The 71,394-nt window shown below is 35.1% G+C and overlaps 8 protein-coding genes, 1 long non-coding RNA gene and 1 pseudogene across 14 annotated transcripts in view; 4 read left to right on the top strand and 6 right to left on the bottom strand.

The window, feature by feature from the left end:
- The first annotated feature begins 15,934 nt into the window (after window positions 1–15,934).
- On the top strand, window positions 15,935–16,464 carry LOC106445885 (non-specific lipid-transfer protein 2). The gene has a single exon (XM_013870156.3). The coding sequence runs from the start codon at window positions 15,943–15,945 to the stop codon at window positions 16,339–16,341; it is 399 nt and encodes a 132-aa protein (XP_013725610.1). The 5' UTR covers window positions 15,935–15,942; the 3' UTR covers window positions 16,342–16,464.
- Window positions 16,465–19,931: 3,467 nt separating this feature from the next.
- Window positions 19,932–22,011, top strand: LOC106429420. The gene is made up of 4 exons (XM_013870166.1): window positions 19,932–20,195; window positions 20,285–20,403; window positions 20,580–20,806; window positions 20,876–22,011. The coding sequence occupies exons 1-4, from the start codon at window positions 19,932–19,934 to the stop codon at window positions 22,009–22,011; spliced, it is 1,746 nt and encodes a 581-aa protein (XP_013725620.1).
- A 343-nt stretch (window positions 22,012–22,354) lies between these two features.
- Window positions 22,355–22,866, bottom strand: LOC106429421 (uncharacterized protein At4g04775-like). Its single transcript, XM_013870168.1, has 2 exons — window positions 22,711–22,866; window positions 22,355–22,657 (listed from the first exon to the last, which is right to left on the bottom strand). Exons 1-2 carry the CDS (start codon window positions 22,864–22,866, stop codon window positions 22,355–22,357), a joined length of 459 nt encoding a protein of 152 aa, XP_013725622.1.
- A 760-nt stretch (window positions 22,867–23,626) lies between these two features.
- LOC106429422 lies at window positions 23,627–26,762 on the bottom strand. The gene is made up of 7 exons (XM_013870169.2): window positions 26,575–26,762; window positions 26,386–26,490; window positions 25,905–26,286; window positions 25,005–25,817; window positions 24,480–24,745; window positions 24,318–24,399; window positions 23,627–24,235 (listed from the first exon to the last, which is right to left on the bottom strand). Exons 1-7 carry the CDS (start codon window positions 26,760–26,762, stop codon window positions 23,627–23,629), a joined length of 2,445 nt encoding a protein of 814 aa, XP_013725623.2.
- A 4,430-nt stretch (window positions 26,763–31,192) lies between these two features.
- Window positions 31,193–33,758, top strand: LOC106429442 (putative glutamine amidotransferase GAT1_2.1). The gene is made up of 5 exons (XM_013870187.3): window positions 31,193–31,601; window positions 31,743–32,056; window positions 32,139–32,555; window positions 32,654–32,863; window positions 33,381–33,758. The coding sequence occupies exons 1-5, from the start codon at window positions 31,517–31,519 to the stop codon at window positions 33,636–33,638; spliced, it is 1,284 nt and encodes a 427-aa protein (XP_013725641.1). The 5' UTR covers window positions 31,193–31,516; the 3' UTR covers window positions 33,639–33,758.
- Window positions 33,759–35,228: 1,470 nt separating this feature from the next.
- On the top strand, window positions 35,229–40,758 carry LOC106429453 (LEAF RUST 10 DISEASE-RESISTANCE LOCUS RECEPTOR-LIKE PROTEIN KINASE-like 1.3). Of its 6 annotated transcripts, none has more exons than XM_022694661.2 (7): window positions 35,285–35,590; window positions 35,693–36,091; window positions 38,251–38,274; window positions 38,609–38,632; window positions 38,739–39,071; window positions 39,154–39,459; window positions 39,965–40,758. In XM_022694661.2, exons 1-7 carry the CDS (start codon window positions 35,335–35,337, stop codon window positions 40,588–40,590), a joined length of 1,968 nt encoding a protein of 655 aa, XP_022550382.1. In that variant the 5' UTR covers window positions 35,285–35,334; the 3' UTR covers window positions 40,591–40,758. The 6 variants fall into 6 exon arrangements, with proteins under 6 accessions (XP_022550380.1, XP_022550381.1, XP_022550382.1 ...); XM_022694658.2 differs by lacking the exons at window positions 35,285–35,590; window positions 35,693–36,091 and adding exons at window positions 36,122–37,827; window positions 37,904–37,927; XM_022694659.2 differs by having other exon boundaries at window positions 35,229–36,091.
- On the bottom strand, window positions 37,566–40,177 carry LOC125585524. Its single transcript, XR_007322497.1, has 2 exons — window positions 39,940–40,177; window positions 37,566–39,472 (listed from the first exon to the last, which is right to left on the bottom strand). It is a non-coding gene; the product is annotated as an uncharacterized LOC125585524 (long non-coding RNA).
- A 13,263-nt stretch (window positions 40,759–54,021) lies between the features above and the next one.
- LOC106429439 lies at window positions 54,022–60,214 on the bottom strand (annotated as a pseudogene).
- Window positions 60,215–63,297: 3,083 nt separating this feature from the next.
- Window positions 63,298–64,479, bottom strand: LOC106432068 (PR5-like receptor kinase). The gene has a single exon (XM_048754769.1). It carries the CDS (start codon window positions 64,292–64,294, stop codon window positions 63,479–63,481), a length of 816 nt encoding a protein of 271 aa, XP_048610726.1. The 5' UTR covers window positions 64,295–64,479; the 3' UTR covers window positions 63,298–63,478.
- Window positions 64,480–71,146: 6,667 nt separating this feature from the next.
- LOC106429424 (PR5-like receptor kinase) overlaps window positions 71,147–71,394 on the bottom strand; it is a 1,345-nt gene continuing 1,097 nt past the window's right edge. The window contains 1 exon segment of the mRNA XM_013870171.2: window positions 71,147–71,394. This exon segment is cut by the window's right edge and continues 79 nt beyond it. Within this exon segment, the coding sequence (XP_013725625.2) occupies window positions 71,317–71,394 (78 nt within the window). The 3' untranslated portion in view covers window positions 71,147–71,316.

Here is a 71,394-nt window from a genome sequence, read left to right as displayed (position 1 = left end):
AATAATATATAAAAAATGATTATTTTTAAAGTTTTCTGGTTTATCATTTAATAAATCAAATAGTTCTTAGTTTAGACATAGTTTACATATATTATAATGGTAAAGTATTATATTTTTTTTATCGGTATACTTTTAAATTACTAAATCTCAAAAGTGTAGGTTAATAAAATAAGTAATTTTTTATTGTTGTAGAATTAGAAGATTTTTAGACCTAACTGGTGAATATATATATTAGACAGTCATTTATATTCGAGTCTGCACTTGTATTCTTTAGAAACTTGAAATATTAGATTTGAACACTAACCTGTAAATAGAGTTTGCCGGTGATTTTCTTCAAAAATTCTATTCTTAGATATGTATCTAGAGTGGAACTAATTTTTACAGATGTCTAAATTGGTACTTATGTAATTCACTGAATTCATAGAAGAAGTTAAAAAAAAACTAAACTCATAGCAATGAAATAGAAACGAGAACAAAAACAAATTTTTATAGAGGTAGAAAATGAAATCACTTATGGAAAGTCAATAATAAAAAAATCGAGAGCAGATTTTGGTGATTTGTGTCAGCCGCAAAACTTAATTTCCTTTTGAGTATATAAAATATTAAAAATAATTAAAATGAGTTGTAATACATTAACTCTTCAACAACGATGATATATTTAAGAGATCTACATTTGTATTCGTCATTTTTCAATCGATAAAAATCGTAGTGTTGCAAAATGTTAAAACCATTTAATAAATAAATATTAATATAAAAATTCACTCTCGGCATGCGCGGATTATCATCTATAACATAGTTATCACAATACTAAAAGTTGAATATACTCAACATTTAGAATGTCCACCTCAGCAGATTAAATCAACCAATTAATTTCTAAAGTTTTGCCACATCATATCTAAATCTCTCCTTCCAAATTCCACGAACAAATCCAATAACCTGCAGCAAAATCAAAATCTATAATTCATTTTGTCATTATTCTGAGCCCCATAGGAAGCCCATCAAAACTATGAGTTTCTTCTCTGTACTAACACGACATGTGTTTTGCTCTTCGTCTTCCTAACCAACAAGACATAACTTCAGACGTTCTGATTCTTGGTGTAACGGCTTCTCCACCACTCCGATTCATCAAAGCCTCATTACTATAACACTCCGATGGCAACTTAACGCTTCAATTCCACCAGATTCACCCTATATATTTTACTCATGTCTCTCGGAACTACTTCTCCAACTCCAGTCCGATGATAACGATTCTTGGCCGAACATATAGAGGCCGGTGATCCATAGCTTATATCGCTCCAATAAGGTATTCTGATGCTGCATTCCCGTTACTTCTTATATCCTTTTTACTAAAGCTGCTAACCACTTTTACGTAGGCGAGAGTTAGGCATAAAACTCCTAATTGTTGCATTTGAGAAGATATTCGTCTTTCTGCAGTAATGGTTATTTTGTAATTACAATTGCTTGGCTGCATGTTCTCTCTTCTCATTAATAATTTGTTTGTTGCTTAAAGTGTTTAGCTTGATTGGTATGGTAGTCGCATCAGGTAGCAAAGGTAGTAACTTTTCAAATATATTATTTTGATTTCTTTGTTTTAATGTATGAAAAATTCAGGTATTTTCATATTTGTATTTTGAGATACCTTTGTTGACTATGCAGTAGACAGAACTTTCCAATGCATATCAGAAAGCATTGGGTGGAATTGTGAAAGCTGCAAAAATTGTTGACAATATTTTCCATGAGCATGCGTCGAATATATGCAGTCTGAATTTTCTGTTCTGTTCGTGAACAGGGATAAACTTCAACTAAATTAGGTAAGTTCTCTGCTATCCTAATCAGGTTTAGCACAGCAAACCAGCTCCAAGAGATTGGCTGAAAGAGCATGCCGATGCATCAGAACTGGAAAAACTGAAATTGGAATACTTCCTGATCAACAAAAGATCATGGTGAGTATCATTGAACTGGCTTTCTTCTAACATCTATGTTTTTGGGGAAAGGGTTGGAATATTCAACGGACTGGTGCAGAAATTTAATCTCTATTATGTTAAAGGTCCAGAAGATGTAAACTACATGAGGCGATAACAAAGAAGCAATAAGCCATGCTCATGTATTTTACATATTAGGAGCTCCCAGTATGTACCAGCTCAGAGTAACCTTTGCTGCATTCACCTGCCAAGCTTTAAAAGACATATTGGTCTTGATAAGATAACTTTTATGAAGAAAGTTTTATAATTACCAGGTCATAGACATGCTTGGTCCTAGCCTTTGGGATGTTTGGAACTCTTTGGCTCAGTCGTAAGCAATTGATCATGATTTATGTTCATACCATACCTGTTTCATGCAGGTATTCTAAATTTATTATCATATGTGGTAGGATGTCTCCAAATATGGTATCTTGCATTGCAGCGGAGACGATGGCTATTCTTGAGAAACTGCGTGTGCAGGGTTAGTGAAATTTGTTGTTATTTCCAACCTTTTTAGCAAATAATTTAATCATTTCAAACAAAAAAAAAATACATTTTACAGCCAAGCTTCGGTATCATTGAGCTGACTGTCATGCCATCTTCATTATATCAAAAAAAATTTTGCATGATCTGAGAACAGTTTTTTACTTGGTCAGCATGGAATATCAGACGAGAAGAAACTATACCTTCTCGATCTTGGTCTGGGTGGGGTTTCTACAAGATGTTTACAAACATTTTGATATATAGTCTTTCTCAACTTATTTTTCTCCCTTTTATCTCTGCCAAGTTTTGTGAAATATTTGTATTCTTATTAAAATATATAATCATTTATTTCAGCATCAAGATGGAAAGATTCAATCTCTGGCCAGATGTCTTCAGATATTGATTTTTGGTTGCATGTTATCTTTCCTACTTTATGTAAAACACACACACACACACTATATATATATATGTATATATATTGCTTACATCATTATTTTGCTTCATATGCAGAGGAATAATAAGGTATGCAAGATGTCATATACTTCTTGGTTGTACTAGAAGCCGGAGGGATGATCTAGAGTCATCTGATGTATATATTAATATTTCTGATGCTGGGATGGTTGCCATGGCAGGGGTATCAGGTGAGTTTTCTATCGCTGTATCCACAATATATATACGCATGGTTACAACAAGAGTTTCTTGGGTTTACACACAGAATTCAGAGACGAGTGGTTTCAGTCCGATATAAACCGTAACGTTTAGATACTACGCTAAGTTTAATCATCTTCCATTATTTACCATATTTGGTGTTTGATGGGGTTTTCAGCGCCTTTTAGCTGAAATCTATTATGCCTATAATCTAAAGCAAGCACGACATCCACATATAATATTATCGCTGTGTGTTTCTTCTGTTGTTTGACAACATCCATTTGATTGCATTCCTTTTTTTCTTTTTGGGGCTGACTACTTATTGGCCACAAGTAAATAATATCCAAGGGATGTACTTTCGATCTACAGAACTCTGAAACAAGGTAATATATCTCTTCGTTAATCAATTCCAAACTTACGTTATCATCTTATCATCTGACCTCCATTTTTAACAATTTTAGACATTAACATTCACTTTTCACAATTGTAACTAAGTAACTTTGGTTTGGCTCCATTTTCCTTAATTTTGTCTTGCGCATATTACCTAATGAATATGCAAACTGACTTTAATTATTATTATTATATACATGTTTTTAAAGAAATATACATGTTTTTAAAGAATTACATTTATTGTTTTGGTTTTGGCTGAACCAAAATTGATTTGGTTTGTTTAGTAGTTTATATAATAGGTTGTTTTTAGTTTATATAGTACCTGCCACTTTGTTGTGCTCCAATGTGTTCCAATATTGAAAGTATGGAATTAATCATTAATCTAATTATTTTTCAGGCTGATAAAATCTTACACGGAAGATAAAATCGATCTTTTCGGCTTAGGAAAACGAAATAATATTGGGCAGGAATTTTTACAAAAAAAAATAATATTGAGCAGAACAAGTGTAAGGTGGAAAAGAGATATTCGAACTATTGACTATATATTTCTCAAATTCCTATAATAAATTTTCGCTTCCTTTCTACTATCACTACTTTGGTCGAGCAACCTTCAATACTTATTTGATTTCTAAATTGAAGTATGGAAAAATCTCACCTTCTAAATAGGAAGCAATGTTTAGGGCTTCATGTAATTTCAAAAACAATGGTAAGCATAAAAACATCATGCTGTTTTACAAACAAAAAAATAACATCATGTTATTTTTCGAGCAGTTTCATTTGTTTTCGGTGGTTAATTGGCTGAGATGAACATTGTTTGTTTTGCAGAAAAACAGTTCATGCCAATGAAATTTCAGGTAAAATGTTAGAACTTCTTAAGGAAAATTAAACCAAAATTAAAATTAAAAGTAAAAATTAAATTAGTCTACATGAGAGTTAAGTGGAGTCGAAGATAAATAGAAAAACAACTTCAATCAACTTTTCACATTTTTTTCCCTTAGTCATCATATTTTTTTTCATCAAATATCATCCTATTCTAAAACAATAAAAAAATTGTATAACCAAAAAATATATTATCTATTTATTAGGAGATTATAGAAATTTAAGATAATATTTTTTTTGAAGAAATTAATAAAAAAAAATTCTCCTAATTTTCACAAAAAATGTAATTAAATTAAACTATATAATCCGCGCGTAGCGCGAAAAACGAATCTAGTTACAATACTAAAAGCACAATATACTCAATGGTGAGGCTGCCAAGTCTTCAAGAAAAATCAGCCAATGAGAAGCATTTAAATGGAGACGTCAGACAGGCCTTCGATTTTTCAAATAATGGGGGGGGGGCCCACATTTTTCGGTCTGGCTGGTCATTAAGTGTGTTTGGTTTGATAATTTACGCCATCTGATTTCGGTACCCTGATTATTAAGTGAACTTGGTTTTAAAAGAAAGTTGGTTATTAAACTAAACTCTGCGTTTTGTCTGAAACCAAACTCTGTGTTTTGTGTTTTACTAGATTAGGGCTTCATTGTTATCGTTCTTGACTATGCAACTTTGCCGCCTCCGCTAATCTTACTCTGCAACACACAATGGTTTTTCCTATCAACGCTTGGTTTTCCCCATCGTTCAACATATGCATCTTAATTCCACCAATAAATGTTATTCTCATTTAACCCAATAACGATGCCGACCTATCTGTTTCCTTCACGTCAAACCTATACATAAGAGTGGGTTGAGAGTAGGATGAGTCTTCACAACCCGGCTGGATCTTTGTTCGGTGCCCAAGCTTAATAAGGTTCTCATTGGATTGGATTGGATTTGCCATTGACGAAGGTAAAGACGAAGCTCCTTAATGATGGTGATGATGATCTCGTGGTCTCTGCTCCTCTCGTGTGCGGGAAAACCACATTGGCTACTCAGCTTTGCCATGATGAAGAGATCAAAGGTTTTGAAAGTCTTCTTTTTTTCACTATTTCTCTTGAATTTGTATTTCTGGTTTTTCATTTAGTTTCCATTAATTTGCAGAGAATTTCGCGTATATCTTCTTCTGCGTCGTTTTAAGTGTTCTACCTTTAGGACCATTGTACAGACTTTACTCCATCACGGCGGTTACGAAGCACCAGAAGGATTCTGAAGCAGTTGATGGCTTAAGGAAGCTGATTGCGGAAGTTAAAGAAGATGGCCCTATATTGTTGTGCTGGATGATGTGTGGCTAGGAGCAAATTCCTTTCTTCAGAAGTTTCAGATTAACATACAGGATTTCAAGATTTTGGTGATTTCTAGGTTTGAGTTTCCGAGTTTTGGTCCCGCTTATCATTTTGAAACCTTTGGGAGAGGTGCTAGGTCCCTTCTCATTGAGCGGGCATCTCCACGTTTTTTTTTTTTTGCAGGATATCACGTAAGCATGAAGATCTTATACAAAAGGTATAATAACAAACACACTTAGCTATCCAATGTTGTATGAAGAGAAGCAAATCCAAGAGATCCATGATGATGCAGATCCACAACGTCACTATAGTTTTTGCCAAATCTGCACTTAATCCTCCTTAGTCCAATATCATGCCGCACATTTAGACACATAAAAAGAAGGTGGTGTTTCTCTTTCTCTCTGTTTATACACTTGAATATGCAATAGGAGGAATAAAAAATGCCTCTTGGTTTCTATGTTATCAGAAAAGACAGAACCGTGAGCAAGTAGAGGAACAAGATCCACTTATTAGTTGTTGTTCTTCTTTGATGTAGTTGAACACAGTTTTGTATGCTGGAAATGACTTTGACAGCCAGTTTCATATACACAACTTGCAAAGATTGTTCACGATTAGTTGCCACCTTGGATCATGGTAAGCTTTTGCTCTTATTCTCTGCCATTGAACCACTCTTCTGGTTAAAATTGTAGATGTATTTGGCTGTCCACTGAAAGGAATTTATTTTTATTTTGAGGGTTTACTGATTCTCATAACCTTTACAATATCTCTATGTGCTTGATGTTGGTATGTAACAGTGGCATCAAGGCTTTCGATTGCTTAATTTGTCTCTTGATATCGAAATCAAGAAAATGGTTGTTAGTTTGTCGCTATAGAAACGGGTGTATGTTCAAAAGTAGTAGCCATGGAAGAAGGGCCGTCGGCTAAATTTTATGCTGCAGTCGTTTCTTTAGGTTCTTACAAGACTGGTTTTTTTAATTCCGGTGTTGGTGGCTGAAATAAGAATCTAAAGCCCTTGGATGACATCTGCTACCTACACATTGGTTTGTTTTGGTTGGTTATAGCAGATTTGCTAATTACTTCCTACTCTTATTTTCTTATGGCTAACAGATGGTGGATACGATGCACAATTTGAACAAACTCCAGGGAGATTGTCTTTAAGAAAAAAAAATTGAAGCTCAAATGCGAGTAGAAACTAGCTGTGGCCGAAAGCAGAATCAATCAAGGTTTGTTAACACAGAACTCCTAGGATTGTATTGGAATCAAGTAGCATTTATTTTGTAAATATGAAATCACTCAGTTGTTGTATATGGTTTTATTGTAGGAAGAAAGATTATCCATGTGTGCTTTGGCTAGATTGATGCAGGAAAATGGGTCTTCGAAACCAGGGTTACTGAAAAAGTCCTATAGATTGCACTATAGAAATGATCATTGATGGAAAGGTACGTGGTGGTGTTTTGTTTCTAACAGACAAATTTCTGTTCAAACGGAAGACTCAAGCTTTCGTAGTAGGCAAGTGTGATTATTGTTCTTTTTCTTTTAATTTCTTTGAGGATATAGTTTCTCCTTAAGCTCATTTTTTTCTAAAGCATTTTTTTCTAAAGCCTACTAAGTGGTATTTTAAGCTGATACAATTGATCCTTCTGATGATACTATCAAGAAGGTTGATTCAAACAATATGGACACACCCACAGTTGCCGCTGCTGATTACAAATAAAATCTCCGCGCTTGCGCACCAATAGCAGTGTATGAATTGCACCGGAATTACACTTGCTTGATAAGGTCATTGGGACAGAATCAAGTGACAAACTTATAATTGTCGACATTATTCTTATTAGTTATTAACCTATATTTATTATTCTTTTCTTTTGAAAATTTGTATCATGTTTCCATACTAATAAGTTGTAAAAGGGTTTCTTCCGAAAATTTACGTTCGTTAGTCGTATAAACATGTTTTGGCAGCTAACAAACGCTCATGAAAGGAGGAAAATGGACTAATGGAATTTTCTTAATCTTTTCTTTCGAATATGTTTTGCTACATGTTAAAAAAAGTATTTGACATAAGAACATATTCATATAAATTTTTTATAACCAAATAATAAATTATCGAAAGTTAAAAATGCATGTTGATTGATTTTAACGTTAAAACAAAGTTTGAACTATACATTAATTTAACCATATTTCATATAAAAATCTCAAGTAAAAGAGAAAAGAGTAACAGAACTTTAAATAAGAATTAATTTACTTTTTTTTATAAACTTGCTTACCAGTTTATATGTCTTTTTTATTTTGAAAAGAAAAACTGTGAATTTTAATAATTTCTAATTTGTAGTCACCAAAAACAACACGAAAGTACAATAATATCTAATAATTTATATAGTATTATCAGTCTAAGTATAAAATATATAAACTCGAATATAAATTCTAAACTAACCTAAATTTAATTAAAATATATAGGAAAAAACTCGGGCGTAGCCCGGGAAAATCTCTAGTAGTTGTAATTAGGGGTAAAATTTAAACCTCGCGATAGTCACTCTTTGTGACATTTTATATGGTGAGATACATATATCAATAAAATAATTTATATGCTTCTATTGTTTCAAAAAAAAAAAAAAAATTGATGGTTGCTGTGTGACAGTGGAGTCTCTAGTTTTTCTATGATAAACAAAATTCTGGGTTATCTTTACGTAGATGCATGTTTGATAGAGAGATTGCTTTTGTAAATGAATTCTCATAGATTTTGAGAATTTAGAGATTTCATTGTTATTGGTTATTGGATTTCAAAAATCTTAATATAATCCATTGTTATTGGTTTAATAATTTTCAAAATCCATTCAAATCCCTTGTTATTCAAAAAGTTTAGTTATTGTTGATTCTCTAATTCTAACTAAATAATCTAGTGTTATTGGGAGATGAATTCTATTCATTTTTACTCATAAGACTCAACTTTCTAAATATCATATGTATCCATGTGATTTTCAAAATCCATGTGATAAAAAACAAGAAAACAAAATAGTTATTCTTACCAAATATCTATTGCACATAAAATTCAAATTATATGTCCAAAAATATAATTTATAATATTTCATGTACTTTTACATTTTTAAATATATATATAATTTTAGATAGTTTTATCATTTTTGAATATGTAATCAAATTTATAAATATTAAAAACTTAAAATTAAAAAAAAAAACTAAAAATCGTTTCAAAAAGCATTTTTGAATTTCAAAAAAAAAATAGAAAAAAATTATGAAAAAGTTGGAATTTGAAAAATATAATTCGAAATTTATAAAGAAACTTTTTATTTTTCATTTTTACTATTTATATATCTATAAAGGAATAGGTAAAATAGCTTTTTTCCTTTTTCATGAAATCTATTTTGGTCATTTTCTTCTTTGATGAATCTTTTTGTATCAAAAACTTAAAAGAACTGTTTAAGAGAATTGTCCAATTTTGTATGTATCACAATTATTATTATTTTAGTTTGAAAGAAAAAAAATAAATATTCATATTATATGATTTAGAAAAAAAAATATTAAATATTTACTTTACAAAAAAATAATCGAAAAGAAGTACTACAAATTCATGAAAATCTATACCAATCTAAAAAGTTATGATCAAATTTCATAAGTCAATGTATATAAATTTTCACAATCCACATGTAACTTTTAAAATCTATCAACTCTTAAAATTTACAAACTCTACACAAATTCATCTCCCAATAACCCCCCCCTCCCCCCCCCCCCCCCCCCCCCCCCCCCCTTCAGAGAAAACATGGGTTAACTCTAGTATTAGTATTTTGAAAGGTACGATTAGTGAGCTAAAATGTAATGAATCACATTGTTCCAATAATACCATAGTTTAATAGAATTAAAGAATCAGAAAATATTCAGCTTTTTGAATAAAAAAAAATAAATTGAGTTAGAAAATCATTGTACCAATAACAAAAGATTATACAGAATTGTAAAATCAACACACCAATAACACAACACTTTTTAGAAATTTAAGAACCATATTAGCAATAACAATAGAATCTTCAAATCCTTAAAAATCAATCTCCCACTTAATCCCCCTTAGTTTTAGTTGGTAATGGCAACGTTTGTTACTTTTATATAAAGTAATTGTGACTACCGTATTGTAACTGTTGTCAAAAAAAAATTGCTAAAAGGCTGCGTTTTAAAAACGATGCGTTTAGCTAAAAGGCGATTTTGGCGATTGTTTTGGCGATTCTGTTACGGAAGGTTCTCGATGACGGATCTGGCTCTTCCGCCGGATCGAGTGGGTTCACCGGAGGAAAATAAAGGGGAAACAGAGGTTCAGGAGGTCAGTGTGGTTCAGGGTGTGGATCGGCTTGGAGGATCGACGAAATCGAGTTGGGTAGAAGTGGCGACGGATAAGAAAGCTTTGAAGAGGTACGATGTTGAGGTTTCAACTAAGGATGGAGTTCATATGATTGAAATTCGTGATGAGATTCTGGAAAACTCAACACCTTTGTGGGAAGATTTTGTAGTGGGGAAGTTTTTGGATCTTGCTCCTCATGTAGCTAAGGTCCATATGGTTCTAAACAAGATATGGCGCTATGGTGATCCATCTACAAAGGTTGAAGTTTATGAAGTGAATCCTACTACGATGCGGTTTAAGGTCTCAAGTCACAAAGCTAGAGAAAAGATCCTAAGGCGTGGAATGTGGAATATTGTAGGAGTACCGATGATTGTTTCGAAATGGTCTCCAAAAGTTGAGGATGAGAAGCAAGAGGAGGAAGCTATTCCGATGTGGGTTCATTTGGAGAAGGTTCCGCTTCATATGTACTCGTGGGAAGGTCTAAGTTTTGTTACAAGTCCAGTTGGGTTACCAGTGAAGCTTCACTCAGAAACTATTGCTTGTACGAACTTTGAAGAAGCGAAAGTGTTTGTTAAAGTAGATGTCACCAAAACTCTACCTAAAGAAATTACTTTCTCGAAGGAAGGCAAGTTGTTCACAGTAAAGTACTACTATCCTTGGTTGCCGGCAAGATGTTCTTTCTGTGACAAGTGGGGGCATGGGGAATCAGTGTGTGCTAAAAAAGGTAAAGAGAAGAAGAATAAGGTGGGATCATGCTCTCCAAGACAAGTTGAGGGAAGTGCAGTTAAAGGGATGAGTTTGGATGTTCATAAGGTTCAACAAGGGGGGAGCAGTAAGTTAGAAGGGGGGAAGCTGGATGTTGAGAATGTGATAGATGATAAGGAAGTTTCAGGCTCGGTGGAGAGGGTAACAGATGGTTCGGAAGTGAATGTCAATGCTTGGGCTCGGGTCTCTCCTGGGAAGACAGGGAAAGTCAATAATTCTGGGAATAAGAGCTCTGAGGTTATACAAATATCTGCTTCGAAATATTCAGTGCTAGATATGAATGAAGAAGAGGAGGGGGAAATAATTGCTGATGAGGATGAGGTGTGTGTTGGGAAGGATCAGTTATCAGAATGTGATCTTTTGGAGGATGAGATTTTAGATCAACAAGACAAAGAGAAAATAAAGTCAGGTAGGAAGAAGGGTAGAGGAAGAGGTCAGAAGGCTAGGACTCAGGCTGTTAACACATTTAAGAGTATAAGGTCTTCTTGCCGAATCAACTAATCATGTCGAGTTTATTTTGGAATGTGCGCGGATTTAACAAACCATTGAAGCATTCCATAGTGAGGGAAGTGCAGTTAAAGGGATGAGTTTGGATGTTCATAAGGTTCAACAAGGGGGGAGCAGTAAGTTAGAAGGGGGGAAGCTGGATGTTGAGAATGTGATAGATGATAAGGAAGTTTCAGGCTCGGTGGAGAGGGTAACAGATGGTTCGGAAGTGAATGTCAATGCTTGGGCTCGGGTCTCTCCTGGGAAGACAGGGAAAGTCAATAATTCTGGGAATAAGAGCTCTGAGGTTATACAAATATCTGCTTCGAAATATTCAGTGCTAGATATGAATGAAGAAGAGGAGGGGGAAATAATTGCTGATGAGGATGAGGTGTGTGTTGGGAAGGATCAGTTATCAGAATGTGATCTTTTGGAGGATGAGATTTTAGATCAACAAGACAAAGAGAAAATAAAGTCAGGTAGGAAGAAGGGTAGAGGAAGAGGTCAGAAGGCTAGGACTCAGGCTGTTAACACATTTAAGAGTATAAGGTCTTCTCGCCGAATCAACTAATCATGTCGAGTTTATTTTGGAATGTGCGCGGATTTAACAAACCATTGAAGCATTCCATAGTGAGAGAGTGGGTTGGAAATAATGAATTGATTTTTGGGAGTGTTTTGGAGACAAGAGTGAAGGAGAAGAAAGCGGAGGGTATCTTAAATTCTGTATTTAGGGGTTGGTCTTATATGATGAATTATGAGAATAGTCAAGGAGGGAGGATCTGGTTTGTATGGAAGGATGAGGTATGTATAATGCCGGTCTATAAATCAGATCAATTGATCACTTGTTCAGTTGGTTTGAAAGATCAAGAGGAGTTTTTTTGTACTTGTGTTTATGCAAATAATCTTACTGAGGGGAGAAAGGAGCTGTGGGAAGACCTTTGTCACCATAATGACTCAGTTTTATTTAGAAATAAACCATGGAATATCATGGGGGATTTTAATGAGATTTTGGAGGTTGAGGAGAGTTCGGTATTTTCGGATTTGGGAAGACTTCCTAGTGGAATGAGAGACTTCCAGAGGATGGTTCTTCATTGTAATTTGTCAGATTTGGGGTCTCAAGGGCCGTTGTTCACATGGTGTAATAAGAGAGAAGATAGGATGATCTGTAAAAAACTGGATAGAGTTCTTGTGAATGACGCTGCTCTTCAGAAGTTTCCTAATGCCTACTCAGTGTTCGAGTCTGGAGGGTGTTCTGAATATATGAGATGTAAGGTACAACTTCTTCCCCCCAATGAGAAAATTAGAAGACCGTTCAAGTACGTGAATGTGATAGGAAGCTTGCCAAGTTTCTTACCTAAGATCAGGGATTATTGGGAATCAACTCCGGTTTTATTCCACTCTACCTCAGCGATGTTCCGATTTTCAAAGAAGCTCAAAAATCTGAAGCCGCTAATTAGAGATATTGGTAAGGAAAAGCTTGGCAACCTCACAATGAAAACGAAAGAGGCGCATGAAGTTCTATGTGACAAGCAGCAGCAAACATTGTCTAATCCAAATGATGTCACTATAAGAGAAGAAGTGGAGGCTTATGGAAGATGGATACATGTTGCTAGCTTAGAAGAGGATTTCCTAAAACAGCGAGCGAAGCTGCATTGGCTAGATAAGGGGGATCAGAATAATAAAACTTTCCACAATGCTATTCGGTCTAGACAAGCTCAGAATGCCATTCGTGAGATAAGATGCAAGGATGGAAGAATTGTTACTAAGCAGTTGGAGGTAAAAGAAGAAGCAGTGAGATTCTTCTCTGAATTTCTTAACCATAAACCTGATTCTTATATTGGTACTACTACTGAAGAGTTAAAGGAACTAATGGAAATCCGTTGTTCATCGGAGGATTGTCGGCTCTTGGAAGCAGAAGTTACTCAGGAAGAGATTCGTAAAGTCTTATTTGACATGCCTTCTAACAAGTCTCCTGGTCCGGATGGGTATCCCTGTGAATTCTTTAAGTCTGCTTGGTCTGTGGTAGCTCATGACTTCCTGGTTGCTGTCCAGTCTGTTTTTAAATATGGGTTTTTGCCTAAAGGGGTTAATTCTACTATCCTGGCTCTAGTACCAAAGAAAGCAGACTCTTTAGAAATGAAGGATTATAGACCTATTGCATGTTGCAATGTTCTATATAAGGTGGTTTCAAAAATTCTTGCTAATAGGCTCAAGCTTCTTCTTCCTCTGTTGATCACAGAAAACCAGTCTACGTTTATTAGTGGAAGGCTTTTGATGGAAAACGTCCTGTTAGCTTCAGAGCTCGTCAAGGACTATCATAAGGAGACAATATCTTCTCGCTGTGTGATGAAAATTGATGTCTCGAAGGCTTTCGACTCTGTTCAGTGGTCATTTGTGATTCAAAGTCTCGAGGCGATTGGAGTCCCTCAAAGCTTCATACACTGGGTAAAATTGTGTATCACAACTCCATCATTTTCTGTTCAAGTTAATGGTGAACTAGGAGGGTATTTCCAGAGTTCAAGAGGTCTGAGGCAAGGTTGTTCTCTCTCCCCTTATCTATTTGTGTTGTGCATGAACATGCTTTCTCATAAGATAGATAGGGCGGTGAGGGAGAAGAAGTTTAAATATCACCCCCGGTGTCAAGCTCTATCTCTTACACATCTCTGTTTTGCCGACGATTTGATGATCTTTGTCGAATGTTCTAAGGAGTCAATAGAGGGAGCTTTATCTGTATTCGAAGAGTTCACAAAGTGGTCGGGGTTGAGCATCAGCATCGAGAAGTCTACTCTTTATATGGCTGGAGTTTCTATAGAAGAAAAGAGCAGAATCTTGAGGAACTTTCCCTTTGCTGTTGGTTCCCTTCCAGTAAGGTATTTGGGTCTTCCCCTTATGACCCAGGTGATGAGAAAGCAAGACTACTTACCTCTTCTGGAAAAAATCAGGAATAAGATAGGTACTTGGACCAGTAGGCATTTATCTTATGCGGGTAGGCTGCAGTTAATCAAGGCAGTTCTAGTGAGTATTGCTAACTTCTGGGCATCAGTGTTCAGATTGCCAAGTCAGTGCATTAAAGAGGTTGAACAGCTGTGTGCTTCTTTTCTATGGTCTGGTCCGGTTCTTAAATCAACTGGAGCAAAAGTGGCGTGGAGTGATATATGTAAGCTGCAGAATGAAAGAGGTCTGGGAATAAGAGCTTTAAAGGAAGTTAATATGGTCTATGGGTTAAAAATTATCTGGAGATTGTTGACGGGGGATTCTCTTTGGGGAAGATGGATTAAGACTTATCTTTTGAAGAATAAGAACTTTTGGGCAATTAGTGGGAAGACACAGTTGGGATCTTGGATGTGGAAAAAAATCTTGAAGTTGAGAGAAACTGCCAAACCTTTCTTTAAAAAGGAGATAGGAAATGGTCGACATGTTTCTTTTTGGTATGATAACTATTCAGACCGGGGAGTGATGGTTGATCTATTTGGAGATAGAGGAATAATAGATTTGGGAATTAAGAGAGAAGCTACAATTGAAGAAGTCTGTTTGGGTAATAGAAGAAGAAGAAGGCATCGAACTGAGCTTCTTAATGACATTGAAGTGGAGTTGGCTAGCGTGAAAGAGAAACTAAGAGAGGATGTGGAGGATGTAAATCTTTGGCAATGGAGGTCGGGTTTCAAATCAAGATTCGTAACTCAGGAGACGTGGCTGATGATACGTAAAACTTATGTATGCTGTAACTGGGCTAAAGGGGTTTGGTTTGCTATGGCTACACCAAATTTCGCGTTTATGTCTTGGCTGGCTATGCTGGACAGACTCTCCACCATGGATAGGTTTGCTATATGGAATCAAGGAGTGGATTCTATTTGTGTCCTCTGTAAAATGGCAATGGAGTCCAAAAGTCACTTATTCTTTGAATGTTCCTATTCTTCACAAGTTTGGGAATATCTTACTCTTGGAATTCTGAGAAGCTCATACTCCAATGTCTGGTCCATTATTGTGCCTCTTATATGTGATGGTAGCAGAGTGAGGATGAGGTCTTTCTGCATCAGATATGCATTTCAATCAGCTATCTATGCAATCTGGCGAGAAAGGAACAGAATAAGATATGGGGAGAAGGCTATGCCTATAGCTATATTGAAGAAGACCATTGATAAGGGTATAAGAAACAAGCTGAGTTTGGTTAAGAGGGATAGGAGGAAGGGTATGGAAAGAGTTCTCCAATTTTGGTTTGAGACAAGAATATAGTTTCTGATTTAGAAGATCTATTGTAAAGGGTTTTTCTTTTGAAATAGGATCACACATGATGTAAACATGCTTTTTGATGAATAAAATTTAACATTCATTCAAAAAAAAAAAAAAAAAAAAAAAAAAAAAAACTAAAACTGTTGTCAAATTGTCACAAATACGTCATGCTCTGGCAAAAAATTAGTCTGCTACTTCTGTCTTTTATTTATAAAACACAGCTGTTAATCAGAATTTGGTTTATTAAATCAACAACCTGCACGAAACTTGTGTGAGCATATTTTGTCTGTTTCTGGTTCATGACCTTCTTCCGCATGATGGCCAAGTGTAATGGCCACTTGCATGAGCGTTTCTTCAACGAGATAAGTCGAACAATATTTGTCCGTTACGACCACATATAAAATCTCCCCATCTCTATATATACCAGCTTTTACCATCATGAATACCTCAAATCCCAATCTCACAAATACTTCGATAAAAAGACCAAAAAATTTTAAAGCAAAAAAAATTCCTCTAGGTTTTCACGACATGAAGTTTACGACTCTAATGCTCATCACATTCGTGATAATCGCCATGTCGTCTCCTGTTCCAATTAGAGCAACCAGGGTTGAAAGTTTCGGAGAAGTGGCACAATCGTGTGTTGTGACAGAACTCGCCCCATGCTTACCAGCAATGACCTTGACAGGAGACCCGACTACAGAATGTTGCGACAAACTGGTAGAGCAGAAACCATGTCTTTGTGGTTATATTCGAAACCCAGCCTATAGTATGTATGTTACTTCTCCAAACGCTCGCAAAGTCTTAGATTTTTGTAAGGTCCCTTTTCCTAGTTGTTAAATCTCCCGAGACATTGCTAAGAAAAATATTATTAAAATAAAAAAAAAATCAAACTAGATCTTATGTAACAATGACTCATCATGTTATGGTTGAAGCTTATATATTGAAGTGTTTGATTTTATATATGTGTGTGTGTGTCCCCACAATTTTTGAAACACACACTTTTCTCCTGATTTGGAATTAAATTACATTTTGAGTTAAAAAAGAAAAAGATGGAATGCTAATTTATACAGGTCGATGAAAAAGCGGAAGTGCAATATAGATATCCTACACTTAAAAACGAAACTATAATAGACTTACGAAACAAATGAAAAATACAGAAATGGTCGACAATCAACATCCGATGACGAGTTTATTATTAAAAATTGGTGTGAAGGACTAGAAGTTCAACCAAATGATATTGAACATATACATCAACAAGGATGATGATCATAAAAGAAAGAACCCCGAATCCTCTCTCTCCCAACTCGCGAAAACCCTACCATCAGAGACCTAGCTCCGACCGTCGGCTCATCGACGCCAGAGGTGTAACCTTTCTCTCCCATCTCGGTTTCTCTTTGCCCTCACAGCATCTGTTTGTACCTAGGTTGATATGCACGAAGCTTTGAGCTGTCGATTCCCCTCCGGAGATTCTTCGAGATCGACGGGGATGGATACCGGCTTCTCTAGAGTGACGGCGAGACCCAAGGAGGACGGTGGAGGCGAGGGTCGGATTTTAGAACCAAGGGTTTGGCTGGATCTGACTTCCCCCATTTTAGATCTACAGCTGAGCCCTCCCGACGACGGATGTGGCTTTGGTGAGACGTCTCCATGACCCGGATCTTCTTTCCCCTGCGACCGTGAGATGGTTGGAGGAGTGGTGCAATGGGTGACGGAAAGAAGATTTGTTTCTTTGGTGCTCGAAGACGACGGAAAAGGGTTTGACGTCGGAATGGTCAACCGGAGAAGAGCCTGCTGCGGGGATAGCACGGCGAAGACTTACATCCCAGCGCCGGTGATGGTCGTTTGGTTGCGTCGGTGGTAAGGCCTCTGCATTTTTTGAAGTTGTGAATATATACACCCTTCCCAGCGCTGTCGTCAAGGTTCGACTTTCAATCCGGACGTCAATATTCGGTTTCAGGCTAAGGAGTGAGGTAGAGTGACAGCCTGGAAGGATGGGGTTTGTTCGATATGCACCTATGGTGATGATACAGCTGGTACACGGTCTGAAAGCATATCATTAGGCGATCAACAGTTAGAGCGGAAGGTTTAATGGATTAAATGTCAGGTTTTTCTGGTGCAAGTTACTACTTTTGCATCTCGTGGTCTAAGTTTAGGGTTTAACAGTCGGTTTATCTTGAGTTGTGGGAACTTGGCTCATTGTGGTGAAAAATACAATGACATTCTCGATTAGGTAGTGTAGTATCCAACTTAGTGATTCTAGGTGATACTAGATCCTGTCGGGTCAAAATTTTATGTGGTTGTAATCACGTATTCACACTTTGGCTAATGAAAGTTGATATTGGACAAAAAAAAAAAAACAAAGATGATAATCATAATCAGTCATCTCGAACTGCATACAATTCTATGACCATCAATAAACTTTTCTTAGGCCATCCTATTTGGATCAATCAGCCACCACTAAACAACTAAGCATCAAGTTAGAGTGCAACATCTAAAAGGCATGCCTAGGATTGACACCATTTATGTTATCTTCATGATATCTTATAGACATTTCAGAAACAGCACCTCATCGGTGGATTGGCTTATGAATGGTAAAGCAGCTATGGATCAACAACGCCTTTGCGAATATGTCTTGAAACAATAATATGCTTGACGTATGGCTCCTCTTGTGTGGATCTATTTTAGGGCCAAGATCATTCCTTCATCAGAAGACAGAATCCCATATCCCTTATCATTCGTCAATATTCATTAAACTAGTAGAATAGCTGGCAATAGTCACTGATCATGATCAAATTGTGGCTATTTTGAAGATAATCACGAAATGTTTATGTTTTTGCTACGAAACAAAAAATGTGACTAAACGTGTCTATTTCATGGCAAAATAGCCACAAATTAGTCACGAGCAAAAGGTGACAAAATTTAGTCACGATATAGCCACGAACACTTCGTCTCCAGCTTGTCACAAAAATAAACGTGACTAACACATGAAAAATTAGCTATGATTTGCAACGAAATTTTTGTGTCCCAAGATATTTATATTAAGTCGTCTAAAAAATGTTGGCCAAATTTTTAATTCGTGACCATTCCACCAAAAACATCCAACCAATCAGTCGAGTAAAAGTGTCAGTATTTTAAGATAATAAAAACAGAAGCCATGAAAAATCAGTGGCGGAAACGTGAATTTTTCTCTCATCTGTCTGTAAAAGCACATATGTCAGGGAATATATTCAAATTTAAGTCACAGGAATCTTGGTGATCAATTTTGTGATTATTTTCGTGACAAAAACGAAAATGTGGCAAATTTTGTGACAAACGTGAATAAACGTGACTATGATTTCTCTATAAATACAATTGAAACGGTTTCACTTTCTTTACAAGTTAAAATAATATATATTCTTACAGCAAAACAAGTGGCAAAACTCGTCTAATTTTTTAGAAAAAATCGCCAAAACACCACGGAAGAACAACTACATTGTCCCTATATCATAAATCTTTTTTTGGTCGAATTTGGACTTAGATACCCCTCGCCAACTTCAAAAATTCATATCAATTATTTTAATAGTCAGAAAAATATAAAAAATTATTCAAAATGTACATAAACATGAAACAATCATATGAAAAATAATTTGGCTGACTAAATATTAGTGTAACATAATTTCATATTTTGATCTTCAGATCGCAGAAAACAGAATCTACTAACTACGGATATGTAGATCGTAGTTTCGGTTAACTACATATATATCTGGCGCTTGAAGATGTTAAAATCTACGATTTCGTAATATGTCTACTACCGCAGAAAGAAAAGGTTACGGTTTTGCTTACGATCTGAACCCCGAAAGATTTCATGAACTAATGTCTCCTATATATCTACTGGGTCGGAATCATATAATCTGCCAGTTACTAATACTCTACCATGGTAATATTTCGTTATCTACTAAGATACTATAACCTATCTCTGCCGGATTATACATTCTGCCATCGTATCTACCATCATATATACAATCTACTGGCAGCAGAATGCATGTTCTGCCAAATTCGAATTATTTTCGAAAATATTCCTTAAATCTCTCTAAAATCTGTTGAAATTTTTTTTATAAATCTTTAATTTCCCAAATTTTGCGTGTTTCCTAAAGTTATGTTTTTTAAAAAAAACTGTGACCTCTCTTCTTCTTCTTCACAAGTTCTTGATTAATTTTGAAACCACCCCAAAAATTTGAATCCCTTGTTGAATAACATGCATATCTATGCCTCTTGTGGGGTGTGGAAATTTGATCCCTGTAAAGGATGGGGATTTGCTTTTGATAAGGAAAAAGGAGGAAGAGTACTTGTTGTTGAATTGACAAGTTCCTTTGAAGATCTAAGGACTACGGTTTTTGAGGATTTTGGAATTGACCAAAACGATCGAGCTTGAGTTAACCTACTTACCTATGGAGTTAATCAATACGATAGACTGTCCTCCAGTTATCATTGAGAATGATCGGCAAGTCAAGAATTTTCTTACATATGTACGTGGAAAAGCTTCTTCAAGGTTGTGTGTGTCTATTTCACATGTCAATCCAAACAACGACAACATTGAGCTTGATAAGGAGCAATCTAACGCGTCTGGCAGAGAGCGAGGTGAGCCTTCCTCATTTTCACCTGGGATGGCATTGGTAGTTCTTGTGAATCGAGCCAGGATGGTGAAGACGAATGTAACTCGAATGCCCCAGGAGAAGATGAAGATGCTGACTTAAGTGTAAAAGAAAAGGATAAGGGAATAAGTGTTTGGTTCTCTTTGAAGGATGTTGTGAAGAGGGGTGAAACGTTTCAAAACAAATCAAAGTTGAAAGCAGCATTGGAAATGTCAGCAATGAAGAATAACTTCGATTACAAAGTTGTGAATTCAGATAGAAAACTTTGGTACATCCGATGCGTGGACAAAAGTGTGAGTGGAGTGTTCGTGCTGAGGGGTTATCAGGATCCACATATTTCATCATCAAAAAATATGTGGCGGATCATACATGTGCTGCGTCAAGTATGAATAATGGTGGTCGGACAGCTTCTGCAAAAACTATTGGGAGTCTAATAATGCATAGGTATGATGGTGTCAAAGAAGGTCCCAAAGCTGATGATATCATACAGATTATGAGAATGGAACATGGATGCGAGATATCTAAATCATTAGTGTGGGACGCTCGTGAGTATGCGATTAGTCTGGTTAGAGGCATTCCCGAGCAGAGTTTTGGAAAAAATCCGAAATACTTGCACATGCTGAAAGAAGCTAATCCAGGAACACGAACCTTTTACGAAACCGATGTTGATGGTAAATTCAGATTTCTCTTTGTTTCGTTTGGGCAATCAGTACGAGGTTTTCATACATCCATGTGAAAAGTTCTTGTTGTTGATGGGACATTTTTGAAGAGCAAATACAAAGGAGTATTACTCGTTGCGACGGCTTTAGATGGAAACTCCAACTTGTATCCTATTGCATTTACGGTTGTGGACTCGGAAAATGATCGTTCATGGGATTGGTTTTTCAGACAACTAAAGGTTGTTGTTCCGGACGAGCATGCTCTTGCCTTTGTGTCGGACAGAAATAACTCACTTTGTAAGGGGCTTGAGAATGTGTATCCTCTTTCTCAACATGGAATTTGTATTCACCATTTGTTAAATAATGTGGTCACACATTACAGAGGAAAAGGAGTGGTTGGATTGATTGCAAAAGCTTCTAAAGCTTATAGAGTTGTTGATTTTCAGAAGCGATTCGAAGCTGTGTGCAATATTAGTCCAGCTATTGGAAAATATTTAAGAGATGCAGATGTTACAAAGTGGGCTCGCTGTCAGTTTCAAGGATACAAGTACGACATCAGGACGACAAACCCGGCTAAGTCAATAAACTCTGCTTTGCGCTCACCAAGAGAGTATCCAGTCATTCCTTTGTTGGATAGCATCAGAGAAATGCTTACTCGTTGGTTCTTCGAACGACGCACACGAAGCAGGAAGCACACAAAACCATTAACTATTGCCATCGAGAAAAAGATAGATAGACGGATTAACAAGGGTAAAACGTTTCTTGTCCAGCCAATTAACGAGCATCGTTTTTTGGTTCGCGGAGATACAATCGACTGCCTGGTTGATTTGGACAGAAGAACCTGCTCTTGTGGGAAATACGACCTACTAAAAATCTCATGTAGACACGCAATCAAGGCTGGTTTAACAGTTGGCCGAGCCCCATCCTCACTAACGGATTTCATGTTCACGACTTCCAATTGGAGAACAGCTTATGAAGAAACTATCAATCCAATAGGTGTTCCTGAGGATATTTGGGTGGTTCCAGATACTGTTCGGAATGCCAGTGTGCTAGCTCCTGAATCAAGAAGAGGAGCAGGAAGGAGAAGAAAACGCAGGTATGAGACTGTTGAAGACAAGCTCCGTTCATCACAAGGAGCTCAAGAAAAAAAGAGGCGCATGTGCAGTCGATGTGGCGAAGAGAATCATAACAGGGCTACGTGTGACAGAGCTATTTAGACATATATTTGTTTTGGATTTTCTTGTTTTTCATTATGATGTTGGTTACTTGATTTGCTTTGTTTTCTTGCTTCTGGATTTTCTTGTTCTTGGATATGGTTTACTTAATTTTATGCAATCATTCCTTCGTAAAACGAAGCTGATCAATAGGTTTCTCTGCAACTTTTACTCTTTAAAAAATATTACTTATATTGTGAACTGAAGCTGCTTATAAAGCCAACGACTGTAAACAAGAATCCAAAGAGTGTATATTAGTCAAAATAATGAAAAACAATACTGCAAACTTAAGAGATTCTGAGGAAAATCAAAATCAGACAACAAGCAACCGACCACTAGAACTTGCTCATACACTAAGAGAAGTCCATATTCCTACGATTGCTCCTACAACTACCATAGCCACAGTTGCTATCTTTAGCTTATGTTTCATCTCTTGTGCAACTCTAGCAATCTCCAAGTCTACCTTCTCTTTAAGCTTTTCGGACATCTGATGTTCAACTCTAACCATCTCAGACTTCACCTTTTCCATAACCCTTTCTTCAAACTTCGTAATCCCTTGAGCAACCCTCTCATGTTTCGCATCCACCATCCGAATCTCCTCAATCAAAGCTTCATCAACCCATTTAAATAGATGATTCTCAGTTTTTCTCTAGCGATATAGTATGGTTTAATCTGCAACACGAAATCAAAATAGGGACTTACATCTCTTGCGATTTCGCATTGGTAGAATCGTCGATACCTATTCTCCGCCGTCGATGAACCAAACGTGGTTATGCCCTCGCCACACCAACATCTTGTAGGCATACCATGAGTAGAGATTCGAGGAAAACGAGCAGAAGATATTGACGAACTGGTCATTGAGATTTCGTTGCTAGATTCGCAGATAAAGAACCCTAATCTCCTTTTCTCTCTACTTTACTTTCTCAAGTTTCGACAAATGAAACGAAACTCACGTGTTTTGGGTTGTGTGGACCCGGGTTTTAAACATTTTCGGGTGGGCCTAGTGGGTATAAACCGTAATTGGGTTATACTCTATAACACTTATATTAGCTGCTAAAATACTACACTCTAATACAAAAAAAATCGACTTCTGAGAATTATATGAAGACAAAATTTAAAAATACTAATCTGTAAAAATATCTTAGTAATCAATTAAAATCGTCATGTTACATACTATATTGTAAGGAAATTGTTAAACACAGAATTCTTATTTACTCTTGTTAAATACTACACCCTATAACATGATTTAGGGTATAGGGTTTGAACCAAATCGAATTTAGGGGTTCAACATCGAATTTGGGGGTTTGAACCGTAATGAATGAAGGGGTTTCAACCCGTTCTTATTTAAAATGAAAATTATCATAACCAACAACAACAATTAACCATGAACTAAAATAAATTAGATAGGGTTGAAACCCTATACCCTAAATCAATTAATATATCAGTTTCGAAACATAAACAATAATCATGAACTGAAATAGTAGATCAGTTTCAAAACAATAACAGTAGTGCATGAACTGAAATGATAAACCACAAACTATCAAAGACAACAATCATGAACTCAAAAGAGTTCAACCGTTTTCTCCGGAGCACGCTTTGGAGGCTTAAATGTGGACATTCAATACTGCAAGGCCTCATCATTTGCTGCTTCCCAAAGATCAAACGCTATCTTGTGTCGGGCTTCTTGGATGTTCTCGTCATTCACCAAAGAGAAATCTAAACCAAGTAGATGGCACTCTATGAACTTCAACGAATAAGCACCACAATCATTGCCACTCGTGTTTAGGGCGCGCATCGGGACATATGAAACAGCATACTGTTTGACGTTGAAATCTTTCTTCTTATCTGATGACTGGACAGCCTTGACGATTCGTGGAATGGGGACGTCAAATGCTTCCACGGTCTTGTTGTTCTTCTTACCCCCACAATCAAAGACCTCAACAGTCCAGTTCACAAGATTGACGCACATAGAGATCCAATGGATTTGGTTGACACAAATAGGGATGTAGAGACGATCGACATCAACACTCCAAACCGAACCTGTGCTTCCATGATATGGAAGCTCACCTCTTCCATACTCGAGAAGCTCACCTCTGTTCCCATCAAACTTGTCGTAGGCGGTGATGATCTGATTACTGAACATACAGTTCATAAATGCTACTCGGTTTGGCTTCCACCGACGCAATGAGGTTTTTTCCCGAAACAAATACATCATGGCGTCCATGTCCTGAAAAAGACAATGCATTTTTTTAAGGAATGAGAACCAATAACATAATTCAATCTGCAAATTAAGTCTAAGCTAAACTCACATTGTTCTTCAACCATTCATTAGGCTCCATTATACGCGAAACCAACTCTGCATTAAATTTAGATGGCCCAATCTGGAGTACTCTGTAAATAGAAAGCAGTAGTAAGACGATGTTTGTGAGGAAAATTGAGAAAAATAGTAAAACAATACAAATATTACTTACTTGGGCTTGAGGATCCATTCAATTAGTTTGGAAAATTTGTCTTCTGGAACAAAAACCAATTCATAGTCGCTGTCTTTGCAACGGACTTCTGGATCATCTATATCATTCAAGAATGGTCGGTTGAAGATCTGTTGAGATGGATCAAACCCCTTAACATGCGACTCTTGTGTAAGCTTGCCCATTGTCTTTTGTAAGTGCTCTTGGGTCCCTAAATTGAAATCTATAGTGTCAAATAAGCTGCCAAACACATCAGACAACTCTGGATCCTGGTTATAAACAGAAAAACATGACATTAATACTTTTAAAACATATATAAGACAACATCAAATACATGCAATTTCAGTACATCATCCTTACTTCAAAATATTACAAACCGCAAACAAACCATCATCCTTACATCAATATTACAAACATCTAACAAAACATCATCCATACAATAATATTACAAACCGCAAGAACAGTAACCAAATACAAACCGCAAGAAGAGAATTCAAATACATGAGAAAAGATCTATTTCTTATTTACCTTTGTCTGAGACCTTGTCGTAGCAGCAGTTGCAGGACCACCAGTGTGAGAAGGAACCAAAGCTTTGTTGCGAGAAGCTCGAGCGCGGGAAGTAGTAGCAGGAGCACTAGCGTGAGTAGACGCCGGAGTAGGAGTAGGAGAAAGAGTAGAATCCGATCCAGGAGCTTGAGTAGATGTCGTAGCAGCAGCATGAGTCTGAGTATAAGCCGGAGCAGCACCATGAGTCTGAGTATAAGCCGGAGCCGCACCATGAGTCTGAGTATAAGCCGGAGCAGCACCATGAGTCTGAGTATAAGCCGGAACACCAACTGGAGTCTGAGATGAAAGGATCGTCTGCTCTAATTTGGTAAACTGGTCATCAATTAATTCGCGGACCTCAAGCCCTAAGGCAGTAAAAGAAGACTTAAACATACCCTGGATATAGGACTTCATACCCTCTTCAAGATCTTTGTATTTGTCGGTTGATCTTTGGCAAAGTAACCTCTTCTTCCTTGACTCGGCTCCAATATCCTGATACTGGTTATTTCTCTTCTTTGCAGGAGACACATGGGCGGTTTCTATTTCTTCTTCCATTCCACAGTCACTTGTTTCTCCAGCCTCTTCTTCCTTTGAACCATCATCCTCAGAACTGTCCGCATATGGTTGTTCAGTTTCCTGATAACCCCAAACATGCTTACTCCATTCATACTTCTTTCTGTACATGTCAATGATCAGATCGACCCTTTCGTCATTCATCTCATCGTCTCGCTCAAACCCAGCATCAACAATGATGTTGCCATTTCCAGTTGAAGAGATGTATGGAAACACAACTCCCTACAAAAAAAACAAAGTTCAAAAATTAAACACAAAGATTAAGAATCATGAAATTCAATCACATTGATTAAAGGTATCAAAACTTACAGTGGATGCAAAATCGGACTCAATACTAATAATATCTTCATATGAAACCTTAGCAGATCCTTTCCAATTTCTGCATCTCATGCTAGTGACCCCTTCTTTGAGCTTCTTACCCAAAAGAGACCCGATGTCTGGAATAGCCTCCATCAACCAAATCTGAAGTGTATAAGAGAATCCATCTATGACATAACTGTTCTGCGTCTTCACTTTATCCCTAGCTTCAGTAATGGAAGTCACAAGCGCATCAAAAGAGTGAAGAGCCCACATATATTTTCTCATCTTATCGAAATCAATAACCAGCTTGATGTACTTGTGTGGGATGCACACCTTCTCATCCTTCGCCATAACCAGACCAGAAATCACACACAAATACCCCATCCTCAGCCTATCAACATGAGACCATGTATTACAAGATTTCAAATGCACCTTCCTGATTTGTTGTAGGCTAATTTTTCCTTTTCTCCGCAGCAACTTACTCCAAAACCCTTTATCACCTCTCCAGTTATCAATATCCAAGTCAGGCTCGTCGTCTTTATATTTCAGACCAGTGATCGCATGGAATTCTTGCATTGAAAATCTGAGAGCCCTCCTAGCAAAATGGAACCACAACTCATGGCGCTTTGCGGTCAGAAGCTACTTACAAACGAAGCTGTGGATCACTCTCCCTGAATACTGAAGCTTGTGCACATAAATATCCATAACCTGAGAAAATAGTGGATCACCCAACACTTCCTTGTACTCTGCTTCAACATACTTCTCCACCTTCTTAAGTATGGAAGTTCGACAAGTGTTGTTGACCTTCTCAACTTGTGTTTCCGTTCCCTCTTTGAATAGGGTTTTTGGCAACTGATCCATCTCCATACCTGTATACAATGAAACAAATACAATCACCACAGTCAGTACTCATAAAAAAAAGTCATCATAATACAAGTTCATAATACTTAAGCGTTGACAAACAAGAAAAAGTATGAAACTTTACTTAGCGTTCAAAAACATCAAAAGAATTAAACTTTGATAACATAGACACCTAAATCATTAAGACTAACTATCTCAACTAAAATCGATACATATCAAGTGCAAATTATGATAACAAAACACATATATTTTAAAAAGAAAGACATGAAAATGAAGTCACCAATTCTTATACAAACCTGAAAAGGTCGAGGTGTCTGAGAACAATGCACAAGGGAAGAAAAACAATCACAACAGTCACGGTTCATGCCACTTTTCATCATAAAACAATCGTCCAAAGACATACATACTAGTGAAAACAAATCAAACAAAATCACCTAAGACATACAAAAATGCAAACTACATACTTTACATGCTTTATAGATGTCAATACCCAATCAAATACGAATCCATTCTCCCTCAATGTCACGAGAAACAACAACAGGTACAAGAGATCAGTTGCCACAAACCAACAATAAAAAAAGTATGCAACTTTGATAAGATAGAAGCCTAAATCATTCACAGAAACTAAATTCGAAACCTATGACAGTCAAACTATGATTAAAGACTCAAGTAAAAGATACAAAGACATGAAAAAAAATTCACAAACAAACCTGAAAAATCTCGATTGGTTTGCTTGAAATAGAGCTGAGAGAGTATATTCCAGATCGGAGAGGCACGAGCTTCGGTTATCGGTGAGGCTCGAGCTTCAGTGGTGTTCAGCGAGTTACTTGAGAACGAGATGCGAAGTGAGACGTGGTTTCTAAGACTGCGATTAAGAAGAAGAAGAACACCACTGGAGTCCTAGCGGGCAGAAGGAACACCGGCGACGGCGAGCTCTGACACGCCGATGACTTCAAATCGTCTTTTGTTCTCTATCGCCAAAGGAGAAGACGAAATTAGGGTTCTAAATCACGATTTGGGATTATCCCCTTTTGTTTATTTACCGTCTGTTTTTTTTTTTAACTTTTAACTTTTTTTTTAACAATTAATTTTACAAAAGAAAACGTTTTAAGCTTAGATTAGGGACTTAATTGGGTTTACATAAAAAATTATGCTAAGTGGACAACTTCTAGTTCATATTATGGCATAGGGACAATATACTAGTTTTTTTATTGCATATTTCCAATTTTCCCCATTTTTTATCTAGGAAATGGATGGATCAACACATCGATCCAATCCAAAACTATGTTTTTGAAGAGTTTATGGAAGGTTATACAGAATTAAGTGCATTTTTATAATCAAAATTCTTATAAAGAGAGGCGACCTTTTATGTATGTGCATGATGTCAAAACCGAAAGCAACGTGATGCAAGAACGGTATACCACCATCTTTTCCAGGTTGGATTCAAGAATAATTATTATATAGTCAAGCCATGAAGAAAGCTTCTACGGTGTTGGAGAATTATCGACAGTAGGTCAAATGTATGGAGAATCATTGACGGCGGGTCAATTTACCAAAGAAGAAAGACCATATGCGGAAGAAGAATCATGTCAATAGAACACAAATATACATATGGGAGAGGAAATTGAACCGCCACACATGGTGGAGAATGTGATTGAGGAACTGAATGAAGAGCAATATCAAGATAGCATGTTTCGAGCTTTTTAAGACACAAATCAACCACTACACAATGGATGTATTTAAGGCATTTCTCAATTATATTTGGCTTCGCGTTTGATAAACGTTAAAATCGATCATAATTTGCATAGTTGTGCGTCGATGAGATATCTCAAACTTTAAGAGACATTTTGCACCAACCTAATAAGTTCTAGCGTGTTATTATGAGACAAAGAAGTTAACATCTGTGTTTGGTCTCCGTGCTGTAAAGATAGACATTTTCGAGGATAACTGCATTCTATTTTGGAAAAAAAGAAAAGGGGCTCATGGTTTGTCGTTTTTTGTGGAAAAGACCGATACCATAAAACCGATGAAAGGAAAAAAATCGCCCAAGAAAAAAGATGTTTTACATTGCCAATTATGGAGCGTTTAAAGCATCTATACTAACTAGAGGCGACTGCACCACATATGTAATGGCACAAAGAATTTGTGTCTCTTGAAGGAGAAATGCACTCATCCAAAGGGAGAGAATGGAAGCATTTTAACGACGTATATCTTCATTTCGTTGCGGAAATTCGGAATAATTATCTAGGCTTAGAAACAGATGGATTCCATTCGATTGGAATCAATGGTTAAGCTCACTATGTGTGGCATGTTATCATAACTCCGTATTATTTACCTCTAAGGATGTGTATGAAAATATTATTTTCTTTTTATTGGTATTAGTTCTCAGGATGAGATACTCAAAGAAAATCATAGATATCTAACTGCAACCATTAACTGAAGATTTACAAAATTTTATGGAGTAAAGGGCTAAATCATATGATATCTTGAGGAAAAAAAATTTACGATGAGAGCCGCATTAATGTGGACTATTAATGACTTTCCACCTTATCGCATGATGTCTGGTTAATTGGATGATCCATGGTCGTTTAGATTTTCTATATTGTCCATATGAGACAAAATCATTTTGCTTAAAACATGGAAGGAAACATAGTTTGTTTGACTGTCATCAAATGTTTCCGTCTCTAAATCATCCTTACAGGATAAATGTTCAAGGGTTTTGATGGGGGATGACAAGAACCAAAGCTCCTCTACCATGGTTGAATGGTGAAGATATTACGTACGGATGAACAAAAAACATTGTGGGATTGTGCAAAAAAATTGATTGTGGAGTAAAAGACACAACATTTAATTGCATTTAGTAATAAACCACTAAATTAAAGATGGATCGCAAAATATCTCCTCAGCTAAAACTTTGACGAAAAAACCTCAACTTTAATTTCGTTAATGTATGTCACCATTCATCTAAAATACTGTGACGGAAGGTGACACACGTTAACGAAATTAAAATTGAGGGTTTTTTTTTGTGAAATTTTTAGTTAAGAGTTTTTTTACGATCTATCTTTAGTCGAGTGGTTTTATTATTAAAAACCCATATATGTTTGTGTACTACAAAAAATTATAAATAAATACATTTAATCATATTCAATAAACCCATCTAAACTCTAAAAATTTAGCAAACCCCAAAAGTAAAAACCCTATCTAAAACCCAATTTTCCCTCCGAAACAAATTTGTCTTCTAACCCAAAATAATTCTTTCCAAAACCCATTTAGTCGAGAGGTTTTATTATCAAAAACCCATATATGTCTGTGTACTACAAAAAATTCTAAATAAATACATTTAATCATATTCAATAAACCCATCTAAACTCTAAAATTTTAGCAAACCCCAAAAGTAAAAACCCTATCTAAAACTCAATTTTCCCTCCTAAACAAATTTGTCTTCTAACCCAAAATAATTCTTTCCAAAACCCATTAATCAGAAATTCTGGGTCCAATGGGAGTAGTTGACAATTGAATCAAACTTTTTTCATTAATTCCAAATTCAATTCACTCTAACAATTAAATTTTAATCTCTCTCTCTCCCTCCCTCTCTCTGCGAAAGAAAGCCAAATCTCATCTGTTCTTGATTGTCTCTTTCTCTCGAGATTCTTCTTCTTCACTTTCTCTTCACCCTCTTCATCATCTCAGTTAAATGTCAGTGTTTCTATTCTGGTTAAGGTTTCGATATCATGTTAGAGTTTCCATTCGGGTTTTCGTTCTGTGTTTTGTATATTAGTGTTTCAGTGTTTACGTTAGTGTTTCCATTAGGGTCTTATAAACATTAACTACCATATTACGTCTACCATATTACGTGAAGTGTTCCAACAACAATGTATATACTTTTATGTGGCACAAAATCGTGGAACAGAGTTCCATAATTACCACTGAGACATTATTAGTGAAGTGGGACACCACGTGAAATTAATTTCATAGGGACACCCAAGAAAATTTAGATTCGATCTGAGGAAGTTGTTAACCAGACACTACTTATGTGAATTATATTCATTTCCAATTACATTTAACTCTTCAATTTGCCTAAAAATATATTTATGACTAACTTAAATATAGATTTTCCTTTTCTAAAAGTTGAGATATATACCCAAGCTAGCTAGTCAGCAACTCTTAAGACCATGCGCAACGGTGAGACTCACGACAAGGACATTTCGGATTAATCCTGGATATTTTGGATTTTTAAAAAAAAAAAAAGATGACCATTCACGTGGCACCACGTAGTCAATGGGACCCGTGAACAGTGTAACGATCAATCCTTACCAAAGGATTTTAAGCACTCTTTTTTGCACAAACTCTAAAAAAATGGGCTCCACACTCCCTAAAAACTCCCTTAAAAGCTTCCATTGTGGATGTCCTGATACTAAAAAATGGACTCCACACTCCCTAAAGACTCCCTTAAAAGCTTCCATTGTGGATGTCCTGATACCCTGTTTCCTCATGTATTCTTTCTACGTAAACAAACTAACAAAATACTCTGTTTTCCGTAGAACAAATTTGTATATACCGTATTATTTTAAAATTTATAATAGTAAAAATAAAAATAATATGATGAAAAAGCCTTTCTCTTCAGTATAAATTTACGTTTTAGCTCTCTCTCTTGTCACAACAAACTCTTTTCTGTTTCTTCTCACGTCACATCGGATCTACACAAAAAAAAAAACTATTTTCTCCTGAATCTCTCAAATTTTCTTTTCCCTTCTGGATAAATGGAGAATCTTTCTCAAGTCCTCCCTCGTGTCCTCGTGGTCTCTAGACGCACCGTTCGTAAAAACAAATTCGTCGACTTCGTTGGTTCTTCTCTAACCTCTCTGTTTTGTTGCATGCATGGTTCTGTTTTTGTGATTTAATAACTGAACGTATGATTTCGAGGTTTCTCTCTGTTTTCCCCTGTAAATGTTTCATTGGGTGATAATGGTGAGTTTTCATTTTCAGGTGAATATCATCTTGATCTGATAGTTCGTTATGGATGTGTACCAGTGATTGTTCCACGAGTCACTGGTGTTCACATGTTGCTCGAGAGCTTCAAGCCAATCCATGGAGTTCTTCTTTGTGAAGGAGAAGATATTGATCCTTCTCTTTATGAATCTGAAATCTCCTCTCTTTCACCGGAAGAGATTCAGGAGATTAGAGAAACACATGCGAGTGATACATCCATTGACAAAGAGAAAGATTCCATTGAGTTAGCTCTTGCTAAGCTCTGTCTCGAACAGAACATTCCTTACTTAGGAATTTGCAGAGGATCACAAGTAATATCTATGTCTCTGTTTCGTCTTTTGTAGCTTTCTCTAGAATTAAAATGTTAATGATGGTTGATAACATTTTTCGCAGATTTTGAATGTTGCATGTGGTGGGACTCTTTATCTTGATTTAGAGAAAGAGCTTACGAATAAATTACCGGAAGAACGTAGAACGAGGCATATAGATTATGATAATTATGATGAGCATAGACATGTTGTGAGGATTGTTGAGAACAGTCCACTTCGATCTTGGTTTAAAGATTCGTTGGATAGAGAAAATATGGAGATTTTGGTTAATAGTTACCATCATCAAGGTGTCAAGAAGTTGGCACAGAGGTTTGTGCCAATGGCGTTCGCTTCTGATGGGTTGATAGAAGGTTTCTACGATCCGGATACGTATAATCCTGAAGAAGGGAAGTTTATAATGGGTTTGCAGTTTCATCCTGAAAGAATGAGATCAAATGATCTTGATGAGTTTGATTACCCTGGTTGTCCTGCTGCATATCAGGTTTGTGTTCTTGAAGATTAGTTTATACGTTAATTGTGATTAAAAGAATCTTGTGAATTGAGATTTTTTATAAGGTGTTTTTTATGATTTTGATTTAGGAATTTGCAAAGGCGGTGATTGCGTATCAGAAGAAGTTGAGTAGCTCAATGTCTGTTCCAAAGACGTTGGTGCTTGACGGAGAAATGGAGAGTAAGAGAAAGATACTTGTTCGATGTTTCTCACTTGCGAGGTATATGTATACTAAAGGAGCAACTGGGAAGAACCCTTCAAAAGTATCAGAGCTCGAAGTTGGCGCCGAGTTTCTTGAGGTAAAGATTGCCAAACCTCTCTGCTTAACTTTAAGTACATGTTGAGTCAAATATTGATGCAAAAGGCAAAGTGGTTTAGAGAATACTTCTTTGGCCTTTCGTAGGCCTAAAGGGTTACATAGTTAAACTTATCTTTTTAAAATACGACTATGCATTCAGTGGGAGTTAGATAATGCCTATGGTTGTTGTGTTGAGCCAAAGGGATCTCGGACCAGATCAGCTCGTTTTATACCGCAATTCCAAACACTTTAACTGGTTAATTATGATTTCGGCTTTTGACACGAACATGACATTCATGTGGGCAAACAAGAAAAAATAAAATGAAGCGAAAGTCCTAACCTGTAAGGTCTTTTACGGGTTTAAACCTAAACAGGAGAGGGCTGATAATCAGTGTCCAGTGCCTTTATCCCATCTCAATAACTCTCTTTCTTGACAATTTTTTTTTGTTATCAATGCAAGGATTTCTCTCCTTTACCGAGTTAAATAATGTTTTGGTATATGGTGTGGGCTGTTGCAGTCAAACACGGCGCTAAGCACGGAGCAAGAGACGAGGCTGAAGGAGATGGGATCGACGGTGAGAAACGGAGGATCATATATGAAAAAGTTGAAAGTAGACGAGGAGAAGCAGAGGATAGTAAGGAACATGATGAACAAGATGAACATAGAGCAACTCTCAGAGCTTATGGCCTTTTATCATTTGATTGGGAATATCTGTGGAGAACTCTTGGAGCAAAGGCTTCGTGGTAATGTTAATGAATGCTTCAAGGATATGTGAATGTTTACATGAAAGGCAGAGCATGCTTTCAGAAATAAGGCGACTTTGTTATTCGCCAACAAACTTGGTTTAGTAATTTACTTGTAATGCAAATACAATGACGTTTTAAACTTTTTGTGACACTGCCCATTTATCATGAATTATGGGATTAATTAATATAACATAATGTGATTTCAGAAATAGGGAGGATTAGGGGCTTCGACCCCGAACCTCTTGATATTAAAAAAATGAATTATGGGATTAAGAACATTTTGCAACAGGGTATTTTGAAGGATCTTTCACCAAAAACAAAAATAAAGAATGAAAAAGGATGAGAAAGGAAAAAGGAAAATGGAAAAAAAAAGGTTCAAAGACGTTTCTTCCCTGAGAGATTCTTAAGAAAAAACTCAATCCATCAAGACTTTAAGACTACGCACAAGCCAAAGATCGGAATTTATTGCTGCTACCCAAAGCCCCCCAAACTATAACCTCCACCTCTTACACCAACACCACAACTTATTGCTGCTGCATACCTTTACTAATTATGTTGTAAATCTTGGTTGTGGTATACGAAGAGGTTTAAGAAAATTGATTTTGGCTACCTAGTTACCAGTGCATTTACTTTTTCCGTCACTTATCTATTTAGAATTCCAGAGCTAAGTGTACTTGAGATGGAGTATGGAAAGATTTAAAATTTCAAAGTTAAGTGTACTTGAGATGGAGTATGAAAGGATGTGTGACCTATCAATATCGTGCGAGTGAGGCCAAAGCACGATGAAAGATCATATAGTGATTGCAAGGTAGGTAAACAATGATTTTGAGCCTTTGAACAAATTAACGCACCGTCCGTCGAATGGGATGAAGATCACGATACGACTGAGCGGGCGTGGGTGGCCCATTAACCGTGGGCGATCAGGACGTTACAAGTGGTATCAGAGACGAACCCAGACGTGTGTAGTCAGGGCTCACACTAACATAGATAAATGGGTGAAGAATGGGTGATCTATCGGGGAAATGATTCCCGATATCGTGCGAGTGAGGCTAAAGCACGAAGAAATGTCATATGGTGATTGCAGTGTTAATAAACAATGATTTCGAGCCTTTGGACATATTAACGCACTATCCATCGGTTAGGATGGAGCCTACAAGCCAATGTGCGGGCGTGGGACAGTCAGAGCTTTACGTATGCCGTCCAATATTTTTCTTTCAGAGGATTTACGAATGGTTTTTAAAAAATAATTAAAAAATAAAGTGAACATTTCATTTTTTATGTGTCTTTGTATTGTTTTCAATTTCCAAAAAAAATATATTATTGGAATAATAAATAAATTTTGTTCCGCTAACATTTTTCAATATTTCTGTTGCGGTTGTAATTATTTTTCTGGTACGACAATAAGATTCTCGACAGTGAAGCCAAATTTTCAGTTTCCTTTTAGTTAGGAAACAAAAGAAAAGAAGAAAAGTCTAAGTCAACTAACAAAAACGGCTGACTAATAAATTATCCAACTCTAGTGCACATCTCTCCTTTTTCATTCTTGACTGAGTCCTTCCCAACTTGATATTTTTTCTTTCTTTCTTTAATATGAGCTTTTGTTATCTAGTTGATATTCTTTTTCTATTTTTTTTGTTTGCTCATTTATCTACTCTGCTCACACCAAACCAACCCCCCCCCCCCCCCCAGAAAAGAGAACTTTATTCAGATATCAATCAATCAGTCATGTTCTCTCCAATACTCTTCGGTTTCTCAAACCCGAATTCTTGTCTGATCTTGATATTCTTCTCGTTCTACTTTCACCATCTTCCTTGTGCTCTAAGTCAACCAGACCTTAAGTTTTGTGATAACCTGTTTCACTGTGGGAATATAACAGCGGGGTTTCCTTTCTGGGGAGAGGCTCGACCAGAACCTTGTGGTCATCCTTCTTTGGGGCTTCACTGTCACCAAAACTCGAACAAGACTTACTTTATTTTCTCAGGTCAGATGTACAGTGTCCTTTTCTTAGACAATTCAACTAACACCCTTGGGCTCGCGAGGCAAGACTTTTTAGGTGTATCATTCTGCAATTCTACTTTAACAGGTACAACGTTGACTAATGAACTCTTTCAGCTTTCGCCAGATTACACGACCCTCTTTGTTTACTATCTCTGCGAACCTCATCTTACCAACCCCGCAAATTTCAAATGTCCAAAGATTGGTATTGCCTCATTGCATCGGAGCAATGAAAATCATAAAAAGTGTTCTGCGAGTTTCAACATCTCTGTTCCCACAAGTTATGCTCCAGAGATGAAAACTCTGAACTTGGACCGTTTACAAACTGTTCTCCAAAAGGGATTTGAGGTGAAACTGAGGATTGATGGGAAACCGTGTCAAGAATGTAAATCCACTGGTGGAGTCTGCGGCTACGATGTTGACACTCCTGTTTGCTGCAAGAGAAACTCTTCATCCAAAATCAAATGCAATCGAATGATTCCATCTGGTATGTTTCTGAACTATTAGCAAGTTTATTATGCATATCATCTTAGTTTTTCCCCTTGCCAAATTTATGCAGCATTACAACGATGCAACCAGTCTAAAACAGAAAATAACAGCTCGTTCATAAGTAGATTTGCAGCTTCCTAAGTTCCACTATGCCACATACCGCAACTATAAACCTATGTTGCACAATAAGTAAATCAACAAACATTTACAACATACTAATCACCAAGAAATTCAAGAATCACGGCTCATACTAATCACATGTCACAAATATCTTTTCTTGCGATTTTCCTATGTTGGTTGTGTCACTTCTAAGACATACCTTATATCCTAGTGAGCTCAAGATAGAAGGTAGAAACTTGAGTGGTCTTAAAGTATTGATCTGTCTCTAGCAACTTGGTATACACGGTTTCCATCAAGTCATTTTCAACGTATGGACGTCTTCGTTACAATGAAACATCCCCTTTCTTTATCACAGTCCCTTCTTCTACTTCATCAACATCGTTCAGTTTTCCATGGTAAATGCTAAAGAGTCATAGTCTTGTTCCACTCTTACTTTCTTTTTCTAGCCCCATTTCTACTCTGCCTGACTTTTCTTAGTAAACTTTTCGTACCGGCACTTACGTTTTAAGTTGTCTTACAAAAAAACAAAACAAATAAATACTAATAAAAAGTTAAAAACTGATATATTAATAGCAACCACTCAAAATAAAATATTTTAAAATAATATAATATCCTGACTGTCCACCAGTCCATTCGAAGACTAAGTCATCCTAACACACCTAATTTACAAGGAAATTTCCCTTTGGTAATAGATTTCCAGATAAAGAATATATATAAAGAAACCAAGACTTGGACAAAAAAAACCATGTTCCTATTCTTCTTCTTCTACTACTTCTTCTTCAGCCTAGTGTTCATCTTCAAGAAAAAAAGCAGAGGAGAGTACCATGATAAATCTTTATCAGTCTCTGACAAAATCTTGGTCCTATGCAACCATATGGATGCTCTTTGTGATTCCCTCTTTTGTTTTGTCAGTTGATGAGCATCACAAAAAATGCTATCAATCGTTTACATGCGCCAATCAGAGAGGACTCTCTTATCCCTTTTGGATACCGGGGAGAAAAGAGTGTGGCCACCCGGATTTCAAGGTCAACTGCAGCGGAGATGTCGCAGAGTTTAGTATATCCTCTGTCAAGTTCCAAATCCTTGAGAACAAGGGTTACAGCATAATACTTGCCATAAAGGATTATCAAAGCAATCTTTGTCCCCGACACCCTGAAAATGTTAAAATCAACCCGGATGTTCTTCCATTTTCTCAGGACACTATGCTGTCAATATTTTATTACAACTGCTCTGCTCCAAGGGTAGATGTTCCTCGCGATTTTTACATTACAAAGCTGGACTGTGGGAATGACAATGGTAGGCGTAGTTACTTTGTCTCGTCCTTTTTACAGTCCTGGGATAGAGCTATCTTAGAAAATTCAAGCGCATCGTGTGAAAGAAATGTCAGTATTCCTGTATCTCGATATGCCTTGAGTATTGAAGACGGAAGTCCGACTCTGGAGGCTATAGAGAAGGCTCTTAAGGATGGTTTCGAGGTTATGTTTACCACTGAATGTTGGAAATGCAAAGAATCGCATGGTGCTTGTGGTTATAATGATAGCTCGAGAGCATTCGTTTGCTACTGTGTGGACGGGCCTAGCAACCATACTTGCGATTCTGGGATACCAAAGAAGAGTAATGATTTATCCTTTCCCCTCCCTCAGTTGTTCTGTCTTGAGTTAGCTTTTTCTTATGGTATTTGTTCATGCAGGACCCTACAGACCTACAAAATCAGGTAGGTTCTCTATTCTTTTCCTTTCTAGGAATCTAAATTCACTATTTTAGTTAATGCGAATCTCAGAAAGTTTGAAACTAATGTCCTAATCTTCTTCCACAAGATCCACATCTCATTCCTTCCTTAACCCACTGCATACTACCCACTTACCAACCTTACCTTTTCACTGGAACTCTCTTGCTGACATAGATATGATCTGTTATGTTCCTTTACGGTGACCGATGAGAGAAACTCCCTAGAGTTTCAAGCCTTGTTTTAAATATGATTGTAAGCTCTGTCTTGAGTTTGAACTAACACATATCTCATGGTATTTTTTGATGCAGCACTCACCGAATCAAAGAAATCAGGTAGGTGACTATTCTCTTCCTTCCAAGGAATCTAAATTCACTATTTCAGTTAATCTAAATTTTAGTTCGGTTTGAAAGTAATTGTTAATCTTCTTCCAAAAAATCCAGATCTCATCCCTTCCTTAACCACTGCATACTAGTATACTACCCCATCTACCAACCTCACCTTTTAACTGGAACTAATTTAGCTAACATGAATATGATTTATTACATTCCTTTTCTAGTGACCATTCAGAGAAACTCCCTTGAGTGCAAACCTCGTTTTATATACTATGATCTTGAGTTCTGTCGTCAGTTTGAACTAACATATTTCTCATGGTATTTGTTGATGCAGCACTCACCCACAAACAGAAACTAGGTAGATGACTGTTCTTTAACTTTCGAGGAATCTAATTCCAGTAAAACATACCTTGTGGGTTCTTGAGGCAACCTAACAAAGCCCTTGTCTTTTTGCTCGTCTCTAGGAATCGGATTCGCTGGCGGGTTCTTGGGTGCCACTCTTTTAGCAGGAGCTGTACTCTGTTTCATATGGAGAAGAAAGAAACTGGCAGCTCAAAACACAAGCAAAGGCCTATCAACAACATCTCCTTATTCAAGCAGTAATACAATGTCCAACACTCCAACTTCCACAACAATCTCCGGAAGCAACCACTCTCTCATGCCGTCAATCTCCAACCTTGCAAATGGAAGCGACGTCTACTTCGGAGTTCAAGTCTTCAGCTACGAAGAACTCGAGGAAGCCACCGCGAATTTCTCAAGAGAGCTTGGAGATGGAGGATTTGGTACTGTCTACTACGGTAAGAACCAAAACTCTAATTACATAACAAATAAAAACCTTCAAACTTGGGTTTTTAAAAGCTTAAAGAAAAATTCGTGAAGGCATACTAAAGGACGGACGAGCAGTAGCTGTAAAACGACTCTTCGAGAGATCACTAAGACGAGTTGAGCAATTCAAGAACGAGATTGATATCTTGAGGAACTTGAAACACCCGAACCTAGTGATTCTATACGGATGCACGACAAGACATAGCAGAGAGCTACTCTTGGTGTATGAATACATCTCTAATGGCACACTCGCTGATCATCTCCATGGAGACCAAGCACAGTCTCGTCCTATTTGCTGGCCTGCAAGACTCAACATCGCCATTCAAACCGCTAATGCATTGTCTTTTCTCCATGCCTCAGGTAACCACACAAACTGAACAAACAAACACGAAAACATGAGATTCCTGAAAAATTGATGAAATAGTATGTAGTGCCGGCTTAGATGGGGATAATGAGTGCGACCATCCCATGGCCCATTCTCGTGTCTGAATCCCCGTAGCTTTAATAAATAAAAACCAATTTCTATATTTGTTTCATACTATATAAAAATTAAAATATCAGATAAAAATCCTATTTGCAGTATTATATCATTAGATTATTTGATAATTTCATTAGTCATTATTATACTATTTATCATTTTTCATTCCATTTACATTTATATTTGTATGTTTTTATAGGATGAAAAAGCTAGGCTTACTAGAGGATTTACATAAAATATTTTTTATGTACATATTTTGTTTCATTATAAAATTTATAAGAAAATTATTCATAAATTTGTATAAAAAAATAGAAAATATTAAGGATCAAAAAAATTTTATTCAAGTAAAAATAAATGTTGACCTGGTCCGTAACAACATGCTTTCAGGAATCATACACAGAGATGTGAAGACTACAAACATTCTTCTAGATAGCAACTACCAAGTGAAAGTAGCTGACTTTGGTCTCTCACGGTTGTTTTCCACGGATCAAACTCATATCTCCACCGCGCCGCAAGGAACCCCGGGATATGTTGATCCCGAGTATTACCAATGTTACCGCCTCAACGAGAAGAGCGACGTTTACAGCTTCGGAGTCGTCCTCTCGGAGCTGATCTCGTCCAAAGAAGCAGTCGACATCACTCGGCATCGACACGATATCAACCTCGCGAACATGGCCATCTCCAAAATCCAAAACGACGCCGTCCACGAGCTTGCGGATCTGACTCTCGGATTCGCGAGGGATCCTGCGGTGAAGAGGATGATGATGTCGGTTGCTGAGCTGGCGTTCCGGTGTTTGCAACAGGAGAGGGAAGTGCGGCCGTCGATGGATGAGATCGTCGAGGTTTTGAAAGGGATTCAGAAGGAAGGGATGCCAGATTTTCCGGAGGTGGTGGACATTGATGTGAGCGGAGGAGATGAAGTTGTGTTGCTAAGGCACGGAGTTCCTCCGCCGTTATCGCCGGTAACTGAGAAAGAGACAAGTAGCTCGAATACGACGGCGAGTTCGTTTTGAGAGTGTAGTAGGAGAGTCTATGGACCCCAACGAGGGTTCGGTGTAAGTATATATATTGTGAATTTTACCTTTTCACTTTTATTTTACCTGACGTCTGAATTGTTGACTATTTTCTGTTGTATTTTGATATTTTAGCAAAAGGACTAATACAATTACCGTATCGTCATATACTAAATCACAAGTCACCAAACTAATCTTATTTTGCCATGTAATATTTATTTACAATTGTTTTTAAATAAAATCAAATAAACTTAGAAAACGCCTATGGAAAAATACTAAACAACCCATGATCTAATCCACTATCTATTTCCTTTGTCCACGATTTTTCTCTTTTTGCATTCCTATCCTTTCGATTCGATATAGAAAACTCAAAATCAATCAATAAAAGAAATATGCTCTTTCTTTGATTTCAAAACCTTAATTCAATAACAGAAATATGCTCCTTTTTTTAATTTCCATATTGAATGCCCTGGACCAGTGCAGAGTTACATCTCTGAGTAAACGATCTCAGTAACCCATAGATCCCGGCGAGGCTATCTTACTCTGCGTGCAGTTTCGCAGGCTTCAGCGGAGAAACATATTGGCTCATCTGATCCGTTCTAGGGTCAAGAAGGTTCTAGAAAGGGTGGATATGTTTGATCAGAATGATATGAATTGCTAGAGACCCACAAGAAAGAGAAGAAGAGGAAAATAAAAAGCAGAGGCAGATGAGGTAAAATCACAAGAATGCCTTTTGATCAAAGGTATCACTATCATATCGTTAAAGCGTACTGTAAAATATAGCAGGGTATAGATTGAAAACACCTTTGAAAATATGATAAAGAGTACTACACTTTTTCCCCCTATAATTGTAATATTTCAGATTGCTGTTAAAAGTTTGGTTTATGTTCAGTTATAGGGACTAGAGAAACATGAAGTGTTGAAGATGACAAAATTGTTGCTGCCATCATGGGGAACAACGATTAAATTCTCAAACAAATTAACAGAGGTATGTTAACTGCATGTGTTTGTTAATTGTTTCAGTTTCTTGGTAAAATGCTCCATAGTCGCTGGTATCAATATTTTTTTTTTGGTTCCAGGTGTTGGATATCTCAAATTATTCTTCAACTTTACTGCATCCTCTTTAATGCCAAAAAAAATAGGCATTCAGTTTAGACAATCAAATTATTAATCTCAAAGGTATTTGTTACGTTCTCTTTCTCGCATGTACATATAATTTCTTAACTATGCTTTCACATCCACATATCATTTAGATTAGAGTATTTAATCGAGTTTGCATGGTTTAGTCATGTCTGATGTATTGCTTATCAGTTATGTTATTTAGTTTAAAAGGTATAGCATCATACTTTAAGTACTAAAGATCATCTATTCTCAAGCTAATGAGTAAATTAATTTTAGAACTTACTAATTATTTTTCAATTGTTTACTGGTTTTTATATGCAGATGGAGATACTAAATAAAGTGTTTTTTTGTAATGAGTAAATAAGGTATTGGTAAGCTAGAAAATGACCAATCTATAATTTGTACTTTTCTAATACTCTTGGGAATGAGGTTCTTTTGAACTTTCGATTTCGTTGATTTTTAAATTAAATTGTAATCTATTTAGCCTTTCCTTATTCATATATTGCCGAATAGTATGATTTTTTTAAGTGTGATATTGGGAAGAATGATAGACTATACTGTGATTTGGCTCTAAAAGGAGTTAAGTTCAGCTGCTCAAAAAAAGGAGTTAAGTTCAATAGCTAAAGCTCATTGTAGATTCTAGACATTAAACTATCATAGCAGAGGTATGGTTTTATTTAATGTTCCTTATTACTGCTCATAGTTTGCAATTAAAACGTGATAAGACTGCAATCTGATTTCATATATCTTGGTTGAGAATTATATAGAAGACTAGAGTCGGCCCGTCCTCCGGACGGGAAGTTATAATAAAAATTGTTTTATATTAATTTATGAAGTATTTAAAAATTATTATAGATTAAAAAATATTATAAACGAACAAATAATGAAAGAATGATGAGATCATTATAATTAATTATTTTTTTGTTTTGAATTACAATGACAGTAACCTTCACTATTCTTTGATAAATAACATTATATTTTCAATATTTATTTTAATTTCAAATGTTTAGTTTTATAATATTCTTCATTAAACTAACTAATTAAATTTTTTGTGTGAATATGACTCAAAACTTCAAGTCATCTCTAAAGTAATTCATGCTTTTTAAGATTTTTCTTTGTGCTTTACAGGTGATGTAATTGTATATTCCCTTTCTGCCTGTATTTTGTAAACTTTTGATCAGATAAGTATATAATAATGTGTATGGCTTTTGAGAATGTTAGGGTGTTGAAGGATTGTGTATGTCTTAATTAGTTATATTTGAGTTCGATGTTTGTGGCTATATTTATAGATTACGATGTATAAAATATTATATTGAGTGAATGAGGTGTACGTGGGTTCTCCCTGTATGGTTTTTGATAATTTTGAGTCCAAAATTGGTTGGTTAATTGTGGTTTACTATATTTTAAGTTCTTAAGAATAAGTTTGTGGTCCTCATGATTATCATTTGTATGAATGGATTGGGTCAACATGATTGCATTTTGTTACGGCATATGTTAGGCTAGAAATAATATTTAAGAACCGAGTAAACTAGTGAAAGTATAAATCTAATTGTTTATATTCTAAATTAACACTTAAATATATAACTATAAAATTCTGTTTCAAATATTTTAATTCGTTTAAGGTCGTTTCATAGGTGTAAATCAGATATCTTTGATGTAGATATCTACGTCTTTATTTACTATTACGTAAATAGTTTAGTTTTTTTGTTATTTTTCTATTAGTTTCTTCATTTTTACAGTTATAATTGAATATTTTTAGTTCTTTGTCAATGAATAAAATTATTTTAGTTTGTTTGTGCTAAGTTTAAGTGACTTAATTTAGTAATTTATATATATATAAATTACTTCATTATACATTATATTGTATTTAATATTATATTTAAAATATGTTTTTTTTTGAATAGTTTTGATATTTAGAATATTTTGTTAATTTATTTGTATAGATGAGAAAAAAGCTTCTATTGTAGCATGACATTTATGATATTGTAAATTGGGTTTTGTAAACAAAAAATAGGTAACACCATTCACAATATATAATTATAAACATATTTTTATTAAAATATCATACTGTAAAATTCAATAAATTTTGTTGGTTAGATTTGAAAGTAACAGTAACATTCATGTTTTTGCTAGGACACAAATTTTTTAAATAAAAGAAATTCAGGAAAATGTAATGATTTACATTTTTTCTTGTGGATTTTTATTTCACTTTGTTATAGTTGAAGAATATCTAAAGTAATGATAACTAATAATTTATTTATTTCTAGTATTTTCAAATTTTAATGTTTGTTGTGAATAGAGAGAAATAGAGAATTGGTTAATTTTATTATTCCATAGATAATAGTACATATATATATATATACAGATACAAAGTTAGAGTTCTAGAACCCTAGAACATAGGCTTAATGGGCCTAATGGACATCCACATAATTGGTTCATAACACTCCCCATTGGATGTTCATTACAAAAATATTTCTTAAAGCACATCAGATGATGGCTCGTCAAAAACCTTACCAGGAAAAACCAGTGGAAAAAATCATGGTGAAGGGAAAAAGAGTGCAGCGCGCATCTTCTCCCCCTGATGAGAACATAACTTGATATATCTTATAGGACACAATCCAATGTGATGAAGTAACTTATTCGTCTTAGGGTTGGACCGGTTTACTTCTCTTGGCAGATTTGACACTCTTCACTAAAACTTGAATATCTTGGTGGCCGTAAGACAAAATGACTTCAAAACATGTAGAAATCAAAGCTAACATCCATGGCTAACTTTCGGCACCGATTTGGATCTAGTAAGATGAAAATACCGAGCGGTATTTTGAATATCATACGATATTAGGTATTCTGAGACAGCTTGTACATGTCCTACAAAAACAGCTATATTGCGAGTTCTATAATGAAGAATAACTTGATTCAAATTGGAGATGAAAATAGACTCAAAGATCTTTCTCTGGACACCAATTTCATATTTTAATTCCATCTAGAAGGTCTCCTTTGATTAGAAAACGTTTGACCTTTGATTATGTCTCAAGAATAGAATGTGTTCATACATTGATTCTTCTTCAAGTATGATTGATCTATCTCATTTTCTCCTGCTTCTTAAATCTCGAAAAATACTTTGGCAGATTGATGACATTCCTATTTAGGTGTCTATTATTAGCGTGTTATTTGTTGCTTCGTTAAAACTTTGACATGGAAAACCCAGTGGGACAAAACCAATGATAAGGAAAAAGAGTACAACCACACGCATCATCATATTCTCCCCCGAAAGCATCATCTTTGGGAGATGTATTATCATCATACATATCATCCTTTTAAGAATGGATATAAACATATTCTCATTGAATAGACTCGTTTGATTTTCAGATAATCTCTTAGACCATTGGACTTCTTATCCATATCATTATTTTCACACAAAAGATCATATTTTGGTCTATTTGGACTCCTTGTCCAAATTTCCTTTTATAGACAATCTTCTAAACCTTCACATTATGCATATTTATACATACGAGTTATTATTTTGCTTCTTGTGAAAGTTACATGTATGACTATCCCTCTTGTCATACGAAATCACATCTTTCAATCATGAAAGAGATCAATAATTTTCTAATATCATGGTACTTCATGACCAATATTTTTTCTTTCTTTTATATGCTCAATATACTCGCGCGGTAATGTTCTCAAGAACTAGCACTTATTGTTTCTCGCAGCCCAAATCCTTATGGGGTTTACTGCTTCTTGCACTTTATATTCTTTTGGATCTTTAACATAAATTTCATTGTTCCAGTGGCCCTTAATTCTTTTTCTTTGTTGCCAGACTAAAGAAACTTGAAAGTTGATGCTTCCACCACATGATGATGTGTTTCTTATAACAATTTCAGGTCTTTGTGAGAACTCTTGTGCAACTACTCTTTTGCATCTCACAACTTTTCATCATCTCATTCACATAAAGACCAATTTATGTGCCACTGGTTTACACCTTCACGTGTATGGACTACTTGTCCAATTACTCTCTTTTTCCAAGATATATGCATCTATTGTTTCTTTTTCTTTTCGACCATTTATCATATTGTGTACACTTTTCAATAGATGGTTTATGATTCTCATTCTCATCAACTGCTACATTGCATGCATAAGTATTCACGACGTCGATTTGATATTGGTTCATATTGTTCCAGACACGACATAGCTATTTGAGATTTCTTTATTCTCAGGTACCTGAATTCTTTCTTGTCATGTTTTATATCTCTTTTCGAGATCCTTAATATTTCATTCCTCGATTCTGCCATTCTCATTCATGCTCATTTTATTTTCCGAGGATTATTTTATTTTGAACCGATCTTTCACGCTTCAAGCACTCTTTAGACTCGTTAGCAGTTTGATACTGTCCTTCTGGGACATCCATTTTAATTGGAGCATTTACAGCTGGTGCTTGTGACTTAATCACTTTCTTAGAATCAGTAAATGAGTCTGGCAACTCATATGCTAATTTTTGTAATAGAATTATCTCCATACATTTATATTGGACTTCTATTTACGCTCTTTAGTCCGAGGATCAATGATAATTCATTCAACTCATTTATTCTCCAGCTATTTATTTTCTCCCCCTAATGTTGGATAGACTAACTTTCGAGTCTTTAAATAAATTTTATAAAATCTTCTAGATTTTATCATCAATGGAGATTATATCCACCATGTTCATAACCTCTTTCGAGGTCCCATCTTTTAGCGGTTTGGTGGAGCAACTACAACTTGTGCTAATTTTCTAGATGGGGGTCTTTGGTTCCTGACCCAAAACCAATTTGATGGGGAGAGTTTTTAGTTACTCTTTGGCATTGTGCGAATTAATGCTGCTGCATCTTACGTATGAACATTAGTTATAAGATGTTCATCATGTATCTCCACATGCATAAAATAATCATCAAAGGCTTGTGAATTCACCAGTATTACTACTTAGTCTCACAAACATCAGGTTGCAGATCTATGACAAGGATACATACGAACTTCATGTCGATGCATTAATTATAAGCATATGGTGGATGATAAGTCCACCAGTGGGTGATCAAGCCCACAAACATCTCCTTGTATAAAAAGATTCCAAATCTATTTGACTGGTGAAAACCGTATTCTTATATTGTGCCTTGTAAGCAAGCAACATATAGCAAATCATTCGTAAGAATCTTATAGTTCTTCAACAAATGTACATATGATTATCTTTCGCATCATTACTAAACCGGGATGGCATAACCGGTTTGCCAGACATTACACGTTCAGTAAACTTCTGGTTTACTATTACTTTTATCTCCATTTCTAATCATTGTGCAGTACAATACAATAGTGCCTTGGGTAATACTTGTGATTCAAGGTATTCAAGATTTCTCTTTACTTATTGTCTCAATATTTTTTAGATGTACAATCCCTTGGTTTTATTTTATAAATGACTCTTCAAGTCTATTTCCAGTGTGAACATACTTATGGATGTTCCACGTACTAGGGATGTGAGATTCTCTAATTCTCCCTCTCGAGATGATAACACTGCATTTTTGTCAATCTCGAAGTGAATCTCAACTAAAAATCAACAACATACCCAACTTAAGGTCATGTGTTACAACATCTTAGATCCTTTTGATCTTTGAGACTTGAGAAAGTATAAGTTTCATTCCCAAAGACATATGTATATGCTCTTTTAGAGCTTCCAATAATCTTGATACTACAAGACATTGTACTCACACTAGTTTCTTTCCTTATAAGGTCAGAGAAATATCTCTTATTTGCTACCATACTTATTTTCTCACTTTTGTGAGAATATTTTTCTTGAAAGAAACTCATTGGGGTCTACTTTGACCATATACATATCCACATTAACGTCAACAACGACTTTTGTAGCCACTTCCTTAGAAAACAATGTGGTCTTTCTTTTTTCAAATATAATATCATATTTTACTCACGAGAATATATATAATCAACTAGAAGTGATTTAAGCTTAAAATTCTATATATATAATGGTAATGAATAATAATCAAATTATATAAAAAGATGTATTAACAGAAGTATCTTATTATATCAAGAAATAAATACCTATAGTAATTATTTTATTAGCTAAATTCTTAATTTCATGCTATTTAACAAGGTTTAACCAATTAATCAATTTAGTGAACGAATTTTAGATCACTTGTAATAATTTTATGTAGATTATTTTAAATGATAAAAAATTAATTGACCTTGTGTATAAAGCAAGAAAGAATAAAATACTTATCTTGACAGGAAAAATGCAATGGATATAAAAATTCCAACTGCTCATGTTTCTCGTTGGTATAATTTGATCTTTTCTCTATTATAGAAGATAAATAATCCTGCAATACTTGAAATTTGCTCATATAAATATGGCTATTATTCAATATTAGTATATATGTATAGTCCATTCACCAAAAGAAAATCAGAGTGAAAAAACGAAACATAATTATATTCAAGGATACACATCTAACAAACATCTTTTGTAGTATGAAACATGTAACGTAATATAATAACTATTAATAAATTTCGTTTAATCAACCAACACCAAACCAATAAATCGATTGATACAAGTAAATAAAGCAAGATATGTACCAGCAAGATTTTGTTGTACAAATTATAAAATAATATGCAGTGTCAAATATAAACCAAAACATGCTACTACGATACCTTGCTAATAGTTATTCAAATATTAGTATGCTAAACAGTTTTATTGTTAAATATATATCTCATACTCAAGTCAATCAACATATATCTGCATGGTCAAACAACTAGATCATCTCGACAGTATGAAAATAATGCATAATACATCATAAATAATAAATAAATCACATCATAGAGTATTCACGTAAAAGACTTTTAAATAACTATAACCATGTTTGTTATATCGAATGATTCTATGATACAATACTTTTAGTTAACATTCATTATCCTTGATAAATTATAGCACACAACCATTACGATCAAAATAAAACAAGAAGATGTTACTGTGCAGTTCAAAGCCAATTATTTGAAGTTAATTAATATAATGAAATTAGCTAAAGCAACTCACGTCAAAGTGATATCTCTTGCAAAATCATTACAATCAAAACAAAATACTAAATAGATTTATCTCTTAGATGCAGATGATAATTTTGATTTAAATAATTCTGACAAGTCACATGCCATACTTTACGAACAAATCTATTTATAAATCTATATGACATTGGTTCAGATTCTGTAACAAATAACTGTGCGTTCAGATTTTATAGTAATGTTTAGGCATTCAATCTCAAATCTAAACAATCTCAAAGTAAACTAAACAATAAAACATGAACGAAACTAAATTCAGCAAATCGAACCGATCATTACATTTAAGGTTTGTCAAACAACATAAGATGGTATATAACTCTGTATATAATACTCCCTCTGTTCCTGAAAGTAAGATTTTCTAGAGCATGCACGCTTATTAAGAATTTAATAAATATTTATAATTTAATTTATTTTTTAAATTATTATACACTTTCCAATAACTTTCCACCAATAAAATTTAATCAATTCAAATATTCTCAATTAATATTCCTCAAAAGTATAAAAAAATACCTTAACAATATAGAAAATCTATCTTTGTGAAACAAGAAAAAAATCTAAAACATCTTACTTTTAAGAACGGAAGTAGTACTAGCTTGTAACGAATACTCATCAAAACATTATGAAGTTGTAAGGTCTTTTTGTTTCTCTCGATGTTGCAATTAGGGGTTCGTTGGTATCAAATCAACGTACATGCATCGAACAAATAATAATTTAATTTACTGAACACACCCTACATATCGTGCATAGTTTAGCTAAGATAATAAATCATATACTTTCAGTAATAACAACGCATACAAGATGTTCTAATTATAAGCGAGGTTAAGTTTAATAGATTAGGTAATACTTATCTCGATCAATAATGAATACAGAAAGACCGGAGACGCCATTATTCCCAAACGAATAGATCTTGATTTTCTCGATGGGTTCGTGTATTGAATGTTGGTCACACGGGTAGGGTTTCGTGCTAATAACATGTTGTGAATAGAGAGAAATAGGGAATTGATTAATCTTATTATTTTATAGATAATAGTACACATATATATACAAAGCTAGGGTTCTAGAACCCTAAAACATATGTTTAATGGGTCTAATGGACATCCATACAATTAGTTCATAACAATGTTACACTAATTAATTTTCTCGTAATAATAAATTAATCTACTCCAAAATAAATCAATTGAAAATACAATATAATGTGATAAAATTATAAAAAGGTATGTTTTAAAGTACCATAGAAATATTTCGAATAATGTCATAAATAATAATTAATAGATTTTTAGTTAACAACAAATGATGTTTTATACTATATGTTTGTTTCAGTTTATATTATATTTTCAAATTATAATGAAATTTTGTTTAACTATTAGTGTTTTACTAATTATGTTTGTAAATTATTTTAGCATCTTCTGAAATTGTTTTTAGCAAAATTATTTGTCGGACATTTTGCTCATGCTATTTGAAAATATTTTTACAGATTAATAATTAATAATTTTATAAATCAATAAAGACTATAAAAGTATTGCATTTATAGGAGAATTTAATTGAGTTTCATACAACATCATACCAAATAATTTACTTGAGGAACTAAACCATAATCTAACCATTAATAATCTGGAAATAAGGATAAACCAGACCACATATAAATGTTTTTTGAATTTCGTTTTTCTCTTTAGAGATTAAAACCAGATGAAGTAATTCAGTTCTATAATATTTACGGTGTTTGCTGTATTGAATGAAAGTTTATAGTTTTTGTTTAGTGCCAAGGATCCCATTCTCAGTTTCCACATTCACATCGTAAAGCATATATAATTACACAATTAAAAGGATTATGCTCTTCAAAAAAATGCACACCACAAAGCAAAATGTATAGAATAATCCATGCACTCCAAAGTCCAAATATGGATCCCTCTTTGATAATTCAGGAGCAACATAGTAATAATCGCTTCCTACTATATCCTTCTAGACCTTTCATGTAAACTATGAGCACAAGAATATCAATTAAACGGCATAACTTAATAATGTAAGTGTATAAGCAAAATATTATGCGCTTCAAAACTCAGTGTCTCCATTCTGAAGCTTATAATTATTTTTCAACGAAGCGATCTATAAAAACCACAAACAGACCAGAGTTTCAAAACAACCCCATAAAAACAGAGGAGAAATCAAAACCTAATTGGATTTCACAATTATGACAAAGAATGTTATTTTCTTTACACTCAACTACTGACGATCTTTAGTTGGTAAATGATTGTAAAAGTAATCACCATTGCAGAAATTATTTCTTTCTCTCTATTTCTCTAATTACAAACAGAGAAAGCCGATGAGAAAACAACAATCGTTACATTAAAGTATCTCTCATTTTTACTCTTGATTCGTCAACTGTACTATGATTCCATACGCAAGACTATGATTTCGCTTTTTGTATACCGATCAGTGGCCACTCTGGCGTGGAAGACTATTTAACAGAATATCATAAGATAGTTAACCTCCACTTGTCTTCTCTTTACCGCCGTTTCATCTTATGTTATCACTGCCATCTCTATCAACATCCTCCTCGCAGTCCTCCCGATCCAATGTGGATGCGGCCTCTCCCTAGGCCCAGTTCCAGTTGTACATAGATTAGCCATGGCTCTGATATCAGATGTCATCTTGCTTGGAATTCTCTTCTCCACCGTTGCTGAGATCCACGACACGCGCTGGCAATGGCGGCGAACATGCACCACGACTGTCAACTGGTTCCTTCGAGGTGAGAGATCATTACTCAATCTTAACCTCAGCAAGATCATCTTAAAGTTTCGCGGAGGATGATGACCCTTTGGCTTCTTGTGTTTTTAATGAAAAAATAGAATGGTTTGATGAAAACTGGAATTTGGAGAGGATTTTATCGCTATTTATAGGATCACAAATTTTGGATCTGCAAAGCAGTTACAGATGGAAAATGAGTAACTAAATTGACATAGAGGGAAAGAGATACGGGAGAATTAAGTGGGGTGGGGGGGGGGGTGTTAATGGAGGAAGATGGGAAGAGGTTGCCGTTCTCGTAGAGGATATGGAAATTAGGGATTAGAGAAGATGAAGGTTGTGGAGAATAGGAGGGCCGTTAATGGGCTTCGAATTCAGTCGAGAAAGTGGGCTACGGTAGATATAATTCTAACAAAAGAAGAAAGCAATTCATGTGCCACGTGTCACTCTAGGTTTTGGTGAGTTTTGCCTTGACATGTGTCGCGCTCTCAGCCTCCGAATTTATGACGTGGCATCACCTGGAGAGAGTAAACTCTATTATATATATATATAGATAGATATCAATTTTGCTGAAAATGGACTTCCACCTGCAGATTTCAAGGCCTTCAGTGGCATAACATAAGTCAGCAAGAATGAGAGCGTATTTGGTTGATAACAATGTAAGTGCATCAATAGGATCAGGATCTACTGTAGCGACTAACATAAAGCAGTTTTGTTGAAGAACTTCAAACTAATATTTGTGCTCCAAGAGCTAATTTTAATCAATGTGATTTTTAATAAACAAATTAAACTGTTTTTCATATGTTTAGTCAATGATAAGTGTGTTAACATTTTTAACTAAACATGTAATTTTCAGTGTATATAGAACTGAAATTTGGTTTTATTTAACAATTTTCTTACTTGCGTACGCACGGGATTAATACTAGTACACAATGTTTCAAAATGTGAGATGTTTTAGTTCAAAATATATATATTTTTAAAAACAACTTTTTTAAGACTGATTTATTATGATATTAGAATTATGATAAAGATTAGATAGACGACTGGACAACGTACAATACTTATCTATCTTATGAGGATCTACGCCTAACTGCATCACCCGACATCTGAATTTTTTTACTTTTTTCGTTGTATTTTGATATTTTCACAAAAGGACTGCTTTACTATTACGATATACTCAGTGATATAATCACATGACACAGTGCACATATATGGCAAGATCTTGTCCCACTGAAATGACTGCTTTATCCATTTCAATGTCTTCAATACTCCTGAGTAACCCCCGAGAAACACATCATGCTACTCACTAAGTATTAAAAAAATCAAAGCAGATGTTGCAGGTATCAGTAGACGATGTTTGTACCACATCAGATCATCTCTCACCCTAAAAGGCGAGTTTGGGTCTAGTTGACCAGAAAATTAATAATCTTAGGCTAAAGAATTGGATCTTGCTCAATTCTTTGAATGAATTATGTAATTGTAAAACATGAGGAACCATCACTGATAGTAGTAGTGACGAAACAGAATTCTTAGCTGGTGAAACAATCTGAGAAAGACCATTTACCACTGTATTTTTGATGCTTGGTTTATACAAAAATTCAAAATCATAAACCCAGCGGTTTTGTTAGCCACCTTTGATAATCAAAAGATACGTTTCGTTTCTCAAGCAAGAACTTGAAACTTTTTTTGATCAGTATGAATCACAAAATGACGTCCATTAAGATAGTGCTTCTACTTCTATTTGGACAACACTATGGCCATCAATTCACGTTTGTATATAGGTTTATGTTGTGTTGGAACTATTTTTTGAACATTATGAATAATGTATTCATATGTCAAAAATGAAATTTTATTTGAATGAGAAATGGAGGTCTAATGTGTGTGATTTGGGAATCTTATATAAAGTATCAAATACATACATTAGATATTTGATCTTGGATTTGGGTTTTGATTTGTTAGTTGGACTTCATGTTCATTAACTTAAATCAAATATATGTTGATCTTTTATATTGATAAAATATAAAAAAGAAATTCATTTTAAAGTATATTATTTTGTTTGAATTGGTCAAAACAATAATAATTTTACTCTTTAATTTCTTGGTCAAAATGTGGAATAAATTCACATACTAATTGACAAGAATTAAAGTCTCCATTAGTGTACCATGGAGGTTTCATTTTTGTGTTGAAGAATGAAATTTGTGCTTCTCATTATTTTTCTATAAAATGGCTAGTAAGCATTATAGAAAAAAATAGACTTTGAACAACAAATCAGTTTCTACTACTTTGAATAGTTATGTTAGTATCTTTTGTTTTTTGAGTCTGAGAGTACAACACAGAAATAAATTCGATAGATTCTGTTTTTCGGTGATGGTAAACAGAAACAATGCTGCAGTTGTATCCTGGGAATCTGAGCGCTATAAAACCATCACATTACAGGACATTTAAAGATTTAAGGAAAGAGATTAATCATCTCGACTCTGCAATTCTTCTTTATTCTTGTATTTCGGTATTGTAATTTTAATTTTGATTTTTATTATTTTTTACAAATATCAGTTGTCCTATGGTAGTAAAATAAGGTTCCTACATATTGTTCCATTGAGTTCAAACCATAAATGAATTCATGAATCTTCTTTTTCTTATCTTTACTCCTTCTTCATCTCTATGTTTCTTCTTCTTTAAGAACTACAAAAAATTGATAAATCAATCTAAAGAAATATAATGATTCGATAAAGTAAAAGAGAAGGATTGAAGAAGAAGATTTGTTTGTAAATATGGAAGGAATAGACGAAGATAAAGAGTATGAAGAAGATAAAAGGAAAAATTAAGTGAATTGTGTTAGTAAATCATTCTGTATCTACGTGTCAGCTATTGTTCCTAGATGTAGGCATAGAGGCTGGGATGACATTTAGAAAGTTTCACAGTCCGACCATCATTGAGAAACTTTGTATATATGGACTGCAAATACACAAAATTAATTTGTGAAAGACACGACTCGAGATAAAGTGAGAGAGACCTAGGATTTATAGAAGAAAGTGAAAGAGAAAAAAATATTTGTTCATAGAAAGGGAGAGAGAGAGATGAAGTAATTTGGTCCATTGGATTAAAATGCAATGAATGGTCTAAAATTGTGATCTTTGCACTTATAGATTGACCAGTGAGGATTCTTAATTTTTTTTTTGGTCAAAAAAATAGATGAGAATTCTTAATTTTTATTATTTTTTTTGGTCAATTTGAAACTCCATTTTAGCTTTATATTTTTGTGATTTTATGTTTTGATTTAATTTTATAAATTTAATTTCATCTTTGAAATTTTAAATATGTAATCTAGAATATGAATGTGAATGTGTGGTTTAAGTTTAAATTATGATTATAATAAACTTTAGTTGCAAAAGAATTATATTTCTGAATTTTGATTTTTGGTGTAAATTTATAAGATAAAATATATAATTTGGAGTTTTGAATTATAATTTTTTTTTAATGTATAATAGTTTAAGAAATAGAGTTTTTGATTACATTTAGAGTTTAGAGTTTAAGGTTAATTGTGTTTGGAATTTAAGGTTTAGGGTTTAAATTTTGTGTTAAAGGTTTGTGTATAATAAATATAGATTAGTAAAGTTTGGAGTTTGATATAGGGTTGAAGTTTATAGAGTAATTTTTAGTGTTCATGAAATAAGGTTTTGAAGTTTAAGTTGGGGGTTCGGGTTTTAGTATAAGATTTGAGACTAAAGTTTGAAATACTAAATTTGTATAATGTGTGTTTAAGATTTGGCGTTTGTCATTGAAAATATTATATTTTGTGGTTATATTTATGATTTGAGGTATAGGGTTTGTAGTATAGTGTTGGTGTTTAAATTTAAAATTTGGAATTAAATTTTGAAAAGATTAAATTTTGAGTTTAAGTTTAAGATTTAAAATAAAAATAAAAAAATAGACTTTTAAGGTTCATGTTTAGAGTTTAGTATTTAAAATCATGTTTAGGGTTTGAACTAGCCACAAAATATTCATGGCAAAGTCATGACAATTTATAAAATAGCAACAAAATTTTAAAGTAAATTGTGGCAAAAATATATTTTTGTCGATTAGCCACATTTCTAGCTCTATTTTATTTTGTGACTATTCTTTCACAAAATATTCGTGGTAAAATATTGGCATAACCGTGAAAAAATGGTGGTTATTTCATATATATTTTTGTGGATTAGCCACAAATGTATCCATGTTTATTTCATGACACAAAATGTTTGTGGAAAAATTGTGGCTATGTTTAGCTATATTTGTTTCGTTGTAAATTCATGGGGGTTTTAACCACGATTCGGATACAATAGAAACATTTCTCATTTTGTGGCATTTTTTTAGTTTTTCATTACTTTTTAAAAATTGCAAAAAAAAAGATTATGGTTTTTTCGTGACAATAGTCGAGATTTCTACTTCCTACCAAAATAAATAGTCGAGATTTCTACTAGTGGAAACAACAAGATTTCTTGTGTTAGTTAAGTCTAAACGACATTTTGAAACATAAATGACTAAAAATGAAGAGTTGATTATTATTTAGGACACATTTTGAGTTTTTCTTACACTCATAGACACTTTCCACTTGTGACACATTTTTTTGTGGGATCCACTGGATTTTTGGATAACTATACCCTTAAGAAAAAGAGAATGTTAGTTTTTTGATTATTTTTCTTATTGTACTTCATGATTTTATTTACTTTTATCTCAAAATCTAAAATATATTAAATAAAAATAATTGTCATAATAAATTATATATAAAATTCTCTATCTTTTAAGATTCATTTTCATATATGTATGTTAACTTGTAAAGAAAATTAATTGTGAACGTGGACTCCAAAGCGTGGATAGTAGAGTTATACACTATTTATGGACATGGACACCTTAACACAGAGGTCATTGGCTTATACCTTTAAGAGCTTGTTCTTCGCTATCGTCTTCGGGAAGAAGAAACCCAAATAACCATGTTTCCACCGTTACTCCCACCGTCACCGGCACCACCGACACCATCACCACGATCGAGTTTTGGTTCTAACTTTAAAGGTCTCATCTTTCGATCCGATGTACATCGATATGCTAGAGACTTCCTCGTGACCACATCCAATCCAACGCAACTGGCTCTCGATCTCCGATAAGACAGCTCGATCAGAGATGTCTTATCCATTGGAGCTCGATCAGAGCTGTCTTATGAGAGATCGAGAGCTAGTTGCGTTGGATTGGATGTGGTCACATAGTAAATCTCCAGCATCCAAAAATGAGATTTTTAGTGAGTTGGAACCGCTCGATCGTGGTGGTGGCCTCGGCGGTGCCGGTGACGGTGACGGTGGGAGTAACGCTGGAAACGTGGTTATGTAGGTTTTTCCTTTCGGAGATTATGGCGAAGAATATGCTCTTAAAGGTATCAGCCAACGGCTTCCGTGTTAAGATGTTCATGTCCACAACTAGTTTACAACTCTACTATCCACGCTTTGATGTCCACGTCCAAACTTAATTTTGTTTACACGTTAATATATATATATATATATGAAAATGAATTTTAAAAGATAGAAAATTTTATGTATAATTTATTATGACAATTATTTTTATTTAATACATTTTAGAATTTGAAATAAAAGTAAATGAAAACATTAAGTGGAGTAAGAAGATGAGAGATATCCATGTGATGAGAAGAAAACAGCTTTTATATTAAAAACATAAAGACAATGAGAGAAAGAATAAAGTCTAGGGTCATAGGAGTCTTTTTTTACTTGAAAAAATGTGTTTCAAGCATTAAGTGTCCTATAGAGTAATTGAAAAGTGAGAAAGTGTCTCTAAGTGTAAAAAACTCAAAAATGAAACTGAACGGTAGCAATACTTACTTTTATGCCAACCAAACAAACAACCCACAGACAAATTAAGTACAGATGAATATCAGACTTATTAATACTAAGTTGTAGTTTAATAGGTTCTCCACATACATTGGATCATACTTCGGAGTAAATTGAGCTTTCACCTGATGGCTGAGATGACCCTGGAATATTATGCATTGGCATATGCAAAAGAGGCTTAGGAGGTGCCTTAAGAGTATCCAAACTTCCTTCCATCATCTCAATGACTTCGTTCATCATTGGACGATCTGAAGGGCATAACTGAATACACCAAAGACCGACTATGATCATCTTTTTAGCTATATCTTCTTCTTCTTGATTCAATTCACCGCCAAGAAGCTTGGTGCTATCTCCACTTTCAAGATCCTTATAGATCCAATCCGGAAAGTAAGCCGAGCTGTTGTTCAGATCAGATTTTTCAACCCTTTCTTTGTCCCTTGCTCCGATCATCTCAAGAACTAACATTCCATAGCTGTACACATCTGACTTGTAAGACACACTTCCATACATTCTTGAAAACAACTCTGGAGCAATATATCCTATAGTTCCTCTTGTGTCAAGCGATGACAAGATGCTCTCTTGGTTCTGGCAGAGTTTAGCAAGACCAAAGTCAGAAACTTTGGGTCTCAAATTATCATCTAACAACACAATTCTGAGGTTTAATGTCGAAATGCACAATCCTTGTTCTGCAACCGTAGTGCAGATACTCAATTCCCTTAGCAACGCCTAGCGCAATTCCATATAGTGTACTTACATCAAGATTCAGCGACTGATCTAGAGATCCATTCTCTACAAACTCATAGACGATCGCTCTTTTCGACCCTTCGTAGCAGAAACCAAGCAGAGAAACAATGTTAACATGAGATGTTTGGCTGATGCTAGCGACTTCGTTGATGAAGTCTTCACAATTGCTCATCGAATCCTTCAAGACTTTTACTGCCATCACGTAGCTTCCCTTTATGTACGGTACCAAATCCACCTCGTCCAACTACTTCTGAAAATGATTTGGTAATTTTCTTGATTTGTCTATAACTATATAGTCTCGAGGTTACAAGCGCCTCAAGGTTTTGTTTTCTCAGAGCCTTTTTCTTTCTTCTCTCGCATAACAAGAATACTAGAATCATCACCAAATATGCAGTAACTATTGACCCTGCAACTGAAATATACAAATCCAAAGTTAGTTTCGTTCACTAGAAAGTTCAGACACAAGCCGGAACAGCAATCAATATCCTAACCTGTCCCGATTGTAATCAGAATCAAGAGATTCATACTGTAATTACCTGCAAAATTTACTGGAGTAATGAACATTCAGAATGTCAAAGTTAGTAATGAATATTCATGAAAGCGACTTTTACCACTATCATGACTAACACGGCATTGTATTGATCCTGATACATACTTGCAGCCTATGTTGCACCAAGACGGATACGGGGACAGAAACGGGGACGGAATCGGGGACGGGAAACGACAAAACTAAAAATGTAAAGATACGGGTACGGCATATATATGTGTATAAAAAGATATATAATATCTATAAGTTTAAACTATAAACAAGTCAAACTATAAATTTCAACGTAAAAGTAGAGCAAAGAACATAAATTCACAACCATAAACTAAAAAACAGAGCAAAGAACATATAGACACGATCATAGAGTTAACAAAACAGAGAACATTTGATATAACCACGAGCAGTAACCATTAGGGAATTAAAATATTGGAGTTATAATAGAGAAACGTCACGGAAACGTTTTCTCGCCGTCCCGGCCGTGTCCCCGTCTCGGAAACGTAACGGGTACGTGAGACGGCTATGAATTGCCGTCAGCAACCCTTTCCGGAAATACTAAAGCCGCAGATTTCACCAGTGGATAAACATTCTTGACAAGGTATCTCCTCCATATTCAGTTTCGCTTCAAAACCTTTTCTAAGAACACTTTCTAAATGTGTAATATTCAAAGCTTCTTCCTCTGGAACGTAACTTGCAGGAACAATGACGCTAAACCTCTTATCACAAAGTTTATTATATCTGGAGTCCTGAACCACCGACCCAATATTATTCATCGGACATGTGAAATTGCCAAGGAAATGGCGACGAGGGTCACAGTTGTAGAACACGGTGAGGCTTTTGTAAGATGGTAGGTTCTGTAAGAGATCTTGAGGCAAAGGTGAAGAGGAGAATAAAGCGGAGCAGAAAGAACCCGAAATTGAAAGTCTAAGTGTAATAGATTCCTCCTTCATGTCTATATGGAGGACAGTGTAGTTGTAGCCTGAGAGATTAATAGACGTTGTGTTTGAGCTTTTGTTGCAGCTAAGATTCAGCAAAGGGTGACCGCAAGATGGGGAGCGTTGCTCTCCCGGGAAAGGGTAACCGACTGTGATGTTTCCGCACTGAAACGGAGTTTCACAATACACAGTTGGTTGTTTCTGGCTTGGAACACAAGGAAGATGATAAAACAATAATAACAAAATAAGAAAGAACTCGGTCCTTGGAGATTCCATGGATAACGAAAAAAATATACTTTGCTGTGATTAAAAATGAGAAAGAGGAAAAGAAAATTAATAAACAGAGCAGTGTTTGTTGACTTTGAATAGATGGGAGAAACGCCCCGTTCAGGAACGCCTAGTCGGACGGTCGGATTGGACCTAGCGCCTAAAGAAAAAATCAGGGATTAATCGGAAATTATGCGAGGCGAAATTTTTAGATTGTTTACTATGTTATAAAACAAGTTAATCTTTAATTATGTATAACATTAATACATTTTCATGTTTAAGATTGTATAAAACACACAAATAGAATATATAAACTTAATATAGTGTAATTTTCATGAAAATTATGAATATAAATGATATTTATAAAATTTTAGATCAAACAAATAAATAAAAATATTATTTAAAATAAAAATAAAAAACAGATTAGGCGGCTAGACGGTCATTTAAACGGTCATAGACCGCCTGGAGAAAATCGGATATCCGATTTTTAAATCGATTTGGCATAAATCGGAACGGAAGAGTGACGCGTAACGCCGACGCGTAGCGGCTAAACGGCCGCCTAGGCGGCTAAGCGGCCGATTTTTAGAACATGGGAGAAACGTAAAGAATTGAAGTAGCTGACTTTTCTTACTACCAGAGAAGAACATGACGACTTGTTTTAGATCAGTGACATGTACGGCTAAGCAATTAGTTATCCCTTTTGATTCGAATTGAAAAGTCTGGATATCCATAATTAGATGAAGTAAAACAAATACTAATATGCAATATCCGTAAGAAACGAAACAAAACAAAAATGCTAATATTTTTAGGAATGAATATCTGATCCAATCTGTTGCATATATATACATATATTTTAAGAATTATATATATATATATATATATATATATATATATATATATATATATATATATAAATATATATATATAATATTATATATTATATAAGTTTTACAGTGCTTTTATTTACAAAATTTATTATATTAGTTATTATAATTTTAAAAAGTAAATAAATTTTTATTTTTGTGATAATAATATTATTTTGTATTATTTTGGCTTTTTAATTTATTTTTTAATTTTTTATATATTTTTTACGGATCGAATTGGATATCCGGTCAAAAATCTAAAATTTATCTGATATTTGGGACTCTGAATATCTATATTCTGGATGGTTACGAATCGAATCAAATCGAATAATTGATTATTCAGACGAAACGGGTCGGATCACGAATATCTCCAAAATCCGGATATCCGATTCTTGCCCATCCCTAATGACATGTGTATGGAACTAAATTGACCTTAATCTGAGGAAGAAAATGATTTCTCCATCTCTTGTCTTTTTTTTTCTGTTATGTCTTTCTATCAAGCATCTCTTGTTCGAATACTTGACTATATACCTTACTAGTGGTTTTTCCGGGTTACGTCTGGGTTTTCTTATATATTTTTAGTTTAGTTAAATTTATTATATTACTAATTGAATATATGTAATGCATATCTATCAATTTTACAAAATATAAATTATAAAATGAATTTAAAATTATTAGAGTGCAAAATTTAATAATATTGAAAATATATATTATATGACTGGAAAAATATATATTGTTGATTTATATTTTAAAAATAATTAAACAATAAATTATTATTCTTATAAGCTTTATTTAATGCTTTAGATGATTTATTTTATTTTCCTATTGCAATATTTTTTATTGTTTAGAACTAATTTTTTCAATAAAACTAAATATTTTTATTGGTTCAGAAAAGTGAATTTTGGGCTTTGTTAATATAATGCGTTTCATTTTTTTTGGCGGCATCCTTACGTAGGAAACGGACCTCTCACTCAAATAAAATTGGATGTAAATATATAGATTGTATTTTTACTTGTCATCACTATTTTGTTGTGAAGAGAAAAAAAGTGATTTAATAGATACTAAAATTAAATGTTTGAAAATAATGTATGATGTTTCAATTTTTAATTTTCTGTAAAAGAATAAGAATTATTTGAAAAATGTAATTTATTTTATTTTTAAAATTGTAATATATTTTTTCTTTTTGAGCTTTTCTATATTTCGTTTTATCATATTGTAGAAGACAAATATAGTCTTCATGATTTTAGCTCCAAATATTTTAGTTTCAATGTGATTTTTTTGTTGTTTAGTCTCTTAATTTTCTGGTGCACAAAAAAGTCTCTTAATTTTCTTTTGCGCACTAATCATGCTTGGTTTGGACATGTACTCTGTGACGGTAAGTGGCAGATGTGTTTCTCTTTTTTGAAAGTGCGTTCAATATGGTAAAACCGAATCGTACCGAACCGAACCGAAATAGACAATATGGTTTGGTTTTGGTATATATCATATAAACCGAATGGATATAATTTTATAAAAACCGTAGGATTTGGATATGGTTTGGTATATAACCGATTAAACCGAATAAACCGAACAAAACCGACTAAAAGTAGAAACATGTAAATATGTATCTATTTTATAACAATACATGAATATCTATTTGTTATATAAGTTAAATTTGTGTTAATAACTATTACCATAATGTTATAGTAACAATTTGTAAAACAATTGAACTATAATTAAATAACAATACATCGCAATTCAGACATCGTATTTTTAAGTTTTTTTTTTATTTTTTTGTTTTATTTTAGTATTCACTAAATTAATATGAAGATTATAAATTTGATAAAAAATAATTAATGGAAAATTTTCATAACTTTTTTCTTATCTATAAACAAACAGAGTTTCGTGTTCAATCGAAAAAGCATGACTTTAATGAACACTAAATATGGAAGAGTGGAAAAACTTTTCTTTCATGTTTCTGTTTGGTTTCATATTTTTATTTTCAAAATTTCAGGCTCTGATTTTAATTATAGATTTGATTATTTTATTTGATGGTAGAAGCATTTTTACTTTTTTGTTTATTTATTTGAACATGTAATATATTTTTAATAAATGACTGTGTTGACAATATGACTCTAAAATTCATTTTATATGATCTCAAACTAAATAATTATGTTTTTTGGTATAAAACCGAATAAACCGAAAACCGATGGTATATAAACCGAACCGAACCGAAGTAAATATGGATTTAGAATGGTAGTTATATTTTACTAACCGAAATACCGAAAACCGAAAAAAACCGAACCTAAACCGAACCGATATCCGGATTGAACACACCTGTGCGTGGTCCAGGCTCCTGCCAAGCTCTTGGGCCAAGCTCATTATTTGGCGGGTCTTATTGAGGAGTGCAATCCCTCTTCAAAAAAAAAATAGCAATATCTAAGTGAGATCCTCTTTTCTCTGTTTTAAGTGTGAAAATCGAGTGTATAGTCCAATTTTGAAGAGTACTAGAAAAGGTGTTTTGCCTATTTTGAAATATTCTTTCTTCGGCTAGAAAACACGTCAAACCAACCATATATAAATAAATGTTTGACAAATCTACAATTAGCTTGAATTGAACTGGTCTTAAATACATAATTTCATACTATTAGAGTGAGAACAATCGAATAGGAATTCTATTAAAACAGCCGACAGGAATATCTCAAGATCTAAAAATATTGGACGTAAGAGATTTCTCTATTCGGTAGCTGATCCTGTAATAGGTATTTGAACTTCTTTGTTGGAAAATCGTAAAGTATCTTCAGTAGCTTGGAGAGTACCTCTTTCAAACTGACTTGAGTTAGCGAAGCTTGAAGTCTCATTACTATCTTCAGTTGTTTCTGCAACTGTTGCGGGTAAACACAAGAGAGGTTTAGGTGGAACCTCGAGAGCCTCTAAACTCCCCTCTAACATTTCAATGACTTTCATCATTGCTGGACGATGAGATGGATTGGTCTGAATACACCATAGACCAACCAATACCATTTTCTTTGCAATTTTCTCTTCATCTTCGGTTGTCTGACCTCCAAAAATCCTCATGATTTCTCCCCTATCGAGATCCTTATAGATCCTATCGGGAAAGTACATTGAACTATTGTTTGATCCAGAATGTTCAACGTTTTCTATATTCGTTGCTCCAATCATCTCAAGAACCACCATCCCATAACTATATACATCTGACTTATGCGAAACTCCTCCAAAATTCTTAGAAAACACTTCAGGAGCAATATATCCTGCAGTCCCTCTCGCGTCTAGCATTGAAATGATGCTCTCTTTGTTTTTGCACAGCTTAGCAAGACCGAAATCTGAAATCTTGGGACAGAGATCTTTGTCCATGAGTATGTTTTGCGGCTTTATGTCGAAATGCACAATCCTTGATATACAACGATTATGCAAATACTCTAGGCCGCGAGAGACACCTAATGCAATGTCATATAACTTTTCCCATTCCAGCTTCGCTGACATCTTCTCGGAAATAAACTTGTCTGAGGGATCCATTTGGCATGAACTCATAGATTATAGCTCTCTTGTTTCCTTCATAGCAGAATCCAAGTAAAGAAACAATATTGACATGAGATGTTCTACTCATGCTTGCTAATTCATTGATAAACTCTTCTCCATTCCCCTTTGACTCCAGTAAAATCTTCACTGCAACATCATGGTTTCCATCAGGTAATTTTCCTTTGTAGACAGTTCCAAATCCTCCTTTCCCAAGAACATGCGCAAATGAGTTTGTCATCTTCTTGACTTTTTCGTAACTATATCGTTTCATCATTACAACTGCGTCAATATTTTCGACACTCCATTCACTTTTTCTTGCATTCCGTGCTCTCACTATTACCGCAACTATAACAATGATCACCACAACTGAAGCCGCTGACAGTCCTGCCAGAGGAGAACAATCCTTTTGAGATTTTATGAGAATTAAGAAAGAAAAGAGAAATTAAATGAAGAACATGAAGACTAATGAGAGACTTTCTTGAAAGATAATGAGAAAGAAAGAATTGAATTACTTGATTGTTTCATGTATCAAGAGTACCTATATATACAACAAATGGGGAGCCAAAACAAAGAGGCTCTCATGCACTAAGTGAGGCTCCCTTGCACTAAGGAGAGGCTCTCATACACTAACTAAATAAAGAAATGATAGTGCATGATATGTGGGCATAATACTCCACTCACCAAACAACCTCATTTTACATTTACAACAATTTACATTCATAAGTTTACTTATCTTTGCTTTATGATCAACACTCCCCCTCAAGCTTGACACAGGTAGGTATCAAGCTTGGAAACCATGAAGCATTCCCTCATTAAAACCTTTAGCTTGGAAAAACCACATGGGATAAAAAAACCAAGCTAAGGAAAAAGAGTAGAACACTTCATGGCTAAGGATCAGTGTGATGGGAGATCCACGAGTCCCAACTTAGAATGTATGAATTCACAAACCTTAGTGCTTGCAGCCTTGGTAAAGATGTCAGCCAGCTGATCTTCACTTCTTGTGTAACAAGGGAGGATGATTTTCTGTTCCACAGCTTGCCTCACCTTGTGACAATCTACTTCAATGTGTTTAGTCCTCTCATGAAAGACTGAGTTGCTAGCGATGTGTATGGCAGCCTGATTATCACAATGCATAGTGATTGGTGTTGTAGTCTCAATCCCCAAGTCTTTAAGCAGCCCCTTGATCCATATCAGTTCACTTGTGAGTTTTCTCATAGCTCTATATTCTGCTTCAGCACTTGAGCATGATACTACTTTCTGCTTCTTGCTCTTCCAAGTCACAAGGTTGCCACCAATAAATGTGCAATATCCAGTGGTTGATCTTCTATCAACTCTATCTCCTGCCCAATCAGCATCACAATATCCCACTATTTCAGTGCTCTTGTTGCATCCCATCCAAACTCCTTGGCCTGGTGCCTCTCTTAGGTACCTTAATATCCTTTCCACCATGTTCCAATGGTGAATTTTTGGCGCCTGCATCTGCTGGCTTACTTGGTTCACAGCAAAGCAAATATCAGGTCTTGTAATTGTGAGGTAGATGAGCTTTCCCACCATTCTTCTGTACTGCTTCTCATCTCCAAAAGGCTTATTTTCAAACTCCCCCTGTCGCAGCACTTTGTAACCATCTTCCAGTGGGGTCTTTGCTTTCTTTTCTCCAAGATCACCTGCCTCACTCAACAAATCAAGTATGTACTTTCTTTGAGATATGAATAGCCCCTCTTTAGATCGGCATATCTCAATCCCTAGAAAGTACTTTAGCTCACCCAAGTCTTTAATATCAAAAGAGGATTTAAGAAAGGCTTTAGTTAAGATGATACCTTCCTTATCACTTCCAGTAATGATAATGTCATCCACATAGATCAATATGACTACAATCCCACGCTGAGATGTGTGGGTGAATAGGGTGTGATCAGCTTCAGACTTGCTGAATCCTCTTCCATTAAGAGTTGTACTCAGCTTGTGGTACCATGCTCTTGGTGATTGCTTTAACCCATAGATTGCTTTCTTTAGCCTCAGCACATTCCCTGGTTTGACAAAGTTTTCAAGCCCTGGTGGTGGTCTCATGTAGACTTCATCATCCAATTCTCCTTGAAGAAAGGCATTCTTCACGTCCATCTGCCATAAGTCCCACTCTAGGTTGACAGCCAATGAGAGAATGATCCTGATAGTGTGAAGCTTGGCTACTGGTGCAAAAGTATCCAAATAATCCTCTCCATACACCTGAGTATATCCCCTTGCTACTATCCTTGTCTTCTTTCTTTCTGGCTTTCCATTTGCTAAGTACTTGATAGTGTGTATCATGCGGCTTGTCACTGCTCTCTTGCCTTTAGGGAGTTCAGTTTCATACCAAGTGTCATTTCTGATCATGGCATTGACCTCATCCTCGACGGATGCTCTCCATTCATCATCTACCATTGCTTCTTCATAAGACCTTGGAATGTACTCTTGATCTAAGTTGGTGATGAAAGCTTGATGCTCTGTGGGATAGTGAGCAAGAGAACATACTGCTTGTATAGGATGAGCTACTGCTTGGCTGTTGAAGTAAAATTTTTTGTTGATCCAGTTTGAGGCAGGCTTTCTCTCCCTTGTACTTCTCCTAAGTGGTTGGACTTCTTCAGTAACATGCTGCTCATGTTCATCTCCACCTGAATGTACCTCAGTGACCTCAGTGTGCGGCTCCTCCACTGTCTCTTCTTGTTGTCTCACATCCTGATCATGATCCTGACCAATATGTGTATCATCTTGTCTCCCCCCTTCAGGATCAGGATAGGGATTGTCTCCAGCGTGATCAACCACTTCAATCACAGTCCTTGGAACCTGTGTATCCTCTTGATCAGTTCCAGTCTCTGATGGTTGAGCCATATTGATGCCAAGACTCTCTATTATACGCTTCAGATTGTTTGCCCTATCAGAAGATGATTGAGAGATGTCCTTGAGCTTATCCCAACTCTTCTCTTCATAATATCCCCTTGATTCCACAAACTTTACATCTCTCGAGACCAGTACCTTTCTCATGTCTGGGTCATAGCACTTGTAGCCTTTTTGGGTTGAAGAATAACCAAGGAACACAGCCTTAGTACTTCTAGCCTCAAGCTTATTTCTTTGCTCCATTGGCTGCAAAATATAACACAAGCAACCAAACACACGAAAGTGATCAATATATGGTTTTCTATTATTTAGTACCTCATATGGCGTGAGATCATCTAGCACCCTTGTTGGTGTTCTGTTGATGAGGTAGCATGCTGTCATGACCGCATCACTCCAGAACTGCTTAGGTACATTAGTCTGAAACATCATAGATCTTGCCACTTCCATAAGGTGTCTGTTCTTCCTCTCTGCTACACCATTTTGTTGTGGTGTGTATGGACAACTGGTTTGGTGTATGATCCCATTCTTGGCTAAGTAATTTTTGAACGCATTGCTTGTATACTCACCCCCATTATCTGACCTGAATACTTTGATCTTAACATTAAATTGGTTAGTTATGTGGTTCTGGAAATTAATAAAAGCATCTAGCACTCTATCTTTAGTTTGAATCATAGTTAGCCAAGTATATTTTGATTTTTGATCAATAAAAGTGACAAAATATTTATGATTCTCCCTAGATATGCATGGTGCAGTCCAAACATCAGAATGTATAAGATCAAAGCAATTTTCATAGATAGTAGATGACTTAGGAAACACAGTCTTGCAATGTTTGCCTAGGATACACGCTTCACAGCCATCATTTTTAAAGGAAATATCAGGAAGCAGCAGGTTTAGTGCACGAGAATGGGGATGACCTAGTCTAGCATGCCATAAAACACTTTTATCTAAAACAGGAATTGAACTGAAAGCTGAAGATAAATTTGAAACAGTCTTGGTGTCTTCAAGTAGGTACAAGTCATCCTTTGTAACACCTTTTCCAATCAACTTAAGAGTCTCAATATCCTGAAAAATAACCTCATTAGGACTGAAAATCACATTACAATTTAAATCAGTGGTAGCTCTTTTGACAGATAATAAATTTGATGCAAAAGATGGCATGTAAAATGCTTTTGTATCTTTTTCAAATAGCTTAAGAGTTCCTACACCTTTAATTGGTATTTTATCTCCATTTGCAATCACTACATTACCTAATACGGGTTCTACATTACTAATCAACTTAGCATCACTAATCATGTGGTGAGAGGCTCCTGAGTCTATGACTAAAGGTTTAATACCACTAGATGAATGAGATGCATGTAGAGAAGTAACCAGAACTCTAGGCGGTTTATATAATGCATTAAGGGAAATACCAAGTGTGTTACCAGACTCTTTTAGAGCTTTGATGAGAGCCTCAAGGTCTGACTTCTTGATAGATTCATCTCGTGTAGTTCTCACAGCTGAGCAGCCACTGAAAGACAGTGTCTTTCCTTCACTAGCACCATTAGTGCGCTTAGGAGTAGATGGCTCTCCTACTTCACCAGAGAAGTTTGCCCTTGCATCTGCATATGGAGTACGAAATTTCTGAGGTTTGAGGTGTGGATGGAGGATCCAACATTTGTCTTTGCCATGACCCTTCTTCTTACAGTGATCACACACCCAAATCTTCTTATCTTCTGGTTTGTAGTATCCCTTGTTAGCTACGCCTTCTGGTTTGGTCTCTGCCCCTTCAGCTTGATTTACCATGATGAGCTCTCCCTTTCTCCCAAAGAGTCCAACTGATCCTTGCTCCTTTTGGATCTGAGAGCACACTTCATCTAGAGATGGGAGCTCATGTCCTCTTAGGATGTGTTTGATCAAGTCATTATACGCGGGGTTTAGAGTGAAGAGAAGCGCAAAGACTTTATCTTGCTCTCTTCTCTGGTTCAGTACTTCAGGATCCAAAGTACTTGGCCTCAACATCTCTAGTTCAGCCCACAAAGACCTAAACTTTCCAAAGTGTTTATCAAACTCAGTATCCTCTTGACACAAGTTGTTGATAGCCCTCTTGACTTCAAACACTCTACTGATGTTGGAGACATTTCCAAACACCTTTTGAAGTGTATCCCACAGATCTTTAGAAGTTTCACAGTAGGAGTAAGCTTCCAAGATTGCGGGTTCAAGACTGTTGTGGATGATAGATAACACCATGAGATCTTCTTGAACTCTTTTCTTATCACCAGCTTCAGCCACCACTATCTCCTTACCATCCTCTCCTAGGATAGTCTTCTTCTTAAGGCCTCTGCCTTCTTCAACAATTTCCCAGAGACCTCTGCCTCCAAGAGCTGTCTTAGTTAGCCTTGCCCAAAGTAAGTAGTTAGCTCCCTTGAGAGTAACTGGAATCACAACCATCTTTGAATTTCCTCCAGAATCCATTAAGAACAGCTTCGCAATGAGAAGAACAAAGTAATTTTTTTTTTTTTTTTTTTAAGAAAAAAAATAAATAGAAACAGAGTGAAAGATTGCGGAAGACTTAGGTTTCAAGAGCTTGTGGCTCTGATACCATGAGATTTTATGAGAATTAAGAAAGAAAAGAGAAATTAAATGAAGAACATGAAGACTAATGAGAGACTTTCTTGAAAGATAATGAGAAAGAAAGAATTGAATTACTTGATTGTTTCATGTATCAAGAGTACCTATATATACAACAAATGGGGAGCCAAAACAAAGAGGCTCTCATGCACTAAGTGAGGCTCCCTTGCACTAAGGAGAGGCTCTCATACACTAACTAAATAAAGAAATGATAGTGCATGATATGTGGGCATAATACTCCACTCACCAAACAACCTCATTTTACATTTACAACAATTTACATTCATAAGTTTACTTATCTTTGCTTTATGATCAACACCTTTAATATTAGGTGTTGTAATATGCATAACAGTACTGTCAAATGGATTGAGGGAAAGAGTACCGAGTATGAGTTTTAACTTCCATGATATTTTTTCTGCAATATGTGTCAGTCATGATTTCATATTAGGCAAAATAGTAGTAACATTTTGACCAAAAATATAATAGGCAAAATAACAAGTACACGATATACATTGGTATGACAAACAAAACAAAATATACTTACGTTTTGCTCTTGTAGTAGCTTCCTTGGAAGGTTGAGACGGTGAGGGAGGTTCAAGAGTTGTCGGGGCAGGAAATGGAGATTTTGAGGATCCATTTGAGGGTGTTTGAGCTGGAAATGGAGACTTGGCCACTGAACTACTGTTGTTGTTTCTCCAGCATGTCACATAAATGCATATTAGATTACAATAAAAAAATGCATATTTTAGTTTGTAAGCATACCAAATGTTAGAAACATTGTTAAGTTGTAAATATTTTTTTTGAGAATTCAGCTTTTTATAATCTTTTCGTGACATATTTATTTTGTTTTGTGTATGTTTACTTATAACATTTTAACAGAGCGCCATAAAAAAGGAAAAATTGAAACTCCAATCTAAAATTTTCACTTCCATTCATAAATTTAGATATCGACATCAAAATGTTATAAATTGAAGTCTTTCAAAATAAGAATTTATTAAACCATTGATAATTTTTTAAAAATTTACATGAATTTCAAATTCCCTAAATACTAACCGATAATTGAAAATAGTATAACAATATTTATACTAACAACAAAAGGGATTCACTTTATAAATTTGTAACTTTGATCCAAAATCTAAGACCATCTTTATCGCGGGGTCCTAGTGAGTTTTTTAGAGTGTGGACCTCACGAAAAGTTTAAGAATCAATCACAAAATATATGAAATAAAGATCGATTTTGAAGTGTTTCTTGCACTGTTTGCGGATACCACTGACACATGGCAGCCCACGATTGGTAATTAGTTTTTAATTTTTTTTTATTTCAGACTAAACAAAAATTAAACAAAAAAAGTTTTTTAAGAAATCTGCGGCTATAATCATGCTCTAAGGTTCATTTCAACTATCATAATTCTGAAAGATCTATTTTTCAAAAGAAAAGAAAAGAAAAGATATATCTATTGAATGAATGGTCTAAACTACAACCATGTGATAGAACGAGTGGATGAATTGACCACGTCTTTGACGGGGTATAAATGAATAAAGAAGGGCATTTACGGGAATTACTTGGTCGCGTTCGGAATAGTCGACGGACAAAACGTAACGACATAGTTAGGTGAGTTTGCGCATGTGAAGAGCAT

Source organism: Brassica napus, chromosome C4 (assembly GCF_020379485.1).
Source record: "Brassica napus cultivar Da-Ae chromosome C4, Da-Ae, whole genome shotgun sequence".
Lineage (NCBI taxonomy): Eukaryota > Viridiplantae > Streptophyta > Magnoliopsida > Brassicales > Brassicaceae > Brassica > Brassica napus.
The sequence above is the reverse complement of the archived record's forward strand: the minus strand, read 5'-3'. Positions and strand labels throughout refer to the sequence as shown.

Coding starts and splice junctions, on each gene's coding strand:
- LOC106445885 (XM_013870156.3), top strand. CDS start 15,943: ATGAATACCTCAAATCCCAATCTCACAAATACTTCGATAAAAAGACCA.
- LOC106429420 (XM_013870166.1), top strand. CDS start 19,932: ATGGAGTTAATCAATACGATAGACTGTCCTCCAGTTATCATTGAGAAT. Junction 20,404..20,579: donor AATTCAGATAGAAAACTTTG/GTACATCCGATG, acceptor AATAATGCATAG/GTATGATGGTGTCAAAGAAG. Junction 20,807..20,875: donor TTACGAAACCGATGTTGATG/GTAAATTCAGAT, acceptor CCATGTGAAAAG/TTCTTGTTGTTGATGGGACA.
- LOC106429421 (XM_013870168.1), bottom strand. CDS start 22,866: ATGACCAGTTCGTCAATATCTTCTGCTCGTTTTCCTCGAATCTCTACT. Junction 22,658..22,710: donor AATGCGAAATCGCAAGAGAT/GTAAGTCCCTAT, acceptor CTATATCGCTAG/AGAAAAACTGAGAATCATCT.
- LOC106429422 (XM_013870169.2), bottom strand. CDS start 26,762: ATGGAGATGGATCAGTTGCCAAAAACCCTATTCAAAGAGGGAACGGAA. Junction 26,287..26,385: donor AACTGGAGAGGTGATAAAGG/GTTTTGGAGTAA, acceptor TCATGTTGATAG/GCTGAGGATGGGGTATTTGT. Junction 24,236..24,317: donor ATGAATGGTTGAAGAACAAT/GTGAGTTTAGCT, acceptor TGTCTTTTTCAG/GACATGGACGCCATGATGTA.
- LOC106429442 (XM_013870187.3), top strand. CDS start 31,517: ATGGAGAATCTTTCTCAAGTCCTCCCTCGTGTCCTCGTGGTCTCTAGA. Junction 32,057..32,138: donor GAATTTGCAGAGGATCACAA/GTAATATCTATG, acceptor CATTTTTCGCAG/ATTTTGAATGTTGCATGTGG. Junction 32,556..32,653: donor GTTGTCCTGCTGCATATCAG/GTTTGTGTTCTT, acceptor ATTTTGATTTAG/GAATTTGCAAAGGCGGTGAT.
- LOC106429453 (XM_022694658.2), top strand. CDS start 37,038: ATGATAAATCTTTATCAGTCTCTGACAAAATCTTGGTCCTATGCAACC. Junction 39,072..39,153: donor ATTTGGTACTGTCTACTACG/GTAAGAACCAAA, acceptor AAATTCGTGAAG/GCATACTAAAGGACGGACGA. Junction 39,460..39,964: donor GTCTTTTCTCCATGCCTCAG/GTAACCACACAA, acceptor ACATGCTTTCAG/GAATCATACACAGAGATGTG.
- LOC106432068 (XM_048754769.1), bottom strand. CDS start 64,294: ATGAGTTCATGCCAAATGGATCCCTCAGACAAGTTTATTTCCGAGAAG.